Source organism: Adelges cooleyi, unplaced genomic scaffold (genome assembly GCF_023614345.1).
Source record: "Adelges cooleyi isolate 19-005CV unplaced genomic scaffold, UGA_ACOO_1.1 ACOO_flye_CR_arks_rails_tigmint_CR_PRNA_33, whole genome shotgun sequence".
Taxonomy (NCBI): domain Eukaryota; kingdom Metazoa; phylum Arthropoda; class Insecta; order Hemiptera; family Adelgidae; genus Adelges; species Adelges cooleyi.
Genome location: NW_026096002.1, coordinates 590,695 through 662,783, shown reverse-complemented (window position 1 = coordinate 662,783; position 72,089 = coordinate 590,695). Strand labels below are relative to the sequence as shown.

General features: G+C 28.7%; 3 protein-coding genes across 7 annotated transcripts in view; 2 read left to right on the top strand and 1 right to left on the bottom strand.

Moving 5' to 3' along the window:
- LOC126840012 (uncharacterized) overlaps nucleotides 1–22,778 on the top strand; it is a 160,604-nt gene extending 137,826 nt beyond the window's left edge. For 4 of the 5 annotated variants that reach the window (XM_050575497.1, XM_050575496.1, XM_050575495.1 and 1 more), the window contains exons 2-12: nucleotides 19,719–19,782; nucleotides 19,859–19,888; nucleotides 19,979–20,041; nucleotides 20,161–20,229; nucleotides 20,592–20,621; nucleotides 20,836–20,865; nucleotides 20,954–20,977; nucleotides 21,141–21,191; nucleotides 21,512–21,541; nucleotides 21,874–21,960; nucleotides 22,269–22,778. In XM_050575497.1, coding sequence (XP_050431454.1) covers nucleotides 19,725–19,782; nucleotides 19,859–19,888; nucleotides 19,979–20,041; nucleotides 20,161–20,229; nucleotides 20,592–20,621; nucleotides 20,836–20,865; nucleotides 20,954–20,977; nucleotides 21,141–21,191; nucleotides 21,512–21,541; nucleotides 21,874–21,960; nucleotides 22,269–22,543 — 747 coding nt within the window. In that variant the 5' untranslated portion in view covers nucleotides 19,719–19,724 and the 3' untranslated portion in view covers nucleotides 22,544–22,778. Of the gene's footprint in view, nucleotides 1–17,918; nucleotides 17,999–19,718; nucleotides 19,783–19,858; nucleotides 19,889–19,978; nucleotides 20,042–20,160; nucleotides 20,230–20,591; nucleotides 20,622–20,835; nucleotides 20,866–20,953; nucleotides 20,978–21,140; nucleotides 21,192–21,511; nucleotides 21,542–21,873; nucleotides 21,961–22,268 lie in introns of those variants that run through there. The other variant, XM_050575493.1, reaches the window with a different exon arrangement.
- A 12,099-nt stretch (nucleotides 22,779–34,877) lies between these two features.
- Nucleotides 34,878–51,095, bottom strand: LOC126839991 (uncharacterized). The gene is made up of 4 exons (XM_050575465.1): nucleotides 51,039–51,095; nucleotides 37,532–37,616; nucleotides 35,426–35,600; nucleotides 34,878–35,056 (listed from the first exon to the last, which is right to left on the bottom strand). The coding sequence occupies exons 2-4, from the start codon at nucleotides 37,610–37,612 to the stop codon at nucleotides 34,878–34,880; spliced, it is 435 nt and encodes a 144-aa protein (XP_050431422.1). The 5' UTR covers nucleotides 37,613–37,616; nucleotides 51,039–51,095.
- A 1,403-nt stretch (nucleotides 51,096–52,498) lies between these two features.
- On the top strand, nucleotides 52,499–57,165 carry LOC126839990 (uncharacterized). The gene is made up of 11 exons (XM_050575463.1): nucleotides 52,499–52,563; nucleotides 54,511–54,574; nucleotides 54,653–54,682; nucleotides 54,773–54,835; nucleotides 54,949–55,017; nucleotides 55,377–55,406; nucleotides 55,511–55,540; nucleotides 55,821–55,871; nucleotides 56,149–56,178; nucleotides 56,509–56,595; nucleotides 56,906–57,165. The coding sequence occupies exons 2-11, from the start codon at nucleotides 54,517–54,519 to the stop codon at nucleotides 57,163–57,165; spliced, it is 708 nt and encodes a 235-aa protein (XP_050431420.1). The 5' UTR covers nucleotides 52,499–52,563; nucleotides 54,511–54,516.
- The last annotated feature ends 14,924 nt before the right edge of the window (nucleotides 57,166–72,089 follow it).

The window sequence follows — 72,089 nt, the reverse complement described above, 5'->3', positions numbered from 1 at the left end:
TTTAATACTGGTTATTGACCAAGAAAAATGTTAAGAAAATTATTCTTAATTTAAACGTTTATTTGAACATACATACGTAAACACCTACAATACAACAAGTTTTTATCTCATTCCAAAATATGATATTTTAATATAAAATATTATAACTATAGTTTTGACAATATTTTGAAAATATTAATTTGAATTTTTACTTGCAATAATCTTTTTTTTTTTTATTTTACTAATTGGTTATTTTATAGAGATATTATGTTAGATCTATAAGAGTGGAGACTTAGCTGACTTTATTTTTGAATAAGGGTAGGTGGAGAAATAGACGAATACGTTATAAGCTTATCATGGTAATAAATAATAAAATTATGAAAACATCATATAGGCAGTACAATACGAAGATAATTTTAGTAAACGAGTATGTTATATTTTAAGTTTCGATAAGTCCAAGTAGTGTAGTTAAGGTACATGTGGTAAAACCGATATTATATTTTTAAAAGACAACGTGTTCTAATAATTTACGAGGTAGTCATAACAATTGTCTGTATTTGGTCTTCTTGTTAAAATGTTAATACATTTTGTTGTATAAACACTCAAACAATTTAGCAGCCAGTAAAAAATTAAAACGTCAATGCAAACAAATGCTGTGATATACAGTTTTTAAAGTTTTAACTTATAAGTGCGCACAAAAAGACAAAATTGTAGGCTATGACTTTATACGCTTATTTGAAAAAACATTTTTTTCAAATGAATAACGAAATTCGTAAATTTTACCTTCGATACGGAGCAGCGGTGCTATTTGTTTTACAACGATATCTGTTTTTTGTGTGTCTGTATACAGTGTAACTTTTTTAATACCCGACCAATTCCTTCGAGTAGCCACTCTATAGATCAAAAACGTTGTCTGTTTTGTATTTTAGGGCAGAAAAATTGAAAAAGTTCACTTCTTAACAGTGAAAGTTTGTAGAAACAAAAAAACCATACGAGTTTTTAAAGTTTCAACTTTTACTGGCTATAATTTCGAGAAAAGGGGTCGAATCGAGTTGAAATTTATGAAGAATACTTATTTGGTTTTCCCCTTATAAGTTAAAAGTCTCAAATTTACATTTCCCTCCACCCTTAACGGGGGTTGAAAGGTTTTTTGTTTTTTTGTGATTAATCCGATAAAAAATCACCCTGTATGTAATTTGTTCACTTCGTATTTTGGTTTGATATTTTAGTTTTATGACTATATATGACTATATATGTACGTACTTAAAATGGGAAACATTTGTGATTTCACAAATGTAATATTATATACTCTTAACAGTAAAATTTGTGATGAAAAATTGTAAAACAAAAGCAAAATTAGAAAAGTCAATACAGCGGGGACGGGGCATAGTGGTGTCAGAACATATTAGGGTGGAGGAAATCAATAATTCCATCAGGATTATTACAAGTTAAAAATATTTAAATTTATTGGTTTTTTTCTGGATTTTAAAAACCAAGTTGTATAATTGTTTTGCGTACACAGGTGTCTCACAATCTAAAACAGTTAAATGTAACGACTTCAGTAAAAATTATTAAGAAAAAAAAAATTTCTGATTTACAAATAATAAATGAACACGTATGCATTATATACAAATTTAAAACATAATTGCTTGATACTCTTTAACGGCATTTATTAGTATTGTGTCTAAAAGCAAAAATTCCATACAAAATTGGAACTAGCTGGACTATTTTTAAATATGTAGTACCCAATATTTGTTCAAACCCTTTTTTTTTGACATGTATTTTGTTATCAAACAGATAACAAATTGTATTAATGTATAATCGAAAATACTTAAAATTGCATTAGGTACACGTATAGTCATAAAAAACGTTAACAAATTACACACACGATACATATTAAAATTATTGTACTTGTGTTATTTGTTACGTTATAATATTAAAAATGTATTACACTCGGTTTTATGGATATTCAAAATAGCAGTTGAAAAAAAATGTATTCAAATATCTGCGTGTAAGAGTTCTAAAACTTCGGTGCGAAAGTATTATTAATCAAATTTTCAGATTTTATAAAGAATTATAACTTAATATACTTTTAAAAAAAACCAGTACAGTGGGGTCGGTGCATAGTGGGGACGGAGCATAGTTGGGTCGGGGCATAGTGGGGACGGGGAGGTCACAGGTTTACAGGAATTTTTAAATCTGAAAGTGATAAAATCACTTTCGAAAAAACGCTTTGATGCAAATCGGTAGTTAGTATTTTCAAGCCAGTACAGTCCAAACCAAGCACAGTATAAACCAGCAAAGTTAGAAAGTTTTAAATGAAGGTTCTGTATTTACAAATGAGCATCAAAGCGTTTATTTGAAAGTGATTTTATCCGAGAGGACTAGTACAGTAGAGTATTGGCATAATGTAATCAAAGCAATGAGGAAACGGAGAGGTCACAGGTCTACAAGAATTATTATAAATAAAAGTGACAAAATTGAATAAAATCGCTTTCAAATAAACGCTTTGATGCTCATTAAAAAAAAACTGTAGTGCCCAATTTTTTTCCAGTTTAATATGTGATGGGTACATATGAGTTCCAACTACTGGCAAATTTTCAACCCAAAAGTTTTAAAATTACCGCTAAAGACCTCGAAAAACAAAAAAACTTGTACCCCCCCTAGGAGGGTGGGAAATGGGTATAGTTTAAGTTTGACACAACTGACGTGTGAGGGCATACCAAATAATTATTTCTTATACATTTCAGCTCGATCCGACTCTTTTTCTCGAAATTATGGCCAGTAAAAGTTCTAACTTAAAAACTCGTACGGTTTTTTTTTTGTTTTTTCAACTTTCGTCTGTGAAGAATTACATTTTTTCAACTTTTACCCCCCCCCCGCCCCCCAAAGTACCAACTAGATGAAATTTGCGATTTATAGAGTTGCTACTCGAAGGAATTGGTCCAGTATTAAAAAAGTTACAGTGTATACAGACAAAAAAAAAGCCCACATCAGAGTAAAACCAATACCTTCTCGCTTTGCATCGAAGCTAAAAAAACCAGATATTAAAAAAAAAATGACGAAATTTTTACTTATGACTGTAAAAATAATTTATAACGAGACTAAGTAGAAAACCAAAAATGGTTTGTTGAGATTTACATTTCAAATCATGTTAAAAACAAGATTCAAAATGCATCGACTAGATAACTAAGCAAAAACGATTTTTAATTATTAACTTCAATTTGAAATGATTTCATTAATTCAATTGAGAAAATTGAAAAATAGTATGTTATGTTAAGCTACGATGAGGAGCTGAGAAATTATTGTTTTTGCATGGTGAATTTGTATTATTTAATTTTAGCTTCGATGCAGAGCGGCGAAGGTATTGGATTTACTTTGATGTGGGCAAATTTTTTTATCTGTATACACTGTAGTTTTTTTAATACTGAACCAATTTCTTTGAGTAGCAAATCTACAAATCACAAATTTCATCTTGTTGGTACTTTGAGGAGGTAAAAGTTGAAAAAGTTTACTTCTTCACAGTCAAAATTTGAAAAAACAAAAAAAAAATCTGCGAGTTTTTAGTTAGAACTTTAACTGGCTATAATTTCGAGAAAAAGAGTTGGATCGAGTTGAAATTTATGAGAAATATATATTCATATATATATATATATAACGGAATCAAAGCAACGAGGGAACGGAGAGGTCACGGGTCTACAGGAATTATTATAAATGATAAGTGACAAAATTGAATAAAATCGCTTTCAAATAAACGCTTTGATGCTCATTTGTAAACACAGCACCTTCAATTTAATACTTTCTAACTTTGCTGGTTTATACTGTGCTTGGTTTGGACTGTACTGGCTTGAAAATACTAACTACCGATTTGCATCGAAGCGTTTTTTCAAAAGTCATTTTATCACTTTCAAATTTAAAAATTCCTGTAAACCTGTGACCTCCACGTCCCCACTATGCCCCGTCACAACTATGCTCCGTCCCATTATGCCCCGGCCCCACTGTACTGTTTTTTTTTAATTTTTATTGTTCGTTTAAGCTCATAATATTTTTTTAAGGTAACAAGTCTAAAGTTTATCAATTTCCCTTTTGAAATCGAGATGTACCAACAAAAACCTTACAGGTTTAAACATTTCAATTTAAAAAAATTAAATTATATGATTTTTTTTTTGGTTAGGCACAATTGAAAAACGTCAGCGATATGTGCATTTATTTGCAACTGAGTAAACAGTTTTAAAAGTAAATGTAGTAAGAACTTTCAAAAAATATCAGTGAGAGAGCGCGTGTATTAAAAATGACATACAACAAAAATAAAAACGTTCTTCAATATCTGATTCGCCGCTAACTCGAATTTTTAGTGCAGCAATTCTATAAATAAGAAGTCGTACATGCAAGGTACTTTCTTGGGACAAAGATTTAAAAAGATCCCCCTTTTTCCATTAAAATGGAGGAAAACATCCAAAATGTATACATATTTTCCAACTCTAAATTACAGCACTCTATAACTTTTTTATAACCCGTCAAACTAGTTCAAAATTTGTGTAGAATATTCTTTAAAAATTGTACTACCGATAAACATTGACAAACCAAAAAATATTATAATCCTTTCCCCCAGATGGCGTAGAAACTTTCTGTCTGAAAATGACTAACTAGAACGAAGGTAGGTTTAAAATGTGGGTATAATATGTACAATTAAAGCTGTCCAGACACGGCGTTGCCCAGGATTTAGTTTTCCAGGGCTGAGTAAAATAATTACAAATAAGATAAAAAAAACTCAGTACTCCTAGTTGTATATTGTAGAGCTTTAGCATACCCCGTCTCGGTTTTCTTTTGGATCTACATAAGTACATTACATTTTATTATGTCCCCCTCTTACTCAAGGGTACCAGTCTCGGTCCCGATCCCAGTCCCAGATCCAATTCCAATGTTTAATAGCGTCCCCAGAATCGGACTGTTTCTTAAATGGTCACCTACCACTCGCTCGGAGTACAGTTAATTTCTTTTATAATATTTATATCGATGATCTCGATGATCTCCAGTAAACCGTTTTTTTTTAATTAAGGAAAACCCCCAAAAAGAGGATAGTTAAATTTTAAACGAAATCAATTTCTCGGTTGCTATGTTTAAGTGAATCAACAATCAACAGATATCCGAAAAATATTTTAATTTTATTATTTATGGATATTTGTGGCGATAAATTATTATAAAGAGACGATTAGCCCTAATCGTATTCACCTTATTATAATACAAATGGTATTCTACCAATACGGATTTTTTTTTTTGGAAACATATACGACGTATATTCGATACGAATAAAAGTCATGTGTAAATGTCTTATAGGACAAGGCAATTTCAAATTTTATTTTGCACATTTTTTTTCGCAATATACAGTTAAGTATTTTAACAGTGTTTACCGTCTTTTAATTTACTGCGCCGCAATCTTCTTGTAGAATAATAAACATGTGTATTAAAACGTACTTTGTATTGTAGACGCTTCAGACCATCGATTAAATGATTTGCCTACGACATTGAAAACAAATTTTCGCTAATTATTATAAATATCATAAGGGATTTAAGTCTTGTGACCATTTGTTTGTAAATTTGGTTCAACACTACAGCTAAGATTGTAAGCTCTTTGTCGGGCAGACCCTTAATAGGAATATTTAGCAGTTCATTGTATCTAGGCCCAGCTCAACATTTGTTTTCATATTTGGGAGTTCTTCATGTAGCTTGTCTATAGACAGGATAATCAGCACAACAATTTTATTTGTCGAGTTATGCGCAACTACCTAAATAAAGGTGTCGGGCACTGAACTCGACATATGAAACGCGTATTCAGACGGTACATAGGAAATAGATTTTCGGTTTTTTATAAAATATAAAAAAAATCAGATTTTAATGTTTTAATGATTTTAATGAAAAAATTGCATTCATTTAATTAATTTATTACAAGAAAATTAAAATCGGTTTCCTACGCAACTTAGTAAAGTATCCAAAGAACTCGAATATCTATACAGAATTGAAATTGGACCATCCTATGTAGTTGAAAGTAGTTGCTCTGGTCTAAAATAAATTAAAATAGCTTTTACTCATTAAATACAGTAAATTCTGACTAATACTTTTTAAGAACATATGAAACACTTTTTGTTCATAGGATATATTAATAGTATTATGTTTGAAGTATATCTCAAATAATGTCGGAAGTATTTTAGTATCGATGCGATAGCTGAGAAGGTATTGGCTTTATAATGATGTGTGTTTTTTAACATGGATGTGTTATTGGGCTGGGGGTCAGTCGTAAAATGTGTGAGTGTGAACGCTGAACTTTACCGAATATAAATATATTCTGTTTATACGGTTTTTACCATTTTGGCCAATATACCACATTATCAATTGTAATTTTGTGGTTTATGAGTTCGATTAACGTCTGGGAACAACTGACGGTAAAGGGAGCTTCGCCGGCCAAGAACTTTCTAGAGGAAGACCTATTTTGTGAAAACCAAGTTAGTTGCTATAAGTCGGGCAGAATATCTTCGAAGACCGAAAATCTATGGACAATTCACCTATACCGTGTCTTTGAACACCTGACTAGGCGCTAGGCGGGTCGTTTCGCTCCCTCGAACTCACCGAACAAGGCGAAATTAGAAAGAAATGTATTTTGTAAGTGAGTGAGTACAAGTCGTTTTGACATTTTTTTGTCTTTGCTATGGCACACACACGGAAAATCGACACCGACACCGGTTATCATAACGACACCGCTTATCATAACGAAAAATAACATCTGATTTATCTGTTTAGATAAGAGAGATAAGAGATAGAGAGTGAGAAATAAGGGTTGAGAAATAGGGGTTAAGAAATAGGGATGAAAGTTAGGGGTGAGAGTTAGAGATGAAGGATGGGGTGAAAATGGGGTTGGCCCCCCCCCAACCCTCTCCGGTGGTTGACAGGATGAGGGTGGGAATTGGAATGAGAATGAGGTCAAGAATGAGGTCGTAGTCGAGGTCGATGTTGAGGATGAGGTCGATGTCAAGGTCGTGGTTGAGGTCGAGATTGAGGATGAGGATGGGGAGGGGATGTTAAATTTTTTTAATTATGTGTTGTTTTCACGACGAACAAACTAAAATTAATGGTTAATGAATTAATTCAAAATAACTAGCCAAGTGAACGTTTTGCAAATAAATCGATTAAGGCCAATTATTAAAAAACTACTAAAAAACTTTTGGCCACAACATAAAATTAATCATCACCTACCATTCGAGTACCGTGGTTACCATTGTCACAAACCAAGTGTTTATTTTGGGTTAGCAACGAAAAATATTTCGAATGGTATCAAGGCTTCAGAATCGAGGCGGGGAAAAAGGAGCGGACGGTGCTTTGCAGAACGAGACATAAAATGTATCCCGTGTTGTTACGGACTCGTACGCAAGCTGTTTAGTCTAGAAAACAAAAAAAAATTGCAAGGGCTAAGTCGGGTGAATATGGTTGGAGATAGGGGGTAGGAGATAGGGAAAGATAAGAAATAAGAGATTTTAATAATAATAATAAGTTGATTTTGTCGAATGTTTAATTTGTTCACCAATAAAATATACAATTTCTGTACAAATAACACATCGAATCCAGGCGGAGTATCAGCAGATAGGGCGTGACTCAGCAATTACAATGCGGGGTCGTGCGTCTCTCTAGCTGCACTCTCCGTCGAGTGAGAGCCCTTAATAGGCGAATTTTGGAAATTTCCCAGCAAAAGTAGATTGTTGATTTACATAGCAACGGCCACCGACGGCCGGCTATCAACTTAGCACCCACAAAAAGGGTTGTTATTTCGGAGAAAGAGGCGTATTTTGGGTAGTCCTACGCAGGGAACCGATGGTGACTGTAGGGTTACCTTCTAGTTAGGGGTTGAAGCCCTAGAACCACGTTAAGACCGATTTATCGACGAAAACTACTATTATACTCAAAAAGTAGTAGTTTATATTCATTCGAGGACAGTTTTATACACAAAAGAGTTAAAACGTATATCGCGGACATCGAAATCAGTGTAATGACTGTTGAAAGAAGCTATGTTACTGCCAAGAGGAAGCAAGAAACTGGGAAAAAACAAAAAAAAATTGACAGTTTATTCAATTTTCGGCTGCCATTGAAAAACAAAATGTTTTATTACTCATTTAAGTGGTGTCAATTAGTAGTATTATACTCGTAATAGTCAATAGAGAAAAAAATGTTTTGTATTTATTTAATTTATAAATAGGTGCATCCGTAAGATATTTTCCTTTATGGTTTAAAATGTCAAAATCGACCCTTCTTTATGTATTTCAAAAATTCATCGGTAAACATACTTAATACACGTAGTCATTGTCTATAATCGTTCGCAACAGTTTTTTTTTTTCATTAAAATTTGCCATGTATTTTATGGATTATTAAAAGCAGTAGCCGTAAAAAAATATCTGTTCGTACAAATCTTATGCAAATAGCATATCTGATTTGAAAAACTGACAACTTATGTTTTATACAATTTAACCTGACATTTTTTTTTTATGTACGTTTGTATGTGTACTAAAAAGTACACATACAAAGAAAAAAATTGAGAATTTCCATCGTCAGCGTATTTTTCTAATTAAAATTCAGTACTTGGCTTAAGAAATAAATTCACCGATGGTAGTAAAAAAAAATATATATATATTTAAACATTTACATATGTGCACAAGTGCCGAAATTGTATGTGTTTCGAAAATATTGTCGGCTTGCGATTTATAATAACCTGCGAAATTTCAAAACGAAAAAGTGTGTTAACAAATGTACGCACAAAAAATAGAAAAACAAAATTGGATGGCGACGAATTTTATAAAATTAAATTTCTATTCGTTTTTTTTGGATGGACATTTTTACTATGCCACTTTTTCAAGCAAAGTTGTAGGGATTTAGTTTTGAAAATTAGACCGAAGGTTGATCTAGAATAGAGCTACATATATCATATACAAAAATCTATTGAAACAGTCACATTTAGCCGCCCGTTACCAGTCGCCTCTAAATATGAATTATTAGCGCTTTACCTCGATTATAATGTAAGCCATTATAGGTAGGGGAGACAACAGACACACGGGATAATGATCAAGGGCCATCGATGCCCAATAATTGACAAACCATCTACGGACCGCGACTAATTAATCTCAAGCCATTACTTATGATTTCGTGTTACTTAACTATTTTATATTTCTTAAGGTATGGCCGCCTGTTAAGCTCCTCAGGCGATATAGCAAATATATAGTAGAGGAGACTTTGGCAATATATATTTATAGACAGACGATCAACCCTAATCGTATTCAACCTAATACTAAAAACTACTTTCATTTATAATAATTTCTGAAGATCTGTAACCTCCCCGTCCCCACTCTTCCCCCGGCCCCTCTGTACTAGGGTTTTGTTGTTTATATATCTGTAAATTATTAAATTTTTTTAAACTAAATATAAAAACTCGAAAAATAGATGACAAATTAAAAAACGGGGACTTTTTTAATAACGTACAAAACATAAGAATTTTCAAAATGTGAGATACGTGTTAATTTAGTTAAATGTAGAAAATATTGTATAGCCTAAAATCGCATTATTATTCTACAACTATTTAAAAAAAAAATATGTATTTTTAGTGGAACATTTAGCCCGACTTGTTTGCTTATAAAATATATAATAATTTACACTTTCAGGTATTAGATACTATGCGGACGAAGTTGAAAACTTCATCGTTCAAACATATTATCCTTCATAGTTCTATTACAATATTAACTGTTCTCGAATTACTGCGTGTATGTAGTATATCACATATTCACATACAAATGTAGATTTGATTGATAAATAAACTATTTTGCTCTTATTTTTCGTTAGTATTTATTGTGTTACTTTTAAGTATTATTACTCAATCACAGCAAACAATCCGCTGTTCAAACCCGTGGACAAAACCAGTGATATTTTGTTTTGTAACTAGTCACTTGTTATAATGTAAAAATTATTATTTTAACAGCAATACCTTTTCAGGTAAAATTTCGAATTTGTAAGCTTCGTGAAATTTTCAAACATTCTGTTGGTAAGCTAATTTCAAATTAAATTTAATAGTTCATAAACCATAAAAAGTAAAAACACATTAATAAAACTAAGCACCAAGTAATAAGTACTAAGTGGAGGCAGTGAGGTTACAGTTCTATAGGAATTATTACAGCTGAATGTGATAAAATTACATTCAAAGAAACGCTTTGATGTACTGGTTTGAATATACAATCAACAGGTATTCAAGTTATTCAAGTTATTCAAGTTTTCTATAATATTGTTATATTTAGCCGAAATGAAGGATGCTCTGGTAATTCATATTATTATTTTAAAGCTATTAGGATTTTGTTAATATTTTGGGGAGTCATTTATTATATAAATGAAAAAGTTCTTCTAAATAGCAATACCTATCTAGGAATATATTGTTGTTTTAGCCGAAAAACTTACAAATAAATGAGAAAACCGATAATGAGGTAATTTATACTATAGTATACTTTAAAAACTTATTGATTTTGTCAATATTTAGCTGAATTTTGTATAATATAAAGGAAATAGACGTAGGATTTGGATACAATTTAGCCAACATTAGGTAACAAACTTGTTATTTTTGTCAGCGTTTTTTAAACAGCATTTTATAAATTTTTTTTTTTTTTTTAAAAAGTTAATTTAACACCAGCACTGACGTGCAATGTGATGGGAACGCATAGTCCCTAATAAATTTATCGGATAATATTTTAAATTGTAAGTTCTTTTGTAATTTAAATTTAGTTTAATATTTGTGTGTGACACATACATTTCATAATATTTAGCTCAAATGAATTTGGACTTTGTAGAATAGGGCCCATACTTTTCTTTTTAGTCAGAAATTAAAAATGTTTAACATTATTTAAAATTGTAGTTAATTTTGGGTCGTTTTCAAAGTAATTGACATTTTAAATAAAATATGCTACAATTGATTAGTAAATTGTTCTTGTAATAAAATTATTTTTTAATTTTTAGTTCACTTTTTACTATTTTTTTTTTAGAAAAGCATGTTTTTTAAAAAGTTTTTTACATGCTTTTCTGGTTAGTTAATTTTAATTAATTATAACACAACATAATATAATGTACATTTTTCGAATTTTATTATTTTAGTATCGTTAAAGTTGAAACAGTTTTTGTAAAACCATAATAAAATTTTAAAAAAAAAGTGTTTTGCATAGAAAATCATAGTCTAAATTCCGCTTGCTAAATAATGTATGTGCACGATAAATCACAAAAAAAAAATGAACTAGTTGTGTAAATTAACAAACATAATATCTACAGTGCATTAAAAAATTTGCATTGTGATTTTTCGGTCGAAGTAAAAGACAACCTATAAGTCGCAGGTAGTACATTTTGTTTCAAAAGCTGATCAAGTTGACTGCTGTCCAAGAACCTCTTACCAACTCTACAATTCAAGTAAGTAATTATATTAAACTCTCAGAGTTGATACTACGGTAAAACTAAAAATGCACGAGCCTAATGAGTAATGAGTCAAAAGTTATAGTGTTAAAAAACAGTAATTGGGAAAATTTATTTTTAGTTATTTTTTTTATCGATTCCTAATCATCGTTTCACACAATCCACATTTTGGTGACAATTTTAGTTATTTTCGTTATATGTCTTGAAGTGTACTAAAGGAAGTGTAGTGCAAAAAGTAAGTTTTTATAATAAATCACTAAAGTCCCCATTGCATATAAAACCAAGATAAAAAAAAAATTTTATAAAAATATTCTGGTCGCACCAAGTCAAAGAAGCAACATTCAGCGAAATGATTTAGATTTTCCATCATAACTCAAAAAATAAAATTTGTAGGGAACTAAATTCATATACGTGTACAATTTTATTTGTATATTTTTTTTTTAATCGCCAAAAAAAAAAATTTTAATTAAATACATAATAATAGATAAATAAACTATTTTGCTCTTATTTTTCGTTAGTATTTATTGTGTTACTTTTAAGTATTATTACTCAATCACAGCAAACAATCCGCTGTTCAAACCCGTGGACAAAACCAGTGATATTTTGTTTTGTAACTAGTCACTTGTTATAATGTAAAAATTTATTATTTTAACAGCAATACCTTTTCAGGTAAAATTTCGAATTTGTAAGCTTCGTGAAATTTTCAAACACTCTGTTGGTTAGCTAATTTCTAATTAAGATGGAAAAATCGCATCAATGAAATTAAGTACCTCCTATGCTCTACTTGGAATCTAAAATGTACAATGCTTATTACACTCTAGCTTTTCTTAAAACGAAAATACTCTAAGCAAAATTCTAATCGTTTTTCCAAGGTAATTTTCAAGACATATTGTGGATATTTTTTCGGGGACATGTCATTTAAGTGACACTATATCTAAATAATCTAATAGACTATTTTGGCAAAAATGAACAATAGCAGTAAACATGTAAGTTTAAAAAAAATTGATATTCTTTTTTAAAAAAAGGCACTCCTATCACAAAACATAAACCATTTTAAATAACACAAAAATACGAAATAGATAACACAATCTTATATATTTATATATATATAACCAAATGATCTTGCTAGTTGGACTATAAACAGGACACTTATTCAAACATTTACACACTATGGGGATTACAGAATCACTATTATACGGGAAATGTGGAGAAGAGGAGAACAGGTCACACCGTCTCAGGTGTGATTGTAACTATCTCTGGCTAACCCAAGGCAAATAATCTTTGGAAAACCTTTTACTGGAAATTATGAAATCAAAGACATTGGAACAAAAGAGATTTTGAAATTTACAAAGGCCATAGGACTAATGTACACACGTGGTTTTCAAACGGATCCGTCTGTCAATGTTTATCGGTAGCCCTATGTAAAAAACATATGTCAAAATTGCAAAATTAATAATGATTCTCGAAAAGTTTGTTTTTATTGTATGTTAATTGCTTGCTAATAATTAAATCTGTTAGGTTTAACAAACTGCATCGATAAAAACCGTTTCACACTTTTCCCCTTCTCATATATGAAGTCAAAACTTAGTCATTGGAATCGAATTATTTTGTTCTTTGCGCTGTATGATATTTTTTAAACTTTAGCATTTCCTTTATTTTTTGTTTTAACAAATTTTTACATTGCAACCTCTTAGACATGGAAAAGGAAAGTATATTCTTTATATCTATACGATTTTGTATTATCTTACTAGCTAAATTAAAGAGTTGAAAAACATTATTTTACATATATATTGGCGTTATAATTCACATTATATTTTGGGAATAAAGGCTAATTTTTTTTTTAATCTGTCATGCCTTGTCGGGCAAAATTATATTAACCAATGACTAATTAAGTATCTCCTTAAACAAATTTAAAAAAAATGTCCGCATCTGTCTGCTAATTTGTTTTATGTTTTTTCAAAGGCAACAAATTAAATGTTGTAGGTCAAATATCAGAAATTAGTAAATATCTAGTTACAGTGGGAAATCTATCTTAAATCATTTATAACTACTAAAGTTGACAAAAATGCATACTAGACTGTTTTTCGTTTTTAAATCTTAAAAATAATTTAAATACCTGATTGTCAAACTCGTATCTAGTTATTTTAGTATAGTTAATTTAATTAGTCTATAGAATCTTAATAAAGAATGTAACCCTTTAGTTTTTCAATATTTATAGTTTTATTTTTTTTTAAGTCATCAGTGATTGTTAAGGTATATTCCAGGAGAGAGCACCACACATCAGTAGTTTCGAGGAAAAATTAGCTTTTGTTGATGGAACAAAAACTTTTTGACCACTTAAAATAATTTTGTCCGATTTCTTCATAATATAATCACTTCTATGTACGTTGTTTATATTGTAGTATTTTCATAATGAGTTTTGCAGATAATATATCATTGGAATTACTAGAAATCTTTGTGTTATTGTGATTGTAATGTTTGTCTGTACACGTGTCTCTAATTATCCACAATTTATCAAATTACGAAGGTTGGATAAATGACTTAATATAAAATAGATTTACAAAATTAAAAAGTAAATGTAATATTTAAAATACACTTGTAAGGCTTAAGTATCGATATTTTTCTTCTACACATGTTATATGGTGTTTGTTAGACAAATCTTTAGACAAATTTTCAGTTCTTAAATCTTCAAATTGCGCCAAACAATTTTAAAAACGTTGAGAATTTCTCCCTAGGGCAGGGGGGTTGTCAAAATTTCAGATTTTTCCACGTGCAATTTTTTTGATAAAACTTTTTGTACTGAAAATGCTAAGGTTATACATAAATCGAAAAACAAACAATTTCGGCACTTGTGCACACATGAGAATGTTTTAGTACAGTTTTTTTGCCATCGATAAAATATGATCATAAATTTTAAGCAGAAAAATACGTCGATCTAACGACAAAACAATATATAAAATTGTCAATGTTTGAATTTCTCATTTTTTTTTTGCGCACACCTTTTAACGTTGAAAATTCGATGGTCATAGCAAATTGTCAAAACTTAAAAATTTATCGAACCAAATAATATACTCTTCACTTACGGTTTGCACATATAGATATGTTATTAACTTTGAAACTTCTGCCTTTAATAGTCCGTAAAACAAATAGTAACCTAACCGTAAGTATGGCTATCGACGGTTATTCACATAGGAAAAAGCCATTACAATCGGGGCCGGGACTTTAGTTGGACAGAGCTGACTGAATGTGATAAAAGTACTTTTAAAAACTTACTGGGACCACTCTAAATAGTATCCGTAAAAATATTGGCATGGTTTGATGTTTTTTTTTTTTTTAATTTAACATCTGCGAAATACACAGTTTTCCTTAAAAAAGGACTTATTGTTAGGAAGTATTAAATTGAGGTGCTGTATTGACAAATAAGCATCAAAGCGTTTATTTGAAAGTGATTTCATTGAATTTTATCACTTATTTATAATAATTCCTAAAGACCTGTGACCTCTCCATCCTCTCATTGCTTTGATTCCATAATGCCTATACTCTACTATACTAGTCATCTCGGATAAAATCACTTTCAAATAAACGTTTTGATGCTTATTTGTAAATACAGCACCTCAATTTAATATATTTTAACTTTGCTGGCTTACACTGTGCTTGATTTTGTCTGTACTGTCTTGAAAATACTAACTACTGATTTGCATCAAAGCGTTTTTTCGAAAGTGATTTAATCACTTTCAGATTTAAAAATTCCTATAAACCTGTGACCTCACCGTCTCCACTTTGCCCCGATCCCTTTATGCTCGGATATCGATATTTGTATCATTTTATTTATTTAATGTTTTATGTCAAAAAATTATTTTAATGAACTAAACTTTTTTGTTGTGGAGAGAGAGAAAGAGAGAGAGAGAGAGTGTGTGTGACTACAGTGTTATTTTTTAATACATTTTTGGGGATTTCCAGTATAGAAAAAGTACATTTGTTTCAACTCTAATAAGTTGTTGTAAAAAAGATAATCGTATCGCGATTCTTTGAAATGTAATGCAATAATTATGTATAAACAGCGACTAAAATGTTACTTATTTTTATTATTTACGAGCTGTCCGGACCCGGTGTTGTTCGAGATTTAGTCTGCCAGGGCTGAGTAAAATAATTCCCGTTGCGTTATTATGATTGCAAACATTTAATTTATTTACATTTTGTATTTTAAGTACAAAGTTCGTGTTTGAGGTCATCCCTACGGGTGAAATTTTCGAAAAGTACTATGCCAATTAGGTTTGCGGGAGTGTACTCAACAACTTCCCAAAGTTTCATGGTGATCAGATGAATGGTTTACTAATGCATAAAGAATAAACAGACAAACAGAAATTTATTTTTATATATATAGATTGGCAACACGGTAATTTAATAATTATTTTTATAGCTTTAGGAACATTGAAAACCGCTGCACACAAGAGAAGGGAATATGTTTTACCAGCTTTAAAAAGTATAATCAGACGTCGTGTATTAGGTAAATATTATTATGGAGTTGTATGGTTATTGAACGTTATTTATATATTATTTATGGTTAATGTTATCAAGAATACAACCGAATAAAATTGTTCACAATTGTAATACAAATAACATGGCTGTACAATACGGACACCATGATTATTGTATTATTTTTTTATCACTTCGTATTAACCAATAAAATAGCTGTGTCTTACACCATAATGAAAAGTTGTAAGTAGTAAGCTAATATTAGCAAATTAAATAAAACTGGAACTTAACTACTTTTAACATACTTATTTTAATAGTATCTCGGTCGTTTTGATGTGCATATAAAAATAGCAAGGTTGATGTAAATAATGTAAAACGCGTGCGAGGATACGCACTTGTGCCAAAATACGTCTCTCTTACTTTAATTTTTGTATAGCCGAACACGTATAGTTCAACAGCGAAATGAAGTAACAAATAAATATTACACGAAGTGCAACATATTTACATACTGCGTATAATATTACCAGTGACATCATATATGCCCGTTAAAACTAAAAAGTAAACAAAAACCTTCCGGAATAAAAGGTTTTTAATATTTTTGGGGTTTGCTAAGATCGGTACTATCTACTATACTTTAAATGTTTAACATAGGAATTTGAAAACAGTTTGACTATTTCCTAAAACAAAATACATCGTAAGATTAAGATATACAATAAGTACATTTTTAGGTTATTTTTCCCGAATATGAAAGAGGGGATGAATTTTTTAGAATGATACTGTTTTGCTTGTATTACAAAGAATCAAACCGCCTTTTGAAATATCCATCTTGTAAAATACTGTTTTCTTGGTGTACATATGTGTATAATTACTCGTCGCCCGTGAAACAGTTGTTTCTAAAAATAAAAATGTGTACCTGACCCAATTGTGCTGGCTTTTTATACTTAATATTATTGCAGATAGACAAAAAATTAAACTGAACAGCTCATACCAGACTTTGTCATTGAAAATGTTCATGCTTTTATCAATGAAAAATAATTTAATGTAAAAAAAAAATGATTTACCTTAAAACCTTACCGATCGGGTTCAACGGTAATATTATTTTCTTAACGTGCATATATATATTGAAAATGTAGATACTTCTTATTAATTTTACTTTATCTGTTATTTGCTTTTAAAGAAAATTTAAATTAATTTGTTCATTTAATTTAAAATCTTTGTTTAATTATTGTACATGCATTTTATCTAAAAATGCACCAATGCACATTATAATCCAAAATTATGGCAATTTCGTAAACTGTTTTGGCGTTCAAGTCTTAACAATTTTAAACTAAAACATAAAGTAGCAAAATGGAGTCAGGGCTAGTAGAAAAAGGACATATTGTTATTATTCACAATTTGTAGACAAATATAATGCTGTAAATTGTAAATGTTGATTATTATTTACAATCAAGGTAGTAAACTTGCTGAGGTTGATTAAAATTCTAACTTTACACAGTTTTGTGATCCTAACCTTTAACTAAACCGAAAGCCGCCAAATCAATTAATTCGAGATCGTTTAACAACTTAAAAGTCTGTCCTTTGTTCTAGATTAATTATAATGAGCATTAAGCACTTTGTTATAAATTATTGCAGAAAATGATTAGATAATTCTAATTAATTATAACACATCGTTGTATAATTTTCGTTATTCGAGTTTTAGTATTTCAATACCCTTAGAGTTGTTTCAAATTTCAATATTTGTAACCGTTAAAACAGTTTTTGTAAAACCATAGTAAAATTAAAAAAAAAAAAAAAACTATTCCGACGAATAATAAATTTTTTTTTTTATTTTGGAGTAATGTGTAGAATAAAATAATATAAACTCCGCTTTCTAAGTAACGTATGTACACGATAAATCACAAAAAAAAAATGAACATGCTGTTTAAATAAATGAACAAAATATTATTTACACTGCCAAAAAATGTTTGGATATAAAAGCCCATCCATAAGTCGCAATCAGTGCATTTAGTTTCAAAAGCTGAACAAGTCGATTGTTGTCCAAGAACCTCTTACCAACTCCACAATTTAAGTAAGTATTTCTATTAAACTCTAAAGTGTTTAATTATATAGTGTTAAAAACAGTAATAAGGATTTTTTATTTCAAATTATTTATTTATCCATTGTTAATCATTGTTTTACACAATCCACTTTTTGGAGAGAATTCTATAATTGTTTTTGGTTTTTTTCGTTATTCCGCTTGAAGTGTACTTAAGGTTGTGTATTTAAAAAAGGCAGTTTTTAAAATCGTTTTCATAATACCTCACAAAAGTAGATCTCTTACACATACACAACCAAGATTAATAGAAATTTAAAAAAATTATTCGTCCGTACCAAGTCAAAGAAGAAACATTCAGTAAAATGATTTAGATTTTCAATCATAACTCAAAAAGTTTGAGCAGTACAAAAATGAAAAAAATAACTTTGTAGAGAACTAAATTCATATACGTGTACAATTTAATTTTTAATTTTTTTTAATCGTTAAAAATACAATTTCAAAATAAAAAACAATTTTTTTTACTTTGACTTAGTGTTCAAGAAAAATATTAGTCAGTTTTATTGAAAAAAAATTGATTATAAAACCACAAAAAAAAAATCAAATCGGATTACAGAAATTTTCAAATAATGATTTCTATATTTATAAAAGCGTAGCTGCGGTCTAGAAAATAAATGCCTATATTTAATATAAAAACCATTTTAATGCTAAAATGTAAGAAAAATCTATTTTCTTATTTGGTTATCTAAAAGGCATTTCTAATTTATTGATTGTTTGATACTTGTATACACATTTTAAATCTAATATAAATATTATATAAAAATAGGTTCTCACCATCCGTGTATTTTGATTTTTTGTTCATCTTAAAAAAAAATTAGTCTTAAGTGAAGAAAAAGTCAATGTTCAAAAAAAAAAACTCTAATATTCCCTTTAAAAATTAAGTTAAAATTATGAAAACATTTTTTTGCATGTTTTTAATTTTTTAGCATTGACGATTTTAAAACAAAACGCTAAAATTAATTTTCTACACATAAAATCTAATTCATTTTGCTGAGTATCCTTTTTTTTACTTGGACGACATTTTTTTTTTAATTTTATTTTTACTTCATTATTAAGAAGCTACTTCTCTGAGCTATTAAGAAAACCATTTATAAAATGTCATCATTTCAGTACATCAATGTCTATTATTTGAAAATATATATTTATATTTTTTATAATGGTAATAACTATACTTATAAGGATATTTTTTTTAAAACGGATTTGACATTCTCTCTATAATGTTATCTTCTTTCCACTATTAACTCTCTAATAGTTTCGCTTTAAATCCTCATGGGTTGACTAAGAACCATTATGTGTAGTCAATTTTAGATGCTTGGAAATTAAGGGGATATAAAATCTACCTTTAATAACAACATTTAGCTGAATACATTTACCTAATTTATTTTTGAATAGTGTAACCTAAGTTTTATACTATGCAATTTAAATAGCCAACAGACTTATTTTTATTTTCGACAATCCTTGGTATAGTAAAATTACTGTATTTTTGGCCAAATAATCAACCTTTCGAGTTTGATTTCTATCGCCTATACAAAAAATCAGTTAGCGGTCTAGGAAATTTTGTGGGTTAAGTAGAAAAATGTTTATACATATATATGTATAAATTTATAATATTAAAACAACCTCGCAAAACTATAACCTTCTCATCTCTGAACATCTCATAACTGTGACTAATATAAAAATGTATTATTATTCGCAGATAAAAATGAAACTCTTCTGTTTATTAATATCTTTATTCTTTGTGGACGTTTTAGCAGATTATGGTAGTTATTTTATTTTTACAGTTATTAACTTAAGATAGTTAAAATTTGAAAAAATCAATATTACACTTTTTTACAGGTCTTTATATGGAACTTGTGCACCTTACAAGTCAGTAACATTTTTAATTTAAAAAAAAATGTTTTAAAAGTTTTTAAAATTCACTGTTTTCATACATATTTTTTAAATTATGTATCACAGATGAAGGCATCAGACGTGCTTATCTTAAGAATGATTTAACTGTAGGAGGTAGATCTGGAGCAAGTAAGATATTATATTTTAAATAACATACTAATATATATGTATATAAAAGCTTTGTCTTACCTAATTTGATTTAATTGTAATATTTGAATATAGCAAAAATCTTCATTTGTTTATTCTAGATGGATTGGAGCATCTAATTGAGACAATGATTGATGATGTCAATAATGTCCTTAACTACCAAGATTTCTGTAATCATAGTTATAATAATAATAAAAAACATTAAGACAAGAGTAGAAAAAAATACTTGAAAATAATATAAAAACTTTATCTCCTATTTACTTTATTCAACTAATTAGTGTTATATTTATTATATTTCTCAGCGAAATTTGAATAGAAACTTTACAAAAAAATACTGATGTTAGCTCTATCAACCTCGTCTAATTAATATATTTTATTCTCATCGCCTAAAATACATCAACTAGTCTATGTGATATAGTTTTTTTCTACTTTGACTTTCGTCTTATAATTTATACAAATATAATGTAATAACTAATAATTTATTACAGCAAATTCAATTTAATATTTTGTATTTATTTATTGTTAATTTCAGGCAAAATTTGTTTTTTGATGGTTGTACCGGGTAATAGATTTTGTTAAACTTTATAAAATTATTTCCAATATTTCATTCCTATTGAATTCTCCAAAGAGACTCTCGTCGTATTGAATATACAGTTGAGCATACTTCTTCCAAATTACTAGCACACATGCTTTTTCTTCCTTAAAATTAATCTTCCTGTTATAATAGAATAGAAAACTAAATGCAATAGCATTAATTTTTGTGTGGTTAATTTCAGACCAAAGGAAAATTCTTATGAGAATAACAGGTAATAATTTTCATTGCACTTTATGGAAGCGTTTCCAAACAGTTTTTTGATATTCTTTATGCACACAAGATTTTTGTTTTAATTTCAGAACCTCCACCTCATCCACTTCATAGTAAAAGCCTTTTTTTATTTATAATATTTATTATATTTATTATATACAATAATTACTTTGAGAATAATAATATGTACCTATTGACAAATACCAAAATGATATATCGGTTTCAATTATAAAATATATATGGGTACATTAAAGTGTATTTTGTTTTAAATTTTAGAAGGCAATAGTTTCTTCGATAAAATGCTTCAAGACTTAGTTACTTTCGTAGGTAAATATGAAAAAGAATGTATTTTTTAATTTAAAAAAAAATAGTTACATATTTTTTTAGTTTTAATGAAAAACTAAAAGAAAAATTGAAGTCATAAAGCTGTATATATGTTTAAGCTTTTAAGAATCATTTGAATTAAAATTTAAACCGTTTATTTAAAAATCGTTATAAGATATAAATTTACATTTATACAATAATATTTTGCATTAATTAATATTGATTTAATTAACCTAAGTTATAGAGTGAATTTTATGTATAAAATATATAATCCGGGGCTTATTAACTGTATAATAATTTGATGTTTGATGTGTTTGTTACAGGAGTTGATATGACAGGAAATTATATTGCTGGTAATTACAATTTGTTTGATATTCATAAAATATAGCTTTTAAGGCTTGTTTTAGAGTTGATCTTTGCTAAATTTTATTTTTAATTTTTTATGTCAAAAACAATTGTAATAAATTCAAATTTTTGTTGAGGAGAGAGGGAGAGAAAGTGAGACTACAGTGTGTAATGTGTATTAAATTCTATGGGATTTGAAGTATAGAAAGAGTACATTTGTTGAGGTTCAACAATAACATGTGTTTGTACAAAAAATTAGTTGTATCACACATAGCGAATAATATATTATTTATCTTAATTATTTCTCCGCAACACGGTCTTTTAATAACTATTGTCATAGTTCGGAAAACATTGAAAAACCTTGCAGACAAAAGAAGAGAATTGGTATCTTGGTCTTTAAAAAATATAATCAGTCGTCGTTTATTAGGTAAATATTATTATGGAGTTGTATGATCTTTGAACTCTATAAATATAATTTATTTATTTTTAATGTGAACAATATGATACAACTAAATTTAATTTTTACAATTAACTAAATAAATTATAACTACTAACACGTACTTTCATGTAGTACAAATATCATGGCTGTTCAATACGACACCATGCTTATTGTATTATTCTTTTATGACTTCGTATTAACAAATAAAATAGTGGTTTTCTGTACCATAATGATAAGTAGTAACTAGTAATCTAATATTAGCAAATTAAAAAAGATATTTTTCAAATTTTTATTAGGATCTGCACAGGATGTAGAAGATGGTGCCTCTTTATTAGCCAATTGTCGTTTGCTTGGATTGTACTCGAGTGCACAATATCCAACAGATTACATAAACGAAGTTAACATTGACTTAACTAGCGGTACATGTACCTTAACAAGTTGTGATTTTACCCAAAGGATGTACAGGAAAATCGGTGGCATATGGTCACAAATAGACAGAAATGGCCAATTACAAGAATCACTCGAGGCACAAATACAACGTGGACGTCCACAAGCTCAACCCACAACCTAACCAAATGTCTGAAAAACACTGGCATCTGTATTCTGTTCTTTACATAATATATTATAGTTTATCTTATTATTATCACTATATACACTATAAAATCAGAATTTTAAAAATATTATACATATATTTAAGCTGACGGGAAAACGACTGTCTTTGGATTTTTTCAATAACATATTTCATATAATTCATTTTTTTGTACAGTAAGTACGTAATTTTATATGTCTATTTATGTCATATCATGTCTACCAATAAAATTAATAATTAATGAATAAGTAAAGTTGTATTTTTTCATCTAATCTATTCCAACTATTTATTACTGCTTCTAAATGCTTTCCTTATATTTCTACCTTTATTTAATAATTGTGCAAATTTGGGTGACAGGTTCATCGTTTATATTTCTATTAGATATTTCATCTTAATGGTTATCGTATAGAGAGTTGATGTTAGAGGTAACATAACCTAAACGGAGCTCGAATGATGAGTGACTAAATAAAACAGTCTAGTATATATTATGTATAAAAAGCCAGTTATGGAAATCCTGGCTGGTCAACCACAATGGTATTAGATTGACCTTAAATATAGCATTGAAATAAGAACAATGCAGGGTACGAAAACTAATTCTACATAATATATTAAATCAAAAAGAATGTCGATTTCAAACTATTTTCCCAACGCATTATTGTGTTCTAAATTTTAAATTTGTAAAATTGTTTATGTGGATGTGTATTGATTTAGATAATTGTTTTTTTGTGGGCTACTATACATTTTTGTTATTTACATCGCTACGAAACTAAAAAAATAAGACACCAAAAATAATGAAAATCGACTGTGGTTTTGCACACAAATTCAAGGTATTTTATGTCTAACGCATTGAATAATATACAAAATATGGGAATTAAAGGTACATAATGTACTAACGCATTTCATGCAACAAAAGTTCAAAGTATAAAATAAAACCTTACACATTATCAAGTGGAAACCCGAAAGTGGAAGCCAGTACAGTCCAAACCAAGCACAGTATAAACCAGTAAAGTTAGAAAGTTTTAAATTGAGGTTCTGTATTTACAAATAAGCATCAAAGCGTTTATTTGAAAGTGATTTTATTCAATTTTATCCCTTTTATTTATGCCTATACTCTACTGTACTAGTCTGTAGTAAACAAAGCCTAATTATAGTTTGTTCTACAAATGTCTAATTGTGTAGGGGGTACCGATGGTCATACACGGAAAACACTAGAGAATAATTAGAAACAAACTTATTAAATAAAAATTACATTTTTACCAAAAAAATGATACTAATTTCTAAAATATTAAATATAAAATAACTCTAAGGTCACCACTGAATTTAGAATAAAATTCTAACCCAAAATGTTGTGTCGCATGTCATATGTTGATTTTGATCACACGCCGGCCGGCCACCCTGTGGACGCATCTGTGGCCAGATACCATAAAATCATGTTACTATCAATTCAACAAGATTTTTTCTCCTGATTTCAAATCTGCAAATATTTCTTTTGTTAGACTATTTTTTAATGAGATACGAGTTCTATTTTAAATAATTTTAAATATAAAAAAAAATGAATACCATTTATTGTAGTCATAGAGCATCCTAAATGTCTCATTTGAAGCTCGGTAGAACTTTTTATGACACCTGCATATTAGTTAATTAAATATTTACTGAACGCTTGTGCAAGTCGCAGCCCCCCATAAATGTTATATATATTATCTATGATACATTTCTAAACAACAATTGAAGCAAATATCTTACCTACCTACTATAAAATAAAGTATGAAATACATCATCATCGATAAAACTTTTATGAAATCAATTTTTCGTTCCAACGAATCTCTTAGATATTTATGCAACTTTACAGGCGAACAAAATTGATAAATGTATAAAAAATAGTCTTTTGCAGGGTGGATGCGATAAGGGTTGATCGCCTGTCTATAAAAATGTACTGTCATAGTTACCCATATATAGTAATAAACAATATAATGAAAATATTTTCATTACCTGTTGACTGTTGATCCACACACATATAGCAACCAAGAAACTGACTACGGCCAAAGTGTAAATTTACCCTATTTTTGGGGGTTTTCCTTAATAAAAAAAAATTTAACAACAGATTTTTGAGAAAGTTGTATATGTTATAGTTCCATTTTAGATCTACCTTTGGTCTAATTTACAGATTTAAATTTCTAAAACTTTGCTTGAAAAAGTGAAAAAAAAAAATGCCATCCCTTTTAAAGGAAAAGGTTCATGATATTTTTTCAGTTTGTTAATGTTTATCGATAGTACTATGTTTGGAGAACAATTCATATAAATTTGAAACATTTTTGACTAATTTTAAAAAAATTATAAAACATCGTAATTTTAAGTTGAAAAATTTGTAAATTTTTTAGGAATTTTTCTCGATGATGATGGGGAAGAGGTGACTTTTTTTAATTTTTGACCTTGTTAAGTACCTTCCAGGTATGATTTATGATCTATAGAGTTGCTACACGAAGAAATCGGTTCAACGCTTTACGAGGTATCGTGGGTCCAGACACAAAAATAAAAACACATCATTGTAAAAACAATTCTTTCTCAGCTCCGCATCGAAGCTAAAATCATTAATGAAATCCTTTTAATTCTGATAATTTTAATCGTTGGAATAATTATACGTATTCTACTGATTTTTTGACGTACCATTATAATTGTTAGCGATCCAATATAATGTACTTATATATTATACAGAGAATAAATATCATCGAGTGATATCATAATTTTTTATTCGCGAAAAACGCAGGAAAAACTGATGAGCATGAACTAGAGTTCATTCACAAATTAATTTGTGACTAAAAGCAGATGCTTAAGTGTCAAAAACTAATTGTGATTTCAGTTGAAAATGGCCCTTTACAATATCTCATTAACTGTGAATCAGCAAAAGAAATGTGGGACAAATTGTTGTCTATATTTGAACAAAGAAGTGAGTCAAACGTTCATTATTTACAAAATCAATTTTTTAGTTATGTTAAACAGCCGTCGGATGACATTTCGACGCATATTACAAAGTTACAAAACTTGCAAAGGCAGCTAGCTTTAGCTGGGGAGACCATTACTGGTAAAATGGTTATGACTAAAACTTTGATGACATTGCCACAGCAATATTCACACTTTTATAGCGCGTAGGATTCAGTAAGTGAGTCAAGTCAGACAGTTAATAATTTAATGGCCTGATTATTAGTTGAAGAATCCAGACTACAACAGCATAACACTGGGAGTGTTAGTAGTAGTACAGAACCATCATAAGCATTCGCAGTGCATGATCACAAGAAAAACAAATGGAAGAAATATGTCGGTAAAAGTGATCAAAAAGGTAAAAAGGGTAAGTTTTACCATTGTGACTTAACAGGGCACTGGAAAAAGGACTGTAAAAAATACAGGAAGGAACAACAAAATAAGCAGATCACATGAGCGGAAGAAGAGAATGGTTCTCAGACTTCACATTATTGGAAAACCCAGTTCAGGTGACAATTGGAAATGGTTCATCATTGTCAGTTCTAGGACGTGGTAATATAAATATAATTACGTATGTTAATGGAAAACAGTATAATTGGTATTTATCGAACGTTCTGTATGTGCCAGATCTAAAATATAATTTGTTTTCGTGCATGGCTATAATTGATAAAGGTTATTATATGAAAACTACAGATTAGCGTTGTATTTTTATTGAAAATAATGAGGTTATAAAAATGAATTAAATAATTATTAATATTTAATAAGTATTTATTTGAAAAGAAACAGATTTTGGAATTATTAATGACGTATTGTGTTTTGAACAATTTTATTAACAACACTATAGGAAATTTTGAAAAAAAATTATTTCATTTTTAGAAATATTATTATATTATTAGATTATTCAGACATGACCTCTCCGTCAGGTTCAACTCCAAATTCTAAAGAACACACTGGGTTTCCATCTACGTCCTTTTTTTTCACTGCGGCTTCCCTTTCTTCAGCGACAATTTTAACAGCTCTTTCTGATATTCGGCAATGCTTATTAAACAGATCAGTAAATAATTGTAAATCTATTAAGTCTAAAACAAAAATTTTGAATATAAATATAATTAATATATGTTATTATATGCAGTTGTCGATGAAATAATTTATTTTAGCTTCGACGTGCAGCTGAAAAGGTATTGTTTTTATAATGGTTTGTTTTTTATTTGTCTAAAATTATTGTGTCCTAACCAAGAAGCGGTAATTAGTTTTTTGCTTTACTTTTTTTTAGCGTACTTTTGTGTCTCACCACATTTTATAGTATATTACATCATATAAGGTATTGTGTTTTCGGTCACTTTTTACATCTTTCGGACGGTAAATGTTAAACACTTTTAATACGCATACACTGTTTGATAACATGAAATAATTATTGAGTTGTATTGTAAAAAAGCAATATAAAAGATATATATTTAAATTTGTATAAATGCGAATAATTGTATAATTTCCTAAAAACCAACTGTTTACAGTTTCGCATAGAAGGTAAAAAAAATATTATTACGTTATATGTAACATATGTAGGTAATGTTTACAATCATCTAGTTGATCTGTTGGTATAAGGCCTGTTAAGTACGTATCTATGAAAGTCCAATCTTCTGAGTTGTCACCCATGTACCCTAAATAATCAAACTCTGAAATATGTTCAACTGTGTAATCTAATTCCATGCTGACCCATTTTTTACAATTTTCGTATGCCTTTTCTATTATCTGAAAATTGTTAATTAACACAAAGATAATTCCATAGGAAATCTAATTATACAATTTTAAGACGCATAGACTAAATATACTTTTTTATATGTTTTTTTGAGGTTTAATAAGAAATTAACTTGTTTTCCATAGTGTTTTTACCCCCTCCAAAACTAATTATTTTCATATCAACTTTTGAAACTAAAATAATAATAAAATATATTTTCTATTTAACTTTTTAAATTAAGGATATTTTCCGGAAAATGTATATCATAAATTGACATCATATAATAACAATAACAAAAAAAAAGTTCAGCTACTAATTAAACCTAATAAGATATTGAGTGGTTCACGATAAAATTATCACCTTGTATAATTAAATGTATACATTTGATTTTTTTTTTTTAGGGAGGGTAACCAAATTAATATTTATATATAAGTTAATCTAAACATTATTATATATACGACACTACACGTATACTTAAATTGAAAAAAAAAATTATTTTATTCAAAATAAATAATTAATTATTTTCAGATTTACGGATACTAAAAGTTAATAAATAAATCAAAGAGAGATAGAACTCAATATTTAGTAATTTAAAAAGCAGTAGAATTTATACATTTTTTTGGGGTAAACATTTATTATATTTAATGAATTTTACTCGAATGATTAAGTTACGATTCTAACTTTAATCTAATGTATCAAAACATTTGTTTGACAAACAAGATTAAAATTTTATTTTGATTACAAATATTTATGACAAGAATTCTACTCGAGAGTTTTTAAGTTAAAATAATAATAGTTTCCTAAATAAGAATAAAAGTATAAATTACTATATTATCCTGCAGTTCTTCTTCTTCAGTTTTCTTCAGTTCGGGTGCATCTGGATGTGATGCTTTACGCTTACGTTCCGTATTCATACAGCTAACCGCTAGGATAAGAAATAGAAACGGAAGAAAGACCTTTAAAAACATTGTGTTGGTCTATAGTGTAATATCTGAATTTAAACTGCGAGACAAAACTAATGAAATTTACCGCCTTGAATGCCATTTTATATAGAATTTGAAAAAAAAAACCAAAATTCTACGAGTATATAAGTATTTAAAAAAATACCTACTAAATTTTTAGACTTGCATTAATTTGAATTGCACATTTGCACTAGTTTATGCGCTAGTGTATGTGCACTGTTTATTTACACGAGTATATTTGTTGTTAGAAAAAACCATACTAACATACCGATGTTTTTAGTAAGGTGTGTATTTTTTTTTCTTAAATTTTACAGAAAACCGAGTGGAAACTGTGTATTGCTACACCATTCATATTTTTAACTTCCATGCCATTGAATATTAAAACTATGAATCTCTGGGTTTCAATACGTATTTAAAATGTGTAGTAAAATATCAGTTATACATTGTCATACATTAGTAACTAGTGTTACACTTTTTCTGGGTAATTATTCTTTATTCTGTTTAACCTTGACATATTGCACTTGAATATCATACTTTAGTGTATTTATTATGTTGGTAAGTTTGTTTTGAGGACACATCCATATTATCACAAATTGACCTAACCGAAACAACGGCGTTCATATTATAATCCGAAACGTATTATCGATTATAGAGTTATATTATTCCATTTTGTTTCTCTTAATATCTTGTCGTATTACAGTTCATAAATATATAATTTTTAATACAAATAACATATTTTTAATTTGTATATGCTTAAAATATATTTAATTTAATTATTTGAATTGCGGTTAAACCCCAAAAACTATAAATAATGTTGATAACTACCCACTAATTATTATTTTTAGTCAAACCAATTTTTAGTGTTTTTTACTCATTATCAGGTGGTTGTATATTAGCTAATCAAACGTCAGATCCATAATGTATGCATATCTGTTTGCTATTATTTTCCCAGTGTAGAAAAAAACAAATTTCCAAAAATTCAGTTAGTAATTAAATATGTATTGTATTTTTCCAAAACGACGAAAACGAAAATTATTTCACCAAAAAGAGGTATTTTATTTGTTTTTATTATATTTTTTTTTCGTAACTGCACCCACGATATCTTTTAAACCGATTTTGTTGTGTAGCAACTCTATTGTTTAGAAATCATACCTAAAAGATACTTAATGTGGCCAAAAACTTAAATTTTTTTCTGAGAGCACTGAACTTACCTTACTTACATAGTTTTATTTAAAAGGTAGCTAAGAAGTTACTCATTAAAATGTACTCAAGTTTTAAATAACTAAGTTATTCAGAAAATAGTTTAGGTAAAATAAAATGATTAAAATTGTAACTACTAACTCCACAATATATTATATTACACTCCTATACCAAATGTATTCAAATGAGCTGCTTCATTTTATCATAATATTAGATTATATTCCGCATATTTTGAGGCAGAGCCACTGTGGGAGGAATCAAACTTTTAGCTAGTTTGTACCTTTTTTAATAAGTATACAAATTTTAGTTATTTCTCTTTTCCCTCACAAACAAAAATTATAATGCACAAAACGTAAGTGTATCCAAAAAAGAAACATCGATTTATAAAAGTCGTTAAGACGTATTGTATTTTGAAACATAACATGTTTTTTTAATCACGTTTTATGATATTATTTTTATAATCATAGACAAAATATTTGCCTTGGTTTTCTGTTTCAGAATCCGCCTTTTCTACTATGGCGTCCTCGTATTTCACTGCGGCTTCCCTTTCTTCAGCAAGTGCATCAACGGGCTTTCCTGATTTTTTGCAATGCTTTTTAAAAAGATCCCGAAATAATGGTAATCCTATGTAAGCTAAAACAAAACAAAAACGATTTTAAAAGTTCAAAAAAATATCCTTAAGACCATCCGCCTTACAGTTTCACATCAGAGATAAAATAGTGTTAATAAGACAAGAATATTGTTAATAAGTAACATGTTTGTTAATATTTACATTCATTTTCTGGATCTTTTGGTGCATGTTCACCAAAGTACGAGGTAATGAAATCCCAAACTTCTCTGTTGTCACCCATGTACATGTAATAAGCATTCTTTGAAATACATTCATTTACAGAACGTAATTTCAAGTTTGCCCACTTTAGACAATTCGCGAACGCCTTTTCTATGGCCTGAAAGTTATATATATAAACATATATCAACATAACGTGTGTACCATAATATAGCATACATATTTAAAATAAAAATAATAACTATTATACATTTGTTAAAGACTTAAATTAATTATACTTAAGCTGTTGAAAAAAAATATTGTTAGGTGTATGCTTTAATGTTTTAATTACCAAATAAAAAAATTACATAAAATTTAATCTAGACATTATTTAATAATTTTGTATAGAACACAAATTGTAACAAAGAGTGATAGGACTTAATGTTACATAGTATTATGCAAAGTAGTAAAATGTATAAATTTGTATGGTTAAACATTTATTATATTTAATGCATTTTACTCGAATGATTAAGTTACGATTCTAACTTTAATCTAATATTTCATAACATTTTTTTAAGAAACAATATTGAAAATTTATTTTGATTATATTTATGACAAGAATAACCGTAATAATTACGAAGCAATTAAAAAAACTTATAAACTTTTTTTAATTTAATATAAATAAAGTGTAAATTCAATTTAGGTATTTCTATTTTTTTTTTTAATTAATAAAAATATGATAAAATATTTATTGCTTGGTTTCAAAAAAAAAAAAAATGATCTAAAAAATGTAAACCAACACAACATTTAGTTCCATAAAAAAATCTGATTATCTATCTAGTTTAAATACGCATAGACTTCAATACCTCCGTAATAATTACGAAGCAATTAAAAAAACTTATATATTTTTTCAAATTTAATATAAATAAAGTATACGTTTAAATTACGTATTTCTATTTTTTTTTTATTTGATTTATAAAAATTTGATAAAATATTTATTACTTGGTTTCAAAAAAAAAAAAAAAATTACCTAAAAAATATTTGCAATTTTTTTTATTGGATTTAGATAGTATTTTAACATGTAGCAGGTATGCCTAAGACACGAGGCGTTATTATAAGCTTTAATGTTTTATTACCCAAACAAAAAAAAAATTAAAACATTTTTTCTCTCGAATACTGTAAATACCATAAACTCAAATGTATTTAAGCTGTTAAAAAAATTATTATTATAAGCTTTCATGTTTTAGTAATCAAATTAATAAATTACAGTACAGAAATAGACGTATACGAATGTTGAAAACAGTCGGATTTACAGCTACTAGTAATAAATAGTTAAATCAAAAAATGTTAGAACTTAATATTTTTTAATTTACAAAGTAGTAAAACTTATACATTTTTTGGGTTACTCATTTATTATATTAAATTATTTTAACGCGAATGGTTAGGTTACGACCCTAGCTTTAATTTAATATGACATAGTCAAAACCATTTTTTTAAAAAACAATATTAAAAAATTATTTTGATTACAAGTGTTCATGACAAAAATTGTATTTGTAGGCCGTTAAGTTAAAACAATAATAGTTTCCTAGAGAATGTATATTTAGGAAAGTTTTCCCCATTATATTATAAATAATTCAGAAAACTATTGAAAAAAAACCTAAGTGTTTGAACGAAAAAATATAAATTACCGTATCATCCTTGTCCAGTTCGGCTTGAGTTTTCTCTTCGGGTTCAGCTGAATTTGATGCTTTAAGTGGGTCCGTATTCATACAGCTAACCACCATGATAAAAAACAGAAACAAAAGAGTGAACTTTAAAAACATTGTGTTAAACTATATTGTAATATCTGAAGTTAAACTGTGTGACACGACGAATGAATTTTACCGTCTTTAAATGCCTGTTTTATATAGAATGGAAAAAAAAACCAAAATTATGTACGAGTACCTACATAAGTGTATAAAATATGATATGTATTGAACATTTTAGATGTCGCATTATTTTTTAAATTGTAAATTTGCACGATTTGGTAAATAAATACACAAGTAGATATTTGCAACAATTTAATTATCCACCACAAACTAAACCTCATATGTCTATAGCAGCCAACAATTTCTTTAGCGTAACCAAGTTATCTAGAGTTATAGGACAAATAGATTGAAGCCATATAAAAATACAATCGTTTGGTGATCAAGAAAACACAATTTTTATGGCCAATTAAACGTAGTACTATAAATGATAACGGTAAATTAACTGAAAGAAGTCGGTAACAAACTGGAAAATGGCGTTAAGCTATGCCTTAGTAAGTTTTGTACTTATTTAGTGAAGCAACAAATTTTAAGCTCTGCTTAAGTACAACTCAAGTCTTACTTAATTAAAGAAAGTAATCAGAAAATACTGCGTTGGCCATATGTGTTACAAGTTTTTATTTAGTTAATTTCAACAATTAAAAATGTATCAATAATCTATTTTTTGGGGGGTTTTCCTAGTTTCGGCAGTGAAGAAGTTTTCTACACACACATCAAAATGTCTACTTTCGTCTAAATGTTTTTTTTGAATTAAAGCATTCAATCACTATTTGATCTTGTTAATATTAGTTCAAGTCGAGAATTTAATAAAAATTTTCTGAAATCTTCAAATAAACCCATCCAATATTTCAAAGGAATACAAGCAGTAAAACGACCTGATCTAACCAGCATTTTCATAACAAAAATAACCATCTGGTGTACCAGATAAATATACTTTAATATAACTAGTGACACCCAATAAATGCGAACTATCGAAAATCAATCCCATTTAGTTCTAAACGTACTTGTTCAAAAATATATAATATTCCATTATTACCTAGTTTTACTTTACTCGCATCTGTAATACCAGCTTCAATGTAAAAAAACACTTTCATGTAAATATTGATGAACATCAATCTGCTGTACACATATTCATATTTCATCATTATTGTTAAAGGCTTTTGTAAAGGGAATATAAGAACGAAAATCAAAATTAGTTATGTTTGATTTTGTTATGTTTTTTTTTCATGGCTTATTAAAAGCAGTAGTACTCGTGCAGCACCTCTATACATAATCGTATGGTCCTTTGGTGGGTGAAATGTAGAAAAAGTCAACTCCTTATTCTTCAAACCCAGGAAAATTTTACCGGTTTTTCAACAGTCAAATTTGATTTGCTATATCTTCGCGAAAAACGGCCAGGTAGAGTCGACGTGTTTAAGTAACACTAATATGGCAAGCCACTATCGACACAATGCCTCAGACCCAATTTTGTTTTGTTTTTTTTTATTTTTTAAAAGATCTCAATCAAGTTTTTACAATAAATTGACATATAATTGGGTAAAATTATTACAATACTATTATTGAGGATATTTTTTTTTTTTAAGACTATTTATTAGTCTTCTTATTACTTATTAATAAGTATTTATATACTTATTTTAACTGTTATTATTTATTATTTATATTGCATATTTGCACAAATATATAAATAAGTACACAAGTATATTTTTTCTATAAAAACCATACCAACAGATTGATGTTTTTAACGAAAAATAAAATAGGTCAGAAACTGTGTATTGCAACACCATAAACACTAAACTTTCATACTATTAAGTATCAACACTGTGAATCACTGGGTTCCAATATGTTTTCTATAATGTGTAGCAGAATATCAGTTATTTATTGTCATACATTAGTACATAGTGCTATACTGTAGATCGGGTAAAGACAGGTGAGTCGACGCTTTCATGTTACATTGATAACACATGCCACTATCCACACATTGCATCAAACACAATTTTGTTTTTTATTTTTTAAAAGATCTAAATCAAGTTTTTCCAAAAAATCGATATATTATAATCGAGTACAACTATTAGAATACTATTATTTGTTTTTATCAGGCTAGCTTCAGATAGCTTTTGCCCTTTGTTAAAAAATTCAACATTCTCACTTTGCCAGTAAAGACAAAAACAATATCCAAAAATTCAGTTAGTAAATTTGTATTGTATTTTTTCGAAATGACGAAAACAAAAATATTATTCCACCTTATAGAGTTTTTTCAATAATTCAAAAATTATGATAATTACTCCATTTTTAAAAACACTAGAAAAGAAATATTATGTTTCGTTTTTCACAAACTTTAATAAGTGTGTACTGTAGTGTTGATCAAAAACACACATTATTTTTTATTATTAGCTTACGTGATATTTTTCCAATAAAGTGTTCAGCTTTAACTATTACGGCCGAGATTTATCTTATTAAAATAATCATAAAATAGTAAATAATTTAACGTAAGTTTTTAGCTTGAATGCGGAGCTGACAATGTACTTTATTCACCACAATTTGTGTTATTTTTTGTTCTTTGTGTAGCAACTCTATTGATCACAAATCATACCCGAGAGGTACTTATGTAGGTGTTCTACTTGATAATAGTATACCTGTTGTAATTTTGTAGAAATTTGTCCCTTTTTAAATTACTACACAAGCTATAGTCATTTTTGTTTTTTCTTACAAATGAAAATAATATTACACAAAATGTAAATAATTAGTTTTTATTTAAAAAGAAACAGTGATTTTTTAATTATAAAAGCCGTTAAGACGTATTGTATTTTGAAAAAACTTTTTTAACATTTAAAAAGAAATCATAGAATTTATAGACATATTATTATATTATTTACTAATCATCACTTTCGATATCAATTTCTGTATAGATAGCCCAATAAAACAAATGGTCATTGTCTATTTCCTTATTATCCGTTAAGGCTTTTCTTTTTTCAGCAAATTCTTCAACGGTCACACGTAATAGCTCGCAATGCTTTTTAAAAAGATCACGGAACATTACTGAATTTATGTGATCTAAAAAAAAACAAAAATTTTGAATTTAATTACAAAAAATACATATTATCGTAGGGGGTAGGATATTTTGCAGTTGTCGACGACATAAATTATTTTAGCTTCGATGTGCTGCTGAAATTATACTGTTTTTAAAATGATGTGTTTTTATTTGTTTAAATTTGTGTCCGGACGAAGGAGTAGTAATTTTGTTTTTAGTTTTTCTTTTTGTTAACATATTGTTGGGTCTTACCACATTTAATAGTATAATACATATTATATGGTATTTTTTTAATGGAAATAATTTCTAAAAACTAACTGCTTTGCGGTTTCGCATCGAAGATAAAAAACATATTATTAAATGATATAAAACGTGGGTAAATAATTATTTACAATGTATTCCCATATATCCTCTTTTAATATATTCATTAAAGTACAATCTTATGAAATTCCAATCTTCTTCATTGTCGCCCAGGTACGAGTAATACTGCCAAATTGAAAGACCATCTGTCAATTTTTTCTTCGAGCTTACCCATTTTATAGCATTCTTGTACGCCTCATCAATAATCTAGAAATTGTTAATCAACACAAAGTTTAATTCCATAAAATATCTGATTATAATATTTAAATAGGCGTTGACTTAAATAAATAAGTGACAATAATTAAGAATCATTAAAAAATATATATACATTTTTTTTTATAAATTTAATATAAATAAAAGTGTAATTTTGATTTATGAATTATTATTTTTGAATGGGGAAAGGAGGAATGTGAGTTTTTAATTTTTGTATTTTCTGATTAATAAAAAAAAATATTTATTACACGGATTTCAAAAAAAAATTAACCTAACAATTAGTTGTTTTTTTTAATGAATATAGAAAATGTTGTAATTTTAGTAGCTGGTATTCCGAGTATTAACATTATTGTATTGACTGCTGTTGTAATCATGTTATAATAATGATATAAGAATATAAACATATATCAACATAACGTGTGTACCATAATATAGCATAAATATTTAAAATAAAAAATAATAACTATTATACATTTGTTAAAGACTTAAATTAATTATACTTCAGCTGTTGAAAAAAATTATTATTAGGTGTATGCTTTAATGTTTTAATTACCAAATAAAAAATTACATAAAATTTAATCTAGACATTATTTAATAATTTTGTATAGAACACAAATTGTAACAAAGAGTGATAGGACTTAATGTTACATAGTATTATGCAAAGTAGTAAAATGTATAAATTTGTATGGTAAAACATTTATTATATTTAATGCATTTTACTCGAATGATTAAGTTACGATTCTAACTTTAATCTAATATTTCAGAACATTTTTTTAAGAAACAATATTGAAAATTTATTTTGATTTTATTTATGACAAGAATAACCGTAATAATTACGAAGCAATTAAAAAAACTTATAAACTTTTTTTAATTTAATATAAATAAAGTGTAAATTTAATTTAGGTATTTCTATTTTTTTTTTTTTAATTAATAAAAATATGATAAAATATTTATTGCTTGGTTTCAAAAAAAAAAAAATGATCTAAAAAATTTAAACCAACACAACATTTAGTTCCATAAAAAAATCTGATTATCTATCTAATTTAAATACGCATAGACTTCAATACCTTCGTAATAATTACGAAGCAATTAAAAAAACTTATATATTTTTTCTAATTTAATATAAATAAAGTATAAATTTAATTTACGTATTTCTATTTTTTTATTATTTAATTAATAAAAATATGATAAAATATTTATTACTTGGTTTCAAAAAAAAAAAAAAAAATTACCTAAAAAATTGTTGCTATTTTTTTTTATTGGATTTAGATAATATTTTAACATGTAGCAGGTATGCCTAAAACACGTTGCGTTATTATAAGCTTTAATGTTTTATTACCCAAAAAAAAAAAATTAAAACATTTTTTCTCTCGAATACTGTAAATACCATAAAGTCAAATGTACTTTGGCTGTTAAAAAAATTATTTTTATAAGCTTTCATGTTTTAGTAATCAAATTAAAAAATCCAGTATAGCAATAGACGTATACAAAAGTAAAATTAAAAAAAAATGTACTTTATTTAGACAAAATGTTTGAAAACAGTCGGATTTACAGCCACTAGTAATAAATAGTTAAATCAAAAAATGTTAGAACTTAATATTTTTTAATTTACAAAGTAGTAAAACTTATACATTTTTGGGGCTAATCATTTATTATATTTAATGATTTTAACACGAATGGTTAGGTTACGATCCTAGCTATAATTTAATATGACATAATCAAAACCATTTTTTAAAAAACCATATTAGAAAATTATTTTGATTACAAGTGTTCATGACAAAAATTGTATTTGTAGGCCGTTAAGTTAAAACAATAATAGTTTCCTAGAGAATGTATATTTAGGAAAGTTTTCCCCATTATATTATAAATAATTCAGAAAACTATTGAAAAAAACCTAAGTGTTTCAACCAAAAAATTTAAATTACCGTATCATCCTTTTCCAGTTCGGCTTGAGTTTTCTCTTCGTGTTCAGCGGAACCTGTTGCTTTAAGTGGGTCCGTATTCATACAGCTAACCACCATGATAAAAAACAGAAACGACAGAGAGAACTTTAAAAACATTGTGTTAGTCTATAGTGTATTATCTGAAGTTAAACTGTGATACAAATCGAATGAAATGTACGGTCTTTGAATGCCTGTTTTATATAAAATTTGAAAAAAAGAAACCAAAATTCTACGAGTATATAAGTATAATATAAAATATGATACCTACTGGAATTTTTAGACTTTGCGGTATTATTTAAATTGCATGTTTGCAGATATATGTAAATAAGTACACGAGTATATTTGGTGTAAAAAAACCATACCAACACATTGATTGTTTTAACGAAAAAGTGTAAGTGAATTTTTTTTTTTATTTTACAGAAAATAAGTCAGAAACTGTGTATTGCAACACATACTACAAATATCAAGAATATGAATCTCTGGGTTCCAATATTTTTTCTAAAATATGTAGCAGAATCTCAGTTATTTATAAATTGGGAAAACCCCGCTTAAACAATTTTCCCGGAATTTGGTCCTTATTTCTGCTTGTCATGGCCGCATAGACTCCGGTCATTTTTACATGGGGGGTGGAGTAGGTAGGTCCGGTTTTCGCAGTCCTGAATGCCCGGTTAGGTTAGGTTTTGTTCGGAGGACTGGTAGTCCAATAGCGACGATCCGCTTAGACTAGAGTAGGACAATTGGTTTTTAACCGGGATAGGGATTACCAACAGTTGCCCTAAGAAAATTTCCGGTTCGATTGGCGGTTCTACTCCTTAAAATATTCGACGTTTTGTCTGCTGACCGGTCTTTCGAGAACGTTAAAGTTGAGGTTGATAGTCGGATACAGCCGATGACGTAGTCAGCGGTACGGTGACACATCGATTTCATACTACAGTATATTTATTATGTTGGTTAGGATTTTTTCCAGGGTTTGTTAATATTATTTGCGAATTCCGAAACATATTACCTAATATAAAGTCACAGCTAGACCAACTTAAAGTCTCTCATAAAAAGTTGAAATACATTACCGAACGGGGTTGTGATAAAATAAAGAGGAGGGAATGACCTAAGCAGGTATGGTTGCGATTTTATGACTAACCTTTAACATTTTATATTTACTTAATACGAGTATGAGTATAGAGAAGTCTGTTTCATTTGAGCGCACCCTTTCGGCTATTGCTTATAACTAGAATGGAGTGTATCTTTGACGAGTAGATTCAATATACGATCGTGCACCGTTCAAATTACCATAATATTTAGGACAATGTGTTGCAAAGTTTTAGGGATTTGGGTAGGGAAATTTAGACCCTAGGTAGATCTAGAGTGGTACTATGATATATATATATAATTTTCTCAAATAATCTCTGGTCAATTTTTGTTTATCAAGAACAAGTCCCCAAAAAAAGTTGGAAATCACACTTTGACCGTATTCAATTTTCAGATTGCTATGCATGAGTGAATCAAAAGTCAACAGGTATCGGTAACAGTAACGGTATTTGGGTAGACTGACGATCAACCATAATCGCATTCACCCTAATACTAAAAAATAATTTTTAAGCACATAATTGCCATTAGGTACAATGCTTTTATCGATATTTGTATTTTTACCTGTGAACCCCGGAGACCCCTCTTACTTGTTCACTTACAACTACTCATTCTCTTACAAATAATACTTTCATACTGTGCTTGGCTTGGACTGTATTGTTATGACCCTACTGTCCACCGATTGGCATTGAAATATTTATTTAATTGTGATTTAACCCGTGCCCTCCCCGTCCCCCCCCTATGCCCCGACCTAACTATACTGGCTTTTCTTTTCTAACGTCCACAGATTTCTTTATCCAGAGGCCCACATTTGGGTTTCCAATTGAATAATGTGTAAGGTTTTATTTTATACTCTGAATTGTCGTTGTGCTAGTGTATTGTAAAAAACGATAAAGCATGTGAACAACACACGGTCGGTAATATTTTTTTGCGTTTATTTACCTTAAATTCGTACAAACCGTTTTTTACAAAATACAAATGAGTACCGCCATGCCCCAACCCCACTGTGCTGCCTTTTTACACTCGATATTATTGCACATAGAAAAAGTCAAACCCAACGACTCCTAGCTGACTTTGCTCTTGAAATTGTTTATGCTTTTATCGGTGGAAAATACTCAAATGTGAAAAAAAAAATTCTTTACCTTTATCTACCAACTCAAAACTTTACAAACGCAATAATAAATTATGACATCGAGGCACTCGCGCCTGATGAAAAAACCAAAGCGACTGTAATGTAATATATTTGTTGACTGGAAATCGACATTTAATAATCCAAAATAATTAAAACAAAACACTTTGTCAGAATTATTATTATTTTTATAAAATTAAACTTTTATTAGAATATTTACAATCTGCTACAAAATAAAATAAACATATGTTTTTACAAAGATAAAAAAAATAGACAGTGTCACATCTTGAGGGTAAATTCCTACAGTTTAACCTTTCTTTATCTTTGAATTACTTAAGCAGATCCCTTGGCCAGTTTTGGCGAAGACCACAATGTTCGGTAGAGACTAGAGATCTAGTAAGGAGGTTATAAACGAGTTGGTTCGGATGACCATTGGGTTTAGAGTGGAACCTTGCATAGTAGATTATTGCAGTTTAGTGAAGTTTTGGGGTTTAAGTCTGAACAATTACTTCGATTAATGCAAACGCGACTATTTATGTATTAAAAATAATAATAATCCAACTAATTCAAAAAATACGGTTCTTTTAAGTTATATTATAAACTTCAAAGTCCAATCAAATTCTATTTCACTAAAAAACAAAAAATAGAATAACATAAATTTTCAAATTTGTTATTCATTAAAGTTGCTACAAGATATTGCAAAAAATCATCCTTTCCTAAAATCCTCTTACCGAAGGGGAACAAATTACAATGACCTTGAAATAACATTGTATTACAAAAAAACCAAAAACAATTCACGTTAATTGTTTTTTTTTTAATATTCTAGAAAATCGTAAATAAGTCGAGTTGGCCATGAATTTCTTGAAGACCTTGAATTTGTCGATTCGTATATTTCCATTTATATTAACAGTGGAAATGGGAATGCACATCGAACAACCCATGTGTTTTTCTATGGTAAAAAGAATTGTGTTTTCGAATTAACGGTTAGGCGAAAATTCGATAAATAATACTTTCATAGAAAATCGTACATATAAATCTTTATTTACTTTTGAACTCGGTGTAACTTTTGAAACACATGCGCCAATGTGCGAAATTATTCAAAATCCACACCCTCTAACAGTTACCAAAATAATTTATACACCCATGCAATGGTCTTATCATTAATGACTTATTGGTTCGCATTGGCCCAAAACAAGTCCCCTAATTTGTTGAAAATTTTCCACCATCTCCTATGATCACCGCCGTTTTAAATATTTTCAAATTGAGTGGAACACAAAGCAATGGGCATTTTTAAAATTGATAAAAAAATTTTATTGGCCTTACAAACCGAATGTTTTCGTCATAGTTTAAAGATAGAATGAGTACGCTTTAGAATAATTGCAATTTTGTAGTATATCTTTTTTGAAAACATTTTTGGTTATCATATTTTTACAAAAACATAAAAATACTAAACATTAACCTTTGTTTTAAATTGTTTTTCATAAGCCTATCAACTTTTAAAAACTTAAATAGTAACTTGTGTACCTATTTAATTTACTATTTTAACTGAGAATAATTTTCTGAATAGTATACCGTTCGATAACCAGTTTTGGCTAATTACTTTGGGAGTTATTCAACATTAAAATTTAGGACGGGAGGAAAGGTGGAGTGAAATATAATTTTTTCTTCTGGCACTACGCTTCTGTAAAAATACTGAGCTTTAAAAAAAAAATAGAAAAGGCAAATGTTTAGTAATAGTTTTATAATATTCTATAATAACACTAGCTTAAGTGTCTCCAATTATTATAAAAGCTACAAAAATGCTATTATTTTAAGAGAAAACTAGTGTACAGTCCCTAATGAATCAATCAATTTTCTAGTGTATTTTGATTTATGGAAAATAGTAGAATAACATGTTTTTGTAATATACTCGAAGGTACACGTGCATTAATATTGGGTGTTTGCTTTACAACGATTTATCATTTTGTTTTCTTTATCAATGCGCAAAATGTAGTCATAAGAAACGAATTTAGCAAAATAACGACCGGAAATGCATAACAATTTTCCTAAGGGTCTAAAAAGTTCCTGTAGTTCCCAACGTGTAAATTGTAAAATTTAGTAAACACATTTTTTTTATGTAATGGTAAATCATATCAAAACTATATTTATCATAATTGAATAGGTAAATGAAAAAAAAAAGGTTAAATGCACTCGTGTCCGACCAGGCATGGGTTGACGTGTAACCCAAACAACGTTTCTGTAATAAATTTCTTGGTTTTTTCGGTTAAAAAAAAATATAATACTGCTACAGTTTTTTTATACTTAAGCATAATAAATCAAGACTGTCTCATTTTGATTTGAGGTGTTTTAACTTTCAGTTTGATAATAATCCTTAACCAGATGACACTGGTGAAATAATAACAAACTGACACATTTTGTCTTGTAGAAATTCATTGATAAACTAAAAAGTATAACGAAATTGCCACATTTCTCATTACGGATTATAAAATATTTAAAATGGTAAACTGGCACAACAAACAAATTTGGCAGTTTGGTTTGTTAAAAAAACCTATTGCTAAACAGCCTTAATCTCAAATTGGGGTGTCTGGCTAAGATCTAACAAAATGGCTTGAAAATAAAGTAACAAGCATCGGGTAACAAAAATAATTGAAATTAAAGCTTTAAAAGTTAAAATTAACCATTTGGGAGCAGGTTCAATCTATAAGTTGTATTTCCTCAGAACTTGAGTTGTTGCAGTCTTGCTCCAAGGGTGCGACATGATTCCTACTAATTATATGTAATAGTTGTAGGATAACTTTAAGTGCATTGTCTTTACAGTGCTTTTATTTGAAATAAAGTATTTTTTGGCTAGTATTCTTCATTATCTATTTAAATAACTCTACAAAATAAACTATTTTTTTTAAATTAAGCATAACTCAATACATTTTTCTTCTAATTACTGGCGTTTAGAAGCATATGAACAGACTTTCAAAATCGACTACAGCTATAGTTAAGTTTTGACTAATTAAAAAAAAAAGTGTTTTTTTCTTGGTGTTCCAAAAGTTTTTCTTACAATGAGGCTATACGGGGTCACACACAATTTTCTTAAAAATTTGTAGTGAATCTTTGTTTTATTATTGTTTTTTTAAACCAAGCTAAAGAAAGAAATTTCCTTTTTTACGGTTGGAAGTTTGTAGGCTGCAATGGAGTAAAGGTGAATCAACAGTCAACAGCTGGTATCTGAAATATATTATGATGTAGGTTTTTTTGTGTCTGTATATGCGTTGAAACTTTTTTTTCTGGACCAATTCCTTCGAGTAAAAACTCTATAAATCGCAAACGTTATCTAGTTGGCAACTTTAATGGAGTAAAAATTGAAAAGTTCACTTCTTTACAGTTGAAATTTAAAAAAATACCATACTAGTTTTTAAGTTTGAACTTTTACTGGCTACAATTTCGAGAAAAATGGTCGAGTCGAGTTGAAATTTCTTGAGAGGAATATTTACTTGAGATTTAAATTTAAGTTGGACCCATTTTCCACCCCGTTGCGGCAGGATGCAAGTTGTTTTTTGGGTTTTTAGAACCTTTTAGTGGAAAATTTGTCTGGACTTAGCACTCCTATGTACACATAACATGTTAAACCTTAAAAAAAAAAAAATTATCAAATCATGCCAATATTTTTATGGATACTCCTTAGAGTGGCCCCAGTAAGTTTTGAGTGCTCAAATACCAGTTTAAGGTTTTTATTAATTTTTTAAAAAGTGAATTTATCACATTCAATCAGCTCGGCCCAACTTGAGTTCCGACCCAAATTGTAATGGATTTTTCCTTTGAGAATATCCGTCGATAGCCATACTTAAGTTTACTTTAAGTTTATTATATCCAATTGGACAATATTTTCAAGTTTTGACGATTTGCTATGACCTTCGAATTTTCGAAGTAAAAAGTAACAATGTAACAATTATATGGTCTACGATGTGCACAGAAAAAAAAAATTCGAAATTCGAACATTGACAATTTTATATATTATTTTTGTCGTTCGCTCGACGTATTTTTCTGTATGAAAATTTATCGATGGGGAAAAAAATGACTTAAAACATTCTCAATGTGTTCACAAGTGTACGCTTTTCGAAAATATTTTCGATTTCTTATAACCTTAGCGCTTTCTACATAAAAAGTTTCATCAACAAAATCGCACAAGGCAAACCCCGAAATCTAACCCGCCTTCCCTCCTCCTGGGAAAAAGGCTGAAAGTTTTAAAAAATTTGGTTGGCGGAATTTTATGATTTAACAACTAACAAGTCAAACTAATTCCAAATTTGTGTAGAATTTAAACCGTTTCCAATAAAAAAGCTAGAATATTTTTCTTTATTTAACTTTTCGAAACAAAGTTTTAGGGATTTAGGTCGGTTTGTTAGACCTATCTTTAGGCTAATTTTTAATTCTTAAATCTTTAAATTGCGCCAAACAAATTTTCAAAAATTTTCATCCCGGTGGGTTGTCAAAATTTCGGATTTTTTTCATGTGCAATTTTATTGATAAAACTTTTTACATAGAAACCGCTAAGGTTATTGTAAATCTAAAATATTTTTGAAAATCATACAATTTCGGCACTTGTGCACACATGAGAACGTTTTAGGGCATTTTTTTTCCATCGATAATAATATTCATAAATTCAAGCAGAAAAAAATACTTCGTTCTAACGACAAAAACAATACAATATAAAATTGTCAATGTTCGAGTTTTACATTTTTTTTTTTTGTACACATTTTAGTGTTACTTTTGACTTTGAAAATTTGAAGGGCATAGTAAATTTTCAAAACTTAAAAATGTTACCGAATCGGATATACTATTTACATACGATTGGCGCACATATAGATACATTTTAAACTACTGCCTTTTATAGTCCCTGAAAACAAATAGTAACCTAACCTTAAGTATGGCTACCGACGGATATTCACAAAACAAAAGCCATTACAATTGCGATTCGGACTTGAGTTGACCGAGCTGATTGAATGTGAAACTTTTAGAAAATTTAATTAAAACCTAAAACTGGTAGTTGAGCACTCAAAAATTACTGGGACCACTCTAAATACTATTCGTAAAATTATTAGCATAATTTGATAGTTTTTTTTTTTTTATTTAACAAAAACACAGTTTTCCGACAGTTAAAAAAACTGTAATCCCGAATTTTTACTTCGTCTAATATGTTATGGATACATATTATGAGTTCTGACTATTGACAATTTTTTTCAAATAAAAGGTCCTAAAATTATGGCTAAAAACACAAAAAACCTAGCCACCCCCGTGGGGGTCTGGCAGATGGATAATATTTAAATTTGAGACTAATGGCGTATAGGGGAAAATATTTTATAAGCCGTAATGAGGAATGAGACAGTTTGTTATTATTTCACGGGTGTCATCCGGTTAAGAACTATGATTATGTTAAAGTTTGAAACGCCTTAAATCGAAATGAGACGGTCTTGATTTATTGTTCTTAAGTATAAAAAAATGTAGCAGTATTATATTTTTTTAACCGAAAAAATGAAGATACTCATTAAAGATACAAATGCTATAATGCATTTGACGTGGGTTGGGTAAGATCGGACACGAGGGAAAGGAGGAAAATACCTTCTCAGCCTTTATCCAAATAACGCCACTGTATTACATTAGCTGTTGTTGTTAGATTTAAGTTGCAATTAAATATATTATTGTAGCTAGTGAGGATGTACAAGAGGAACGATCATCATACATTTGAAAAGTTCAACAAAATGGAACTGCTAATGGCTATTTTGAAAATAGTTTTTTTTTATGTTTTTCCAACAATATTTAACTTGATTCTTTTCCCTTTTTTTACATTTATTTAATTACGATAAAGAGAATTTTCAAATGATTTATTGTTTCATAAAAAAAAAATGTAGATACCAAATTTTACAATTTGTCCGTTAGTATATTTTAAACCAAGACGTTTAGTTTTTTTTATGTGTTTAGTCAGCCATCGCAGCTGTATCGCAAAAATAAAAGACATTCTTCTTAAGTATAGTATAATAACAGCCGTCAACAAATGCCACCGATTGTTTAAAATCGTTACACTGTTTTGCACAATAGTTATTGTTACTCTAATTAATTAGTATGGAAAAGAATCAAAATATCCACTGTTAGAAATCGGTCAAAATTGTCGGCAAAATATTCTTTATAAAGTCGACCTTCAAGGAATTCTTCAAATCCTTAGGAAAAGTACTAATGCATTTTCAGTCATTACTTGGCTATATTCGTTTCCTTTTACTACTTTTTGCGCATCGATAAAGAAAACAAAATAATAAATCGTTGTAAAGCGAACACCTAATAATAATAAACGTATACCTTCAAGTATATGTAATGATACAAAAACATGTTATTCTGATATTATTGATAAATCAAAATACATTAAAAAATTGATAGATTCATTAAGGACGGACACTCATATTCTCTTAAAATAATAGCAAATTTGTAATTTTTATAATTGGAGACAATTAATATGGTGTTAACTTACAATATTATAAAATTACTAGACATTTACATTTTTTTTTCACAGTTTAGATTCACAGAAGCTCAGTGCCAGCAGAAAAAAACTATAATGCACTCCACCCTTCCACCCTAAATTTTTAAGTTTAATAACTCCAAAAGTAATTATCCAAATGGGGTTATCGACCAGTATACTATTCAGATAATTATTCTTAGTTTAAATTTAACGTTAAAGATATACGTCACTAATATTTGATAGGGTTATGGAAAATTCATAAAACATTTGTTTTTACAAACTAACTAAAAACTATGTTTTCATCATAGTTCAAAACGGGATGCATACAACTAGTATTTTTTAAAAGTCGTTTTTATATTTTCAAAAAATCAACTTCTTGCTGCATCGTTCGTTTTACTCCAAAATCAAAAGGAAAATCAAATTTTGTTTTTCTTTATCTTATTTTACAACGTGTAACCATTTTTAATATCAATTTTTATTGTTTTTTTTGAAAATTTAACCGTACTTATTCCATCTTTAAGCTATGATGAAAACATTTGGTCTGAGTGTCCAATAAAAAAAGTTTTATCAGTCTTAAAAATACCCATTGCTTCGTGTTCCGCTCAATTGCAAAATATTTAAAATGACAGTGACCATAAAAGATGGTGGAAAATTTTCAACGAATTATGGGTCTCATTTTAGGCTAATACGGACTAATAAGTCATTAATGACAAGACTATGACATAGGTGTATACAGGTTTTTAATTGTTAGAGAGTTGGCATGTGGCATTTAAAAGTATGATTTTCTATGGAAGTATTATTTATCGAATTTTCGCCTAAACGTTAACTCGAAAACACAATTTTTTTTAGTATAGAAAAACTCTTGGGTTCTTCGATGTTCGTTCCCATTTACACTGTTTACATAAATGAAAATATACGAATAATTTTTTACACATTCAAAAGACGATAACAAATTCAACGTCTCAAGAAATACACGACCAACCCGACTTACTGACGATTTGCTAGAAAAATAAAAAATAACAATTTATGTGAATCATTTTTGGTTTTTTACTTCGATGCGGAGCTAAGAAAGGTTGAACTTTTGCTGACTCTAATTTCGAGAAAAAGAGTCGGATCGAGTTGAAATGTGTAAGCAATATTCATTTTGTACGTCCCTATACGTAAATAGTTCCAAATTACACCCATTTCCCACCTTCCTAGAGATGATTCAAGATTTTTTGTTTTTTAGCCGTAAATTTATGACCTTTAAGTTGAAAATTTGTCAGGAGTTAGAACTTATATGTATCCATAACAAACGAAAAAAAAATTCAGAACTACAGTTTTTTATTAATTAGTGGAAAACTGTGATTTTCGAAGATTTTGTATATTTTAACATAAACACCTTAAATCAAAAAAAAAAATGTATCAAATCAATAAAACATTTTTATTGACATCTATTGAGAATGATACTATTGAGTTTCGAGTTTGAGTTACTCAAGTACCAGTTTTTTATTATACAATTTTTTTTAAGGTCATTATAATTTTTTCCCCTTTTGTAAGAGAATTTAGGGAGGGGTAATTGTGGAATTTCTTACAGCAACCGGTATAATATGCATAAATTATACATACAAATTTAGATATACAATTTTTATTTTTATTTTTAGTAAAATAGAATTTGATTAAACTTTGAAGTTTCTAATATCAATTAAAAGAGACGTAGCCTTTAAATTTTTTAATTCAATTTCTACATTAAATTTAAAGGATTTTAACGACTTTTTTTTAATTGTCTAATTAGATTAATTGGATTATTATTTTTATCTATAAATATCCTCGTTTGAAAGGCTTTGGTTAAACGTCGGTTTTGTTGACATCTCTAATAGCTGTGTTTTTGTTTACTGTTTAAATTTCACTATTTTATGTTTTTATTTACTGTAATATAAACTTTAGCTAAAACATAAAATAAAACCGACGATTTGTATCGTGCAAATTTTTTTTTTTTAATTTCATTAAAATATTAATTATTATATAATTAATATACTAGCACATTTTATACAATGAAAACTCAGTGCATAAACTAAAACCTTAAACATCATATGGTTTGGAAACCCAAATTAAGGCATCTGGTAAAAGAAATGTGTACACGTTAGAAAATAATCGTTCTACAATCTTAATCAATTCCTACAATAGCCGTAATGCTTTTTAACGACTTTTTTGTTTTATTAGATAAATTGGATTATTGTTTTTTTTCATATGAATATCCACGTTTGAAAGGTTTTAGTTAAACGTTGGTTTTGTTGATACCTCTAATAGCTTCGTTTTTGTTAACTGTTTCAAATTTACTTGTTCCTGTTTTTGTTTACTTTAATATAAACTTATTTAACTAAAACATAAAACAAAAACGAAAATGTACGTCATACAAAATATATTTTTTTTAAATTCCATTCCAATGTTAAGGGAAAAATACAGTGTAGATATAGGACAGTTATTAGTAGGTATAGTTTTTTATGATTTCATCGAAGGGCAGCGTCCAATTAAGACTTACAATAATTATTGTATTGTTTTTCATATTTTAATAACGACTAAATAATTTATTAAGATTTTGGCATTCTTCTAAGAAATAGTCGAATTAATTCCAAAATTTTTGTGGAATTTAAACCGTTTCCATTAAAGGGATAGAATTTTTTTTCTTCATTTCACTTTAACAAGAAGCTTTAAGGATTTAGGAAATAAAATATGTTATAGGTAAGAAAAAAAAAAAGGAAATGCTGAATTTTAAGCAATATCATATCGTGCAGAGAACAAAATAATTCGTGTTTCATGATTAAGTTTTGACTTAATATCATGTCTTCTTAATTAATAAGAAGTATCTATATTTTGAATATATGCACGTTAAGAAATGAATATTACCGTTAAACCGGATCGGTAAATAATTTTTTTTTTACATTAAATTATTTTTCATCGATAAAAACATGAACATTTTCAATAACAAAGTCGGGTATGAGTTGTTCAGTTTATTTTTTTTTCTATGTGCAAGAATATTAAGTATAAAAAACCCACACAGTGGGGTCGGGGCATAGCGGTACACGTTTTTATTTTGTGAACAACTGTTTTACAGGCGACGGGTAATCTTAGACAATCAAATACACCAACAAAATAGTATTTTACAAGTTGGATATTTCAAAACGCGGTTTGATACTTTGTAATTTAAGCAAATCGGTATCGTTCTAAAAAGTTCATCCCTTCTCATTGAAAATCGAGAAAAAAAAATTAAAAATTAACTTATTGTATATCTTAAACTTACGGCGAGTAGTTTAAGTATAAAAGTTCGTTTATACAAAGATTAAAGTAACAGAGACGTATTTTGGCACAAGTGCGTATCTTCGCACACGTTTTTCATTATTTACATCAAACCTTGGGGTTTTGTTTGTACCATAAAACGACCGAGAAACTATTAAATAAATACTAAAACTATTAATTAAATAAATAAGTTATAAGTAGGCAATGTTCCAATAATATTTTGTACATAGTAATAGGGAAACCAACCCGCTAAATACACAAACAACATGATTATATTATCCAACGTAATAAACTGATTAGCAAGACACTTAACTAATCTATTGCTCGTAAGAAATGATTAATTTGAGATATTATTTTTGATAAGTGTGTATTTTTTTTATACCCCTCCAAGACCGGCTATAAAAAGCGAAAAAAGCGTTAGGACGCGGAGTTGGGGTTTGAGGTGGGGATGGGGATGTTAATGGGGTGGGGTTGGGGTGGGAATAGGGATAGGGGTGAGAATGGAGTTGGTATTAGGGTTAGGGTGGGAATGAGAGTGGGATTTGGGGTGGTAATGGGGATGAGGTTGGGAGATAGGGGTAGGAGATAAGGGTAAGAGATTTGGGGTAAGAGAAAGTGATTAGGGGATAGGGGTAAGATATAGGAGATAAGAGATATGTTGTACGTTCAACGTTCTAATTAGATATAAATGATAAATTCAAAAAAGTTTAAGGGCCCAAATTCTCTATGAATTGTTGTTTAAAGCTAGATATTAAACACAACAATTTAGCCAGAAACTTGATGTTTTAATATTATACTAACTTGTTACTGCTTCTTAATATACTATATCATTATCTATAATTCCATCACTACTTTAAATTTATTCGGTACTTCAACGAGACATGAAAATGATCTTTCGTGGTTGCAGACTCGACTGAAAAACTTTTTCGGTTATGCACCACAGTTAATTCCCACCCCCATCCCTATTCCACCCCCAGTCCAACCATTTCTAGGTTAATGTAGAAATCGACTAATTGGATTTTATTTAAAATTCTGTTTAAGTCCTATTTTATTTACTCAAAATTGTCTTGTTGAAGTAAATGAAACAGTTATTCAACAGCTCTGGCACGTAACTGAGCGAAAAGAGTTACCAAAAAACCGTTACGCTGTTATCTGATAAGAGATAGGAGATAGGGGTAGGGTATAGGGTGAGAAATAGGGTAGGAGATTGGGGTAAGAGTAAGATATAAGAAATAAGAGATATAGGGTTGGGGGTTGGAATGGGGTTGAGGGTGGGAATTAGCTCTGTCACATAACCAAAAAAAGTGTTACCAAAAAAATGTTTAAGCTGTTATTTTTAATTATGTGTTGTATTTACAACGATCAAACTAGAACTAAATAATAAATTTAGAATAGTTTAAAGGGCCAAATTCTCTATAAATTGTTTCAGGCCAGATATAATGAAAACACAAAAATATTAGCCAGAAACTTGATATGTTACTAGCCTGTTACTGTTTACTAACCTTAGATACTAGCTTGTTACTGCTTGTAATATACTATTTCATTATCTATAATTCCATCACTACTCTAATTTTTTTCAATACTTCAACGAGACATGAAAATGCTCTTTCGTGGTTGTAGACTCGGCTGAAAAACTTTTTCATTTGTTTACTTATTGTACACACGTTTTATCTAAAAATGCACATTATAATGCAAATTTATGGCTACTTCGTGAACGGTTTTGACGTTAAGGTCTGAACAATTTTAGAATGATACTGTTTTGCTTGTATTACAAAGAATCAAACCGCCTTTTGAAATATCCATCTTGTAATATACTGTTTTCTTGGTGTACATATGTGTATGATTACTCGTCGCCCGTGAAACAGTTGTTTCTAAAAATAAAAATGTGTACCTGACCCAATTGTGCTGGCTTTTTATACTTAATATTATTGCACATAGAATAAAAAATAAACTGAACAACTCATACCAGACTTTGTCATTGAAAATGTTCATGCTTATATCGATGAAAAATAATTTAATGTAAAAAAAAAATTATTTACCTTAAAACCTTACCGATCCGGTTCAACGGTAATATTCTTTTCTTAAAGTCCATATATTGAAAATGTAGATACTTCTTATTAATTTTACTTTATCTGTTATTTGCTTTTAAAGAAAATTTAAATTAATTTAAGTTCATTTGTTTACTTATTGTACACACGTTTTATCAAAAAATGCAACAATGCACATTATAATGCAAAATTGTGGCAATTTCGTAAACTGTTTTGGCGTTTAAGTCTCAACAGTTTTAAACTAAAAAATAAAGAAGCAATGTGGGGTCAGGGCTCGTAGAATATGGACATATTGTTGTTATTCACAATTTGTAGACAAATATAATGTTGTAAATAGTAAATGTTGATTATTATTTACAATCAAGGTAGGTTAGGTAGCATAGTAGTAAACTTGCTGAGGTTGATTAAAATTCAAACTTAACACAGTTTTGTGATCCTAACCATAAACTAAACCGAAAGTCGTCAAATCAATCAGATCAATTCGTTCTAGATTAAACATAATTAGCATAAGGCACATTGTTATAAATTATTGCAGAAAATAATTAGTATATTTCAATTAGCTATAACACATCATAATATAATTTACGTTACTCGAATTTTAGTATTTCAATACCGTTAAGGTTGTTTTGAATTTCAATATTTGTAACCGTTGAAACAGTTTTTGTAAAACCATAGTAAAATAAAAAAAAAAATACTGTTCCGACGAATAATATATATATTTTATTTAACAGTAGTGTGTAGAATAAAATAGTCTAAACTCCGCTTTCCAAGTAAAGTATGTACACGATAAATCACAAAAAAAAAAAACTGAACCTGATGTGTACATAAATGAACATAGTTACACAACAAAAGCCTATTAGAATTCTGATTTTCTAGTTGAAGTATAAGCACAGCCATAAGTCGCAAGCAGTACATTTAGTTTTAATAGCTGAACAAGTCGTTTGTTGTCCAAGAACCTCTTACCAAGTCCACAATTTAAGTAAGTATTTCTATTTTTTTTTTTAAATCTAAAAAAAAAATTTTAATTTCAGTTTTTTATTTAAAAAAAAATAAAAAACAAAACATGTTTTGGAAAATTTTGATTTATTGAATATTTTGGGAGTGAAAAGTGAAAAAAGTTCCTACGAATAACATTAAAAATAATACAGGGGCATTGTGAGGACGCAGTGTGCCACGCGGCATCTGAGGTTAAGCTGTGTCTGTTACTGTTTGATCCAGGATGGGTGACCACCCGGAAAACTTTTCATTATTAAAAAAAATAGAAATAAATCTTGGCCCACTTCCGTTATTATACGAAAATATTTGATTTAAGACTCTGGTTTTATGGTAAAAAAACTTTTATTTCTAGTTATTTTATTATCCATTGTTTATCATTGTTTTACCCAGTCCACATTTCAGAGACAATTCTATAAATGTTGTTGGTTTTTTTCGTTATTTGGCTTGAAGTGTAGTTACGGATGTGTATTGGAAATAGGCGGTTTAAAATCGTTTTCATAATACCTCACAAAAGTAGATCTCTTATACATGCACAACCAAGATTAATAGAAATTTAAGAAAATATTTCATCCGTAAAACTCAAAGAAGAAACATTCATCAAAATGATTTAGATTTTCAAACATAACTCAAAAAGTTTGAACAGTACAAAGATGAAAAAAAATAACTGTGCAGGGAACTAAATTCCTATATGTGTACAATTTTATTTAAAGTTTTTTTTAATCGTTAAAAATAAAATTTCAAAATTAAAAACAATTTTTTTTTCTTTTACTTAATTTTTAAGAAAAATATTAGGTAGTCATGTTCCAAATGAAAAAAAAATTGATTACAAAACCACAAAAAAACATAAGAATCGGATTACAGAAATTTGCAAATAATGATTTCTATATTTATAAGAGCGTAGCTGCGGTCTAGAAAATAAATGCCGATATTTAAGGAAGAAAATAGTTTAAATGTTAAAATTTACGAAACATCTATTTTCTTATTTGACTTACGAAAAATAATTTATAATTTATTATTTGTTTGATAATTGTAAACACATTATAAATCTAATATAAATATTAAACAAAAAATTGGTTTTCACCATCCGTGTTTTTTTGTTCATCGTTCAAAAAAAAATTCATGTTTTTCATTTTTCATGTTTTTAAGTTGTTAATTTGGACGATTTTAAAACAAAACGCTAAAATCAATTTAATACTTATAATAGCTAAATCATTTTGCTGAATATTCCTTTTTTTACTTGGACGAAATATTTTTTAACATTTTTTTTTTCTTCATTATTAAGACAGTTATATTTTATAATTTCATCAATTCAGCACATCATAGTCTAATATTTGAAAATATATGTTAATACTTTATATAACGGTAACAACTATATTTCTAAGGATATTTTTTTAAAACGGATTTGATATTCTCTAAAACGTTATCTTCATTCCACTATTAACTCTCTAAATGTTTCGCTTTAAATCCTCATGGGTTGAATAGGAACCATTATGCGTTTGACTACGCATAATGGTTCCTATTCAGTTTAGACGCTTGAAAATTAAGTGGATATAATGTCTGACTTTAATAACAGCATTTAGCTGAATACTTTTACCTAATTTCTATTTTGAATAGTGTAACCTAAGTTTTTTACTATGCAATATAAATAGTCAACAGACTTATTTTTATTTTTGTCAATCCTCAGTATAATGAGATTACTGTAATTTTGGCCAAATAATCAACCTTTCTAGTTTAATTTCTAACTTCTATACAAAAAATTCAGTTAACGGTCTAGAAAATATTGTGAGGGTCAAGTAGAAAAATATTCATACATATATTCGTATATATTTATAATATTAAAATGGCCCCGCAAAACTATAACCTTCTCATCTTTAAACCGGAGGTAACTGTGACTAATATAAAATGTTTTTTTATTTATTATTATTTGCAGATAAAAATGAAACGCTTCTGTTTATTAATATCTTTATTCTTTGTGGAAGTTTTGGCACCTTATGGTAGTTATTTTATTATCACAGTTATAAACTTAAATTAGTTAAAATTTAAAAAAAAATCAATATTACACTTTTTTACAGATCTTTATATGAAACTTGTGCACCTTACAAGTCAGTAACATTTTTAATTAAAAAAAAAATGTTTTGTAATTTTTTTTAATTTAGTGTTTTTATACATATTTTTAAAATTATGTGTCACAGCTATTGGCATCAAACTTGCTTACGAAAAGAATGATTTAACTGTAGGAAGTAGATCTAGATTAAGTAAGATATTATATTTCAAATAATATGCTAATATATATAGAAGTTTTGCCTTACCTAATTTGATTTAATTTTAATATTTTAGTATAGCAAAAATCTTCATTTGTTTATTCTAGATGGATTGGAGTATCTAATTGAGACAATGGTTGATAATGTCAATAATGACCCGACCTACCAAGATTTCCGTAATAATAGTTATAATAATGATAAAAACATCAAGATAAGAGTAGAAAATTTATTTGAAAATTATATAAAAACTTCATCTCATACTCACTTAATGCAACTGATGAGTTTTATAATTATTTTATTTTTTACCGAAATTTGTATAGAAGCTTTATAAAAAAAAACTGATGTTAGCTCTACCAACCTCGTCTGATTAGTATATTTTATTCTCATCGCCTAAACTACATCAACTAGTCTATAAAAAATAGTTTTTTCTACTTTGACTTTTGTCTTATAATTTATATATGAATAATGTAATAACTAATTATTTACTATAGCAAATTCAATTCAATATCATTTATTTATTTAATGTTAATTTCAGGCATAATTTGTTTTTTGATGGCTGTACCGGGTAATAGATTTTGTTAAATTTTATAAAATTATTTCCAATATTTCATATATAATAGAATATAAAATAAAATGATGTAACATTAATTTTTGTATTGTTAATTTCAGACCATACAGAAATTCTCTGGGGAAGAACAGGTAATACATTTCATTGCACTTTATGGAAGCGTTTCCAAGCAGTTGTTTGATATTCTTTATGCACACGAGACTTTTGTATTAATTTCAGAACCTCCAGTTCACCTAATGCAAAATAAAAACCTTTTTTTATATATAATATTTATTATACTTATCGCATATTTATTATTTATAATTACTTTGAGAATAATATGTACTTGTTGACAAACACCAATATGATATATCGGTTTCAATAATAAAATATATGTGGGTACATTAAAATGTATTTTGTTATAAATTTTAGATGTCAATGATTTATTCGACAAAATGCTTGCTGACTTACTGAGTGAAATAGGTAAATATAAAAAAGAATGTATTTTTAAATTTAAAAAAACTATATATGTTTTATGATTAAGTTTTTAAGAATCGTTCGAAATAAAATTTAAACCATTTATTTAAAAATTGTTATAAGATATAAATGTACACTTATACAATAATATTTTGCATTAATTATAATTGATTTAATTAACCTAAGTTATAGAGTGAATGTTATGTATAAAATATATAAACCGGGACTTTATTAAGTTATTATTAACTACATAATAATTTGATGTTTGATGTGTTTCCTACAGAAATTGATATGAGAGTAGGCCGTTTTGCTGGTAATTATTTTTTGTTTGGTATTCATAAATGGCCTTAAAAGCTTGTTTTAGAGTTGATCTTTGCTACATTTTATTTATTTAATTTTTATGACAGAAAACAATTGTAATAAATTCAACTTTTTGTTGAGGAAAGAGGGAGAGAAAGTGAGACTACAGTGTTAATGAGTAATAAATTCTTTGGGATTTGAAGTATAGAAAAAGTACATTTGTTGAGGTTCAACAATAATATGTGTTTGTACAAAAAGTTAGTTGTATCACAATTGGCGAACAATATATTAGTTATCATAATTATGTCTTCGCAACACGGTCTTTTAATAATTATTGTTATAGTTGAGAATACATTGAAAAACCTTGCATACTTGAGAAGAGAACATGTTGCTTGGTCTTTAAAAAATCTAATTAGACGTCGTATATTAGGTAAATATTATTATGGAGTTGTATGGTTTTTGAACTTATATATATATATATATTTAAGTTATTTAATAGGACAAGGATACAACTTATTTTAGATTTTAACTATTAACTAAATAAATTATAACTACTAACACGTACTTGCATGTAATACAAATATCACGGCTGTTCAATACGACACCATGTCTATTGTATTATTTTTTTATGACTTCGTATTAACAAAAAAAATCGTTGTTTTTTGTACCATAAGGATAAGTAGTAACTAGTAAGCTAATATTAGCAAATTAAAAAAGAAATGTTTCAAATTTTTTATCAGGATCTGAGCAGGATGTTATATCGTTACCCAATTGTCGTTTGCTTGGAATGTACTGGAGTACACAAAATCCAATGGCATACATAAACGAAGTTAACATTGACTCAACTAGCAGTACATGTACCTTAAACAGTTGTGCTTCTTTCGAAACGACAATCAGGAAAATCGGTGGTACATGGACAGTAAGAAACCGTTATGGCACAGTCATTACACTCGAGGAAAACTTACAACGAGGAAATCAACGAACTGCACCCACATACTAACTTAATGTCAGAAAAACACTGGCACCTGTATTCTGTTCTTTACATAATATATTATAGTTTACCTTAAAATGATCACTATATACACTATAAAATTAAAAATCTAAAAATATTATACATATATTTAAGCTGACGGGAAAACAACCGTCTTAGGTTTTTTTCAATGATATATTTTACATAATACATTTTCTTTTTACAGTAAATACGTAATGCTATACGTTTATTTCTGTATTATGTCATGTCTACCAAAAAAATAAATAATTACCGAATAAGTAAAGTTTTATTTTTTCACCTAATCTATTTAAACTATTTATTACTGCTTCTAAATCCTTTCCTTATATGTTTCCCTTTTTTAAATAATTGTGCAAATTTGGTCGACTACCTGCTCTCGCCCGTAATGCAAGGCGACGCGATCAGAAATATAGTATAAATATTATTATTCTACTTGATTTAACTTAAAATCGCAAATAAGGACGGCAGGTCACCGAGTATTTTGGCACTCGCTCGCGGCGCTCGCTCGGCGCCGTCGCTTCGCTCCGCTAAACCAAAAATATCCTAGGTTTGCAGACTACAGTCTAGGAGGAGGTCACAGTTTTAAATTTAAGTAAAACATGGTATGATATTTTATATTAATATCTACAAGGTATTACGGCAAAAAAAAAAAAGACCACGACGGGCGAGAACAGGTAGTCGACCCCGCTGTAACCGTGTTATTGTATAGTGCGCGCCCGGCCGTAATCGCGAACTTAAAACGTCTGTAACGTCGAAACTAAGTTCGTCCGGCAAAAAATTCATTAGCAAAATTTCATCAGCACTAAACGTAATATCGATTAAAAAAAAAAAAAGTAAAAAAAAAGGGTGCCCGGTAAAGTACACTTATACCCAGTTTTTATAAAATGTGATCTCAATTTTCCACAAATTTTTATGTTCCTACCCCCTCCCAAATTAGTTATTTTGATAGCAACTTTTGATTTTCAAATAGCAACAAATATTTTTTCTGTTAAAATTATCTAGTGCTATAGTATATTTAAATATGTGCACTTATATTTTTTATTTTGGATGTGTAGTTACATAGCTACATACATTTAAATTTATAGACAGGTGGGAAATGGAGAGCACGCGTCAATGCTGCTCGTATACACTTGTATGTAGGTGCTATTGTGTGATACCATAATCACTGTTGGACAATTTATAGAATCAATTTTTCATCCACTGGACATTCCGTCATAAGTTTCCCTAGTCATTATTCCCACATAATAAAGTTATTATAGATAATGACGTGGCGGATGCATGTCACCCCAATAATAATGACATTATATACCTACCTACCTAATTATTTTCGGTTGACCATTTCATACTTATTAGTTATCACAATTAGATAATACAATAGATGTGGTTATTTGCGGTTGAGTATTTTATACTTATTATCATTATTTTGTTTAATATTATGAAACAAAACACACTAAATTGATAAAGATATTGTAGTCTGTAGATTGTTGAATCTAGTTAACTATAATTATTAACCTAGTTAATAATTATGCATTTCATAGTTTATACTTTATAGTTGCATAGTAAGTACCTACTATGTTATTATTCTGTTTTTTTTTAAAACTTATTATTTTTTATAAATAACTTTGTAGTTTACGTTAAAAAGTCTTGAAGTACGGATTATTAAATTAATGTTATCTAATCATATAAAAATAATGTATCGCAGCGAGAACAACATTTAACAAAACTTAACGCAACCATCAAGTCACAATCTCTCTCTTGAAACAAATATGAGACTTACAATATTCTATGTGTTCTCTGTGCAGCTGTATGGAGTAGTGATTCTGAACGATGACATCACAAATAAATTGGAACCATTTGAAATGTGATTATAAAAAATAACACTGAAGATACTTTGGACTTGTCGGATTACAAACATCTAAGTTCTCAGAAGAATGAACCGAGTTCATTAACACCATTATTATATAATACTTGAGACACATAAGAAATGAAAGCAGATATTCTATACTTCAATCCATTTTGCAAGGGAAAATATTTGAAGAGAGGACCTGGCAGATCATGTGATGAGTTGTTCCACGTTGCGGGCAACATAGTGGGAATTGTTATGATAGTCACCAACATTCGGAATCGGATAGGCACCTGAAGAAGAAGAAATATATAAAAACTCGGTAAAATAAGACATATTTTATGTATTTTAATTGTAATCTATGACTTGGCTAAACTTTTTGAAATATTTTTTTCAGGTTCTAATACTAAACCGATTTATTTAGTTCAAAAAGCTGAACAAATCAAGGAAGTGACATATAAATATACAGTATGCAGATTATGACTTTCTACTGTAGATTTAAAATAATAACAATATGTATTGTAAACTATAGTAATAGGCGGAATAAAATAAACTGGAAGCATTTGAGATGTGATTACAAATTATAAACAATTTTGTTCTTATTTAAATGTTTTTAACAGGCAAATGCATAAAACATAATAAACAATTAGTATTTGTTTCACGTTCACTTGTGTCATTTTTGTATGCACGCACGTCAGTCAAGTAAAAAATTAACATTAAAAAAAACAAACTATAGAAACCTCAATAAAAAAAATAATTTTGTAAAATGTTGTTTAATAACGCTGACAAGTATAACAACCCTGTTACCTAATGCTGTCTAATTCATATCCATTTCTACGTATAGCTATGGAAAATATTTTTTATAGTTTATTACTCATATGGTAGTCGCATAACACACAAGTACCTACAATGCATAGTGCCATAGTTGTCTAATGACAAATATAAAATTCCTGGTAGATATGCATAAAATTCAACACCTTAAGTTTCGGTAAATATTTAGTTTTTTATAATGTATACATATGTAGTGAAAATAAAATAATAGTGTATGCTATATAATACAATAACAATATTTATACAAACGAAATAACTCATAAGGCATGATTCCATTAGACAAAATCTAGAGTATAACAATTTTAAGAAATAGTTATTTTTTTACCGAACTCTTGTTTGAGATTTCCTTGTCGAACACTAAGTACCTCTTTACTCAAATTACATTTTATTATTTTAAAACAATTTAAACACTGCCTTAAACTGTTTAAGAGACAATATCTAACTTATTCAAAACTGCATGACCAAATATGCCATTAATGATTCAATCATAATATCGGGTAAAATCAATTCATGTTGAACTAAATTAAATATTACCTCTTAAAACAATCAAGAAAATGTTAAAATTTGTCAAAATTAAAGCAAGTTATTAGACATTTTTTTTAACTTAACTAACAAATAATTACTTTCAACTAAACAAACTGTTCAACGTGGGTAAACTCAAACTGATACATTACACTAAGATAGTAAGTATTACACATACAGTAGGCATATTATTTTGATAAATAACATAAAAAATAAATAATTTAAAACAGATTATTGAAGAAAAAGAAAAATTATTGTGAATGGATAAGTATAATTAATAATGAGTGTTTAACTCAGTACTTAAAAACCCTATGTCACGCTAAAAAACATAGTGATTATCTAGGTAGGTACTGATAATTGTTATACTTTAATCAATTGATTTCAAAGTAGCTCGTTAAACTGCTCTTTGGTAATATTTTCAATCTTTAAGTCATATTAAGTTATAAACAAGGAACAGTAATCATCCAGCAAGAGTAAAATGATGACTATTGTGATTTGCTATTGTGTATACTGTATGGGTTCTTTTTAGATGTCTTTCAAGTAATAAAACTATACATTAATACAGAATTAGTACAATGCACAGCTCATTGTCATAAGTTGACTACAAATATTTTTTTGATATTCCATAATGCGCGGTTTGATTTGAACTATACTTGGCAAGCAATAATTAAGAAATAACACGTTTTGAGATGTAGTATCAAAAACAAAAATATAACAACCAAATTGATTTTAGTGCTCATTTTATAATTTAATAATACCTGAGTTGTTTAAATTTTACCTGAAATAAGTCAACGACTAATAGAGTAAATGAAGGAGTATCACCGTGTTGAACTTTTTTATACATTTTTCAAATATAAGTTATTATTAAATTGATTTTAGTAATGTTGAATAACATTTTAATAGCAATTGAATGTAAAATTGAATTAAATCGACTTGCAAATAAAAACATGTTTTAAGTAATTGTTAAAAGTTAAAACTATTAACTAAATAAGTATAGTATACATTATATACTAGTGCCGATATTACTGTTTAATCGACCGCCCGGATGTCCTTTACGCGGGTTGGGTCTGATTATTCCCGTGGTTCAACGAGTGATATATTAACAAATTATGAGGATAAAAATGGACTGTATAAGATGAGAAGGAGGGTACTTACAAATAAATCGAAATCGAGTGCGAAATTGAACTAACTAAAAATGTATTGAAACTTAAAACATAAAAACGAACAAAATGAGTAATCGATGGGTACAGGGGAGACACTTATAAACTAATGCCACACGGCGCAAATAACTTAACAAAATAATTATATTTATATTACCAATAAGGTACTCATCGACTGTTCAACCCACTGGTCACTGGATAGCCGATATGCAGTTGCGGAGAAAATGTAGGTGAATCGCACGGCGTGCTAACATTAGGCACAAGGGTGCAGGCAAACTGTGCACAGGGGTGCAAGCGAAATCGCAGGGCGATTTTAACTTTACCACAAAGACCATGTGCTACAAAATAACCACATGGGACCAGATTGCGCGGTATACATAGGCGAGCGAATACGTCCGGTGGGCACAACAACGGTCAACGAAAACACGGTTGCTGGCGAACACGAGCGCCGTTACATCAGCGCCCGCTCCAGCCGGTGGTAGTGGCACAAACAGTGTTACCGGTTCGCCACATAATAACAAACAGGGGGCGCATATGTGCATACCTGGATCGAACAATTACTGGGTACTTTATAGCTTCTAAGGTTAATAATATTAACGACAATGCTTGTATTATCATATTTTATTGATGTACTAGAGCTTCGCTCTAGCTGGGGGCTCCGCCCCCAGGCCCCCGAGTCGGGCGGGTAGGTCACAGATTCCCGGTACTGTACCCGGCTACGCCGGGCACGCTCACGTCCCCTCGCTGCAAAGTATTTTCGGGGAGGTCACAGATTCCGAGGGGGGTGCCCGGCTGCGCCGGCCACGGTATGTGGAAGTCAGTGCACAGCGGTTCCTAGGGGGGTGCCCGGCTGCGCCGGCCACGGTGTCGAGCCATCGCAATACGTCTTAAAGGAATGACGTTATAATTCACGGTACCTATAGGCTGTATCTAGTAATCAGAATTCATACCTAGTTATGGACAAATATTTTGCAAGCTAAGTACTTAGTGTAGAGTAAGTCTAGCTATGTATCTGTAATTTTTTTAAATTTTAAATTGAAAAGAATAGTCTAGAAGTTAGACGGTTAATAAATATCAAGTGTCCGGTGTTGCTTACTTGGGTTGTTACCACTTTTACCAATTTTTACTACCAATGTTCAGTTCCTTATCAGCGGGCGGAATTCGTGTTGAAAACTGATAAGGACGGCAGGTCTCCGAGTGTTTTAGCATTCGCTCGCTCGGCGCCGTCGCTTCGCTCCGCCAACTAAAAATATCCTAGGTTTGTAGGCTACAGTCTATGAGGAGGTAACAGGTTTAAAATTAAGTTTAAATTAAAATTTTAAAAAGTTAAAGAGACTTGATAAGAAGCTGGCCATTGGGAAAAAGTGTATAATGGAAATTGTCTTTGGTAAAAGTTGTTATATTATAGACCACGTCATCAATATAGGCTGGTGTAATCCCGCTTAACTTTATGAGTTGAAAACAGATAAAAATGTCTAGAGGACAGTCAGCTAAATGTCTGTTAAGGTTTGCCTTTGTGAAACAAAATTTGTTTAAACGTAGTATGTTATATGTCTGTACACAGCGGTTCCGAGGGGGGTGCCCGGCTACGCCGGCCACGGTGTCGAGTCAGCTCACTACGTTTTAAAGTATACCGTTATAATTCATCGTACCTTTATCCAGTAATCATAGTTTATACTTAGTTTCGGAAAAGTGTTTTGCAAGCTAAGTACCGGTTAACTGTAGTGCAAGTCTAGCTATCTGTCAGATCAGAAATGTCCTACTACTAAAGCGAGTGTGCTACTTGCTTAAAGTACAATTATTTTTTTTTTTTATTTGAATTGTTTGAGGTGTTGTTTACTTCACGGGCTTGGTAATAGCTATGGTTAAAAATAGATAGAAATGTTTAGAGGTCAGTCGGCTATATGTCTGATATGGTGTTCCCATGTGCAACAAAACTTTTTCAAACGTATACGTTATATGTCTAGATATTGGTTGAATTAAAATCCTTATTTGTTCAGAAATCACCGTCTATGCCACTATTCGGTAATGACGTACTGTACATTTAGAATGTAACCAACAGCATAATGCATTAAATATGTATATTAAAGGTCTGGTGGTTTAACAGAAGTTCATAAGTGTTTAAGAATTCAAGAGTAAATCACATGAATGAAATGTCTAGTTTATATTAAAACTTAAAAGGGAAAGAAGTGAAGAGTGATAAATACATTTTTATTGATCGACTATTTGGCAGAGCTTATAAAAATGTCCAAAGAGAGGTTAAATGAAATGTCTCGATGCAAATCTTTTAGTTTTTGGATCTGGACCTTTAATGCTAAAGGTACTTTGATACTTAAGGTCTGACGTTTGTTGGTTATTAGAAGTTTAAAAGTGTGGAAGAATGATATGTTTGTGTGACGGTTACTTGGGAACTCAAGAGTACAAAACATGAATGAAATGTCTGAAATAATTTGTAACAAATATTTTTGATTATTCGAGTGTCCGGCGGTGATTATAAAAACGGTCAGAGTACAAAATGATAATAATAATAATAATATTCAGTGCATAAAATACCTAAATTATTTGATACTTATCCAGACATATTTTATACATAATAGATAAATTGATATATACATTAATACTTTTTTAAGTAAACCATGAAAGGTATAAATCCATATGTTGATATATTTTTAGATGGCTAACCAACAATTCATCCTACTAAATGATAATAATAAAAAATTTTTAAATAATTTTATTTTTCATTATGTAGTATCAATTTAAAAAAATATAGCAAAATCTATAGATTTACTATACTTTTTTAGGGTGGAGCGAATACTTATATTATACTTCTATAAATAATAAAATAGTAAATTAAATGTCGATTTTCAATATAAATTTTAACCCTTTGAAGCACAGCATTTTTATCTCCGATTTTCTCTGAAAATGATTATGAAGGTGGTAATAAATATATACCACTGTGCGAGAGTAGGCTATTTTTTGAAAAAGTGGTATATTACTTATACCACCATGCTTCAAAATGTTAAAATGCAATAAAATGATTTGAAATTAATATTTTATTTTTATGTTTTAATAATGCCCTATGTCTGAAATCACACCACCAAAAAACCAAAATATCAATATTAATAAGTATCTAATTTAGTTCAAGCTATATCAACAGCAGCTCAAAAAAAAAAATATATATACATACATATAATATAAAAAATTAACATTAAATAGTTAGTAAAAACAAATGTTCAGACAATTTTTTTGATTTTTGATTGCTACTCATAAAAACGGTCTAAGAACACAAAATGTTGAACGCTAAAATAATCTAGAGACAACTGTTTTAAGAATTTAAAAAGATGATAAAGGGACTTCTGCTGATGCTTTTAAAAAACATACCTATAATTTTTTATTATAAGACTGTGTAAAAATGCATTTATTCGTTGGTTGAATAAGTATTATAAAGCCAGGGAGTAAAAACTGGAATGATTAGAGCATATGAATAGCATAAGATGTTGCTATGTATAATGTGATTAAAATAAATTAGATCATATAATATAGTTATTTCTTATTAGAGCGGAATGAACACATAGATATTTTATGTCAATAATGTATATAAATTTAAGCACACAAAAGTAGCCCCAGGTGTAAAAAACTAAAAATTGATTGTTTTTAGATCCGAACAATTTTTATTCAGTGCATCGAATATACTATTATTATTATTTAAAAAAATATTTTTCATTATATATATATATATATTATTATTTTTAACAACAGTAAACTTTTTTTTAATTAATCCATGTATTATGTTATTTTTAGATAGGTATATAAATGTTTTTCTACTAAATAATTTACAATAATACTTCCTAAAAAAAAAATTATCTGGAAAGTGAAATCAGATACATGATTTAAAAAAGTAAAGTTATATGTTTGTCAATTTCAAAGAATACAAACTATATTTTCAACTTTAATGACAATTATTAGATTTTTTAGCTTGAATTGTTGATTTCCACATAGCTTACCTACGATGTCTGAATTTTCCAAAGTTAAAATATTAAAACCACAAATTAAGTCAACAAACAATTTTAAAAACCCTAAACGGTTAGTGATAGTACTCGATAGTGATCATACATATTTATATAGGTAAATCATCCTACTAAATGAAATAATTAAAATGTATTCAAATAATGTTAATTTAACGTGAAATAAAATATCATTAAAAAAAAATATATAAAAAAACTAAAATAATTTGTATTCTATGTAGTGATCATAATTGTAGAGCTTTAACAAAAAAATGTGAAATAATTAATGTTTTAATTATTTGTACATCAGTATCGTATGTGTGTGCACGTTTAGAAACTAAAGCGTTAAGAGAAGTCGGTTAAGACACTGTATAATGAAAAAAAAACTGTCAATTTAAATTAGGGTTGAGTATAGAGATTAGATAGGCACTAATTATTAAAAAATACTTCATAAATAACAAAAAATCAACTTCTGCGGTGTAAGTTCTCTGTTGGCCGCAGGCAAATTAATCGGTGACGGCATAGGATAACAGTTGTAACCGATGGTAACAATAATAACTACTTATTGTATTAGTTAAAGACAGAGTAGATAGAAGTAGCAATCAATCTTCTAAACGGACACGCGTCGGTTATGATTTCACTATAGTATTGGCCTAAAACAAATAATTTACATATTTATAAAATAAGTCAGTAAGTTATTTAATTGAAAATAAATAGTAGATATATATGTCAACAAATTTTTCCACAAAAAATATGAAATGTATCGTTATCACCACGCACAGCGGTTTGAAAAAGATAAGAATTTTGTACATCTAATTAATTTGATAATTTGGTTTAAGCAAAATGTAATATACTACTATACTATATATTATTATATATATTCTAAATCTAAAAAACGTACCGACATCCAACGACGCATATTAATAGGTAATGTTTGCACACCGGGAAACACATCGATTTCTCTTGAACGAAAACCGTGAGCGAATTACGGACAAATATGTAATTAATAATAACTATTATACGTTTAATATATAATTGTATATATATAATATAACAAACTACAAAGACAAAAATTCACCAAAAAAAACAAAACACGCCGTTCGCCGTTTTTAATTTTTATTACTATATATATGATAACGTTTGACACACCGGGAAACACTATTGAATAAAAAACCACGTATGACAATGAACAACAGTGTAATTAATAATAATAATAATAATTTTACGTTTAATTTAAGGAAAGTACAAACTCGGCAATAAAAACAACACACGCCGTCACCGTTATTATTTGATACGATAACGTCGTGACATGATAAAAACGCGCGCCAACGCCACTCGCTGCCCAAGCCGCCTTTATGCTTGTCTATGAGCCAGATGTATTATACGAATCCCATGGAAGAGACGATTAGGCGACTGGCGGGACGTCGGCTATTTGAATTGATATTTTATTATTTATGATCATAATGTTGTGTACAGTCAGTGAAATAGTAGAATATTGACTAACCATTCTATGTAAACGGAAAAAGGTACTACAAAACGTACCATACACCTTATCTCCTACTTTCGGACGTTCAGCTGTAGGCCGAGTGCCGACTACCTGTACGAAATATACGATAGCTGAAAAGTGCAAACGGTCGTCGTTCGTATCGAGAATTATTGTATTAAAGCACTCCAGTTCTAAATCTTTAAACATTAATAACTCACCAATGCATTATGCTAATTAAACATTTTTCTGTCCAAATTTTTAATTTTTAAGTTCTGAACCATAATTAAAAAAAAAACCATATCATCCTATTGGAAAATCAAAAGTTGCTATCAAAAAAACAAATTTGAGAGGGGGTAGAAACATACAAATTTGTGGAAAATTGAGATCACGTTATATAAAAACACTATGAAAAAAAATTCAATTATTAATTAAATCCAGCGAAATATTGACTGGCCCATGATAAAAAAATCACCCTGTATATAATAATATTCAAAATCGTTTTAACACCGGATACTTTAAATAATAATACAACTAGGTCGAATTTATAGACGTTGTTTTTGTTTTTGGATACATTTCTCATTTAGGGCATTGGTGTACGACTAACAAGTGACTGTTTGAACAAGCATGGAAAACATCACAACAAAATAATATGTTTTCTTCTTATTTCAATAAAAAACAAAACTTACAAAACGCGTTTTCGATACGTTTTCGGGTAAAAAAGTAAATAAACAAGTATTTAGAAAAGCAATAATAAAGATAAGACCTTATACTATTTCAAAAGGTTTTAAACGAATATAAAACTAAAATAGTAAAATTATTCATGATCAGATGTAGAAATTTTCAGGAGCCCTAAGACCAACTATAGCAATATGGATAAACACAGTTAGGTAGAGCCGTGATATAGTGGGAACGGAAGGGGGGCAGAGATTTCCAGGATTATTATTAGAACTAAAATTGATATTATTACATTCAAATAAGCCGGGCTTCGATGCGGATCTTTAGATGGTATGGAAGTATTAAATGTCGATAGAAATCATTGTAAAGGCAAAAAATTCGATAAACTGAATTTTTAGTTTATGGGTACATATCGCCCCAGGGTAGTTCATCTGTCTTTCCTGATAATTCATTAAATTGACAAATTAATGAAACTGTATTTTGGTTTTCATCTGACTGTTGATTCACACACACACACACACATAGTAACATAGAAATTTACTAAATACGGTCAAATTATTGTTTTTTTTTCGATTTTTCCTTAATTAAAAAGAAAGGTTTGTGTACAATTTTATGATAAATCCGAATATTATGTTATAACCGGACTATGACTATCTCTATCTTTAATAATATACCATTATGGAGCATTTTTTATTTGTAAAAAGCGTATTACTCATACATATGTTTTTTCATACCGATACGAATTTAAGGTAAATAAGACCAAAAAAAAAATATTACTAACCGTGTGTTTTTTACGCACTTCGTCATTTTTTATAATACACTAGCGCATTTTTTACAACGAAAATTCAGAGCATAAAATAAAACTTTACACATTATAGTTTGGAAACCCAAATTTGGGCCTCTGGTTAAAGAAACTGGTACACGTTAGAAAATGATCGTTCTGCTCGTTAACATGTGTCCAAAAAACAAAGCCAGTACAGTCAGGTCGTGGCATAGTGGGGAGGGGGAGGTCACAGGTCTACAAAAATAATTATTATAGCTGAAAGTGATAATATGTCATTCTTAAAATTATTAAATTGCATAAAAAAAAAAATAATAAATTATTTAGTCGCTTATAATTATTATGGTACGTCGTAATTGGAAAACCTTTCAAACGTGGATATTTTTATACAAAAAATTATAATCCAATATATCTAATTAAACAATTGAAGGACACAGGGGAAGTACGGTAGTAGTCCATTCATGAACATTTTAGAGTATAGCAAAAACAAAGTTCGTGAATTCCTCCTTCTGACATAAAAACAAAAAAAGTCACATTAAATGTTTTCTAATAAAAAATGTATTTATTTAAACAATCTACTGACATACATTTTGAGTTTGAATCATCTGATGCAGCCTTTTCAATGCTCAAAACCAAAAAAGTATTTTACGAGTCACCGGAATGGATAACCACAGACCTTACGGCTTATCAGAGAGGAATCTTATCAGCCATGAAAAAAGAACGAGACCAATGAAACCCAATTTTGGGAAATAAAACTTGGTTCGTTAAATTTGGTCAATGTTCTCCAACTCTGGCAAAAAAAAAACTAATTAACCGCTCAAGTTCACATAAGTTTCAAATTAATAATGTTTATTATAATATTTACAATAGTAATAGTAATACTTGTAATAGTTATAGTGATATTAATAAATGTAAGAATATTGTTTTCTCCGGATTCTACCAAAATGTTCGCGGGTTAAAAACAAAGTTGTCAAATATTCATTTAAATATGCCTAGTTTAAACCATTTTGATTAATTCATTCTAACAGAAACGTGGTTAACCACTGATGTATATAATGCTGAGTTAGGTATGATATACTATAATATATACAGAACAGACCACAATCCTAATAATAGTATTTTTAAAAAGGACGGTGGGGTTTGAATTGCAATCCATAAAACATATTTCTCTTATCCCGTTCCCTCTACTAACCTAAACTGTGAGCAATAACAATAATGGTCAATGTAAATAATACTCAATTGATCGTCCATTCATGTTACATCCCTCTAAATAGCACCCTGATCAGTTTCAAAACTATTGTACTGAAATCGAAAATTGAAATATACATTATCCCGATTCTATTTTAATTATAGCTGGTGACTTTGACCTGCCCAATATTTCCTGGGTAAACTCCAGTTCCCACTCCATAACGAATGGGTCAAATAGTAGTAAAGCTGATATATTACAATAATCAGTTATATTACTGGAACTAATTCAATTAAATTTTATAAAGAAGCTACACTTTAATATCCTCGATTTGATGGTTTCCAACAGATCCGATCTCACAGTTTCAAAAAATTACTTTCCAATGGCCAAAGAAGATTTAAGTCACCCATCTCTCCAAATAATCGGTCCAAATTTTAACGGAATTAGAACACTAAAGAAAAGAAATGTTGAGTTCAACTTTTCCCGTCAAAATTATCATGCCGAGAACCAATCAAGCAATGTTCATTAAATTGGTACACTATTCTCTTTAATCAACCTACTCTTACCACTGCAGTTGAAACTTTTTATAAATTATTCAATGTTGCTATTAACGAATTTATCCTCAAATTTAATAATATCAAATCCACTTTCCCTACATGGTACAATAATAAATTAAAAAATATTAGTCTTAAGTGAAAAAAAGTCAATGTTCAAAAAAAAAACTCTAACATTCCCTTTAAAAATTAAGTTAAAATGATGAGAACATATTTTTTGTATCTTTTCAAGTTTTAAATTTTGACGGTTTAAATCAAAACTCTAAAAACAATTATGTACACATAAAATCTAAATCATTTTCCTGATTATTCCTTTTTTGACTTGGACGAAATCTCTCTATATATAAAATTCTCGTGTCACAGTGTTTGTATAAAAAAACGATTTATAAAATTTCATCATTTCAATACGCCATAGTCTATTATTTGAAAATATATGTTAATATTTTTTATAACGGTAATAACTATATTTATAAGGATATTTTTTAAAACTGGTTTGACATTAACCCGGCGCCCGCCGGGTACTTCGTCCTCGATTATGATTGGATTTTTTGTCAACCTGTCTCCAACTTTAAAAGTCTTTAACTTCCGAACTAAGTGTGAGAGGGGCAAAATGTTTACATATTCGTAATCAGCATGCAAAATACTATCGATTAAAAAAAATAGGGTGTCCGGTAAAGCAGATTTGTTCCCCTAATTTCTATTTTGAATGGTGTAACCTAAGTTTTTTACTATGCAATATAAATAGTCAACAGACTTATTTTTATTTTTGTCAATCCTCAGTATAGTGAGATTACTGTAATTTTGGCCAAATAATCAACCTTTCTACTTTAATTTCTATCTCTATACAAAAAAATCAGTTAGTGGTCTAGGAAATATCGTGCATCAAGTAGAAAAATGTTTATACATATATATGTATTTAGAATATTAAAACGGCCTCGCAGAACTATAACATTCTCATCTCTAAACCGGAGGTAACTGTGACTAATATAAAATGTTTTTTATTTATTATTATTTGCAGATAAAAATGAAAATCTTCTGTTTATTAATATCTTTTTTCTTTGTGGAAGTTTTGGCACCTTATGGTAGTTATTTTATTATCACAGTTATAAGCTTACGGTAGTTAAAATTTAAAAAAAATCAAAATTACACTATTTTACAGATAGTTATATGGGTTTTCTTCACCTTACAATTCAGTAACATTTTTAATTTAAAAAAAAATGTTTTGTACGTTTTTAAAATTCACTGTTTTATACACATTTTTAAAATTATGTATCACAGCTGTTGGCATCGTACGTGCTTATAAAAAGAATGATTTAACTATAGGAGGTAGATCTGGATTAAGTAAGATATTATATTTCAAATAATATGCTAATATATATAGAAGCTTTGTCTTACCTAATTTGATTTATTTTAATATTTTAGTATAGCAAAAATCTTAATTTGTTTATTATGATTATGGCTTGGAGCATCTAATTGAGTTAATAGTTTATGATGTCAATAATAGCCTTTACCAAGACTTCCGTAATCATAGTTATAATAATGATAAAAACATCAAGATAAGAGTAAAAATTTATTTGAAAATTATATAAAAACTTCATCTCATACTCACTTAATGCAACTGATGAGTTTTATAATTATTTTATTTTTTTACCGAAATTTGTATAGAAGCTTTATAAAAAAAAACTGATGTTAGCTCTACCAACCTCGTCTGATTAGTATATTTTATTCTCATCGCCTAAACTACATCAACTAGTCTATATAGTATAGTTTTTTTCTACTTTGATTTTCGTCTTATGATTTGTAAATATATAATGTAATAACTAATAATTTATCATAGCAAATTCAATTCAATACCATTTATTTTTTTAATGTT

Excerpts from the sequence above, each read along its gene's own strand:
- LOC126839990 (XM_050575463.1), top strand. The coding sequence starts at position 54,517 with ATGAAACGCTTCTGTTTATTAATATCTTTATTCTTTGTGGAAGTTTTG. Across the intron at positions 55,018-55,376 it reads CCCGACCTACCAAGATTTCC|GCATAATTTGTTTTTTGATG; the intron begins GTAATAATAGTT and ends TGTTAATTTCAG. Across the intron at positions 56,596-56,905 it reads AATTAGACGTCGTATATTAG|GATCTGAGCAGGATGTTATA; the intron begins GTAAATATTATT and ends ATTTTTTATCAG.
- LOC126839991 (XM_050575465.1), bottom strand. The coding sequence starts at position 37,612 with ATGAATACGGACCCACTTAAAGCAACAGGTTCCGCTGAACACGAAGAG. Across the intron at positions 35,601-37,531 it reads AACTGGAAAAGGATGATACG|ATTATTGATGAGGCGTACAA; the intron begins GTAATTTAAATT and ends AACAATTTCTAG. Across the intron at positions 35,057-35,425 it reads AGGATATATGGGAATACATT|ATCACATAAATTCAGTAATG; the intron begins GTAAATAATTAT and ends GTTTTTTTTTAG.